A 55956-nucleotide genomic window follows, 5' to 3' on the forward strand; every position below is an offset into this window, starting at 1 on the left:
GGAATGATGTATATAACTGTAGTTTAACGAACGAAAAATTTGAAATGTTTACTAATACATTTAATTATTTCTATAACTTAGCCTTTCCAGTGGTTAGTAAAAAGGTTAATCTTAGGAAAAAAACTAGCTTGAACTGGATAACTAGAGAAGTAAGAGAGGCTAATCTTAATCTTAACTATCTTAAGTCACTTCCTAGGAATTTAGTACCTGAGAATGTTGTTGAGGATGCTAGGAGTAAGTATAATGGTCTTGTAAAGAATACAAAAGCTAAGTTTTACGATGAACAAATTATGACCTCAGACAACAAGTCTAAAGCTATGTGGAATGTTGTTAATGACACAGTACCTATGAGATGTAAAGCAAAAAATAAATTTAAATATGAACTTTTTGTAAATGGATCGAAAATAATTGATGGCAGCTTGTTAGCGAGCACTTTTAATAGTTATTTTTCAGTAGTAGCCGCGGACATGGTGACCAGCATTCCACACCCATCCGAGCCTGCGGTGCTTGTACCCCCCAGCCCGGTTGGCAGCATGTTCATCAGTGAGGTGTCAGTCTCTGAGGTGTGGGGTGTTGTGAGGCGGCTGAGGAGCACGCGTTCAGCTGGGATGGATGGTATCCGTGTTGGTATTATAAAAAGGTGTTTTCCGTTCATTTCTATTGTTTTCACTCATTTGGTAAACTCCAGCTTAACCCATGGCATTTTTCCATCTGTATATAAAATAAGCAAACTCATACCGATATTTAAATCAGGCTCTAAATATCAGATAGAAAATTACAGACCAATCAGTATCCTATCGGCATTTTCAAAAATCATTGAAACTATTATGTGTAATAAACTTATCCAATTCTTTCAGCAACAAAATATGTTTAGTCCGTACCAACACGGTTTCCTCAAAGGTAAATCTACGTCTTCTGCAATTTTTAATTTCATTAATTCCATTATAACTTCTCTTGACCACAAGCTGTACTCGATAGGCATCTTCTGCGATCTCAGCAGGGCGTTTGACTGTGTCAGGCATGACGTTCTGCTGAGTAAACTTGAGGCATATGGCATTCGAGGTGTTGCGCTTCAATTATTTGCCTCCTATTTAAAAGACAGAAAACAAGTCGTAGAAATATCCACAAATACAGGTATTCACCATTCAAATGAGGGAGTCATTAAGTGCGGCGTACCACAGGGCTCTATTTTGGGACCAATACTGTTTGTCATCTACATAAATGATCTTCCCAAAAACATCAACCATAGTAAGATTATCATGTACGCCGACGACTGCACTTTACAAACATCAGAGTCTACTGCGTCAGCAGCAGTTGATGCTGCCAACAATAGCCTCGCTCAAGCTTCTGAATGGTTCTTCAAAAATGGGCTTGTTCTCAATCCAATCAAGACAGGCTTTATACGTTTCACAATACTTAAAGCACCCAATAGTCACATATTCCCAGGCAGTGGACTCACCTACAACAACAACTCATTGCAACATTTTTCTGCCACAAAATTTCTTGGGTTGCATTTGGACGCCCATCTCAACTGGGAATCTCATGTAGATGCCATCTGCAAAAGGCTCCGCCCAGTCTGCTATGCTCTCGGCCGCCTTGCTCAGGTATGCAGCATCCGAGTCCTTCTCGCTGTATATTTCTCCTATGTTGAATCTATTTTAAGGTATGGAATTATTTTTTGGGGTATGTCAAGTAACAAAAATTTTCAAAGAGTTTTCAAAATTCAAAAATGGTGTATAAGAGCAATGTTGAAAATGACCAGAAGGGAGTCTTGTCAGTTGGTGTTTAGAGAATTAAACATAATGACGTTGGCTGGTCTGGTGGGGTATGAGTGCTGCATGTTTGTTAGAAATAATCCCACTCTGTTTACTGCTGGCACGGCTTGCCACTCGTATTCAACGAGGGGCGCGCAGCGACTGACAGTGCGGCAACATTCGACTGCATTTTTTCAAAAAGGGCCACAGTACATATGTACTGTAGTATATAACAGGCTGCCATCAAACATAAAAAAAGAAACAGGTGCTTATACTTTTAAAAGACTTTTAAGAGAGTACTTTGTAACAAAAGGCTTTTATAAGAAGGACTTTATACAAGACATGTAAACTGTATTTTCCTTGTTATATATTTATTCTTACTTTGATGTGTTCAATTGTATTGCAATTTGAACGAATAAAACATTATTATTATTATTATTATTATTATTTAATGGGCACGATTGATTCTCCGTCTATACAAGTGTACACTGCTTCGCTATCTTAGTCCTACTGGACTATTATATAGAGTAAATGTAAATAATGTACACAAACTTGAAGGTTTTTAACCAGTTCATAGAACACGGTAATAATAACCTAAAATACCAAAACACGAGATATATGATTTGATAATATCTAAGTTGTGCAGTTCACACCCGTCGAAACGATGCTTACCCAATTAAATTCTTACGATGTATCGGTCTTGCTGTGGGGACCTATCTTAAGTCAACAGATCTTAAACCGGAAAAATATTATTACTGAGGGTAGCTTTCTATGGTTAGGCTGAAGATTTTGTTAAGTAAGCATTATTATTATTTATGAGTTGTAAATTGGCAAAAACAGATGTTGGTTATGATACCGGCCGTGTAAACAGAATAACTAATCCTTTTACTATCTTTTCTGATGTACATTTTCTGAAATAAACAACCAGGTTTAATAAAAACTTAATGCAATCATGTAAAATTGTTGACTGCGACTTCATGTTACGGTCGACAGTTGTTACTACTCTCATCGACCATCACAGCGTAAAAACCTACAACGAAGACGACAAAAAATCTTTTATTTCTGATTAAAACTATTAACAATTATAACAAGGTTTGTCACGGAGACATCAATTCAAGTTTGGAAAATTCAACTTGGAAGGAAGCTGAGGAAGACACCGCCAAAAGAATAATATTGGAATTAGGCAATTTAAAGCTCTATTAGTGGTCAGTTGCATACTTCTTGCGACATAGCCAATAACATTGTATTTATAATATAGTACCACAAATGAAACTATCCTACTTATAACTGAGAGCCTAACAGCTGCATTTACGGTTTTAGATTAAACTCGTATGGAATTTGTGTTATAAGATAATGTAATGCCTTCTCTTACATCCCATTAACAATCTACATTAATTCTTCAGCGGCTTCTATGTTAAAATTACCAACATATTCACAAGTAAGTTTGAATGGTATAGTTTTCTTTAATATTTATTGTATATTTAGTTTATATCCATTTGAAGAAATGTACGGGATACACGAATATGTATAAATGCTTTACAAAATGATTCAATGGCTTTTTGAAGATAATCGGCAGTTATTTTACTTGTATGTATATATATATATATATATATATATATATATATATATATATATATATATATACCTATATATTTAAAAAAAATCAATAGTAATGTAGTTTCAATAAAGATTAAAATCGTGCTATTGCCATCCATACAAATTTTATATACATAAAGATATATACATTTATTTGTTTAGTCACATCAATTACGTAGAAGAAATGGAACTAAAAATATATTAGGTTTATATTAGCTAATGTAGTTTGTTTCTTATAGACAAAAAAATAATAATGTACAAGTTACTTCATACCTGCATTTTATTAATATATAATGGTTATATTTTCATGAAATGTAGGTAATGTAGGCTACTCATAATGCAGATATAAACCATTATAGTGCAGGAGGAGTGGCTGCCGATGCCGCCGCCTGCCCTTAACCGCGCTGTAGTGGACTAATCGGTCAGTGGAGTAATCGACCCTTTTCATTTGAAATGCAATGTTTTATTTGATCGGGTCGTTGGCCAACGGCCCAGTGGACTAATCGAACCTATATAATTTATAAAACGGGTCGTTGGCCCAACGAACAGTGGAGTAATCGAACCTGTATTTTACAAGTTTACTTCTTACAGCAATGGGGTCGTTGGCCCAACGAACCATAAACGCTATTAGTATTTGTAAGTAAATTTGGATCGTTGGGCCAACGAACCTTGATTGTAAATTTACTGTTTAAATTATAAATAAGGTTCGTTGGGCCAACGACCCGTTTAGGTTATGTTATACTTTATCAAACAAATCGGTCCGATTACACCACTGATTGGGCCAACGACCCTCTTATTTATAACTAAACTAATGTTCGGGTCGTTGGGCCAACGATCGGTGGAGTAATCGAACCGGACCCCAATGGAGCGCATGCATTAACTAGTTCACCATGTGATTCTTCACGTACATATGAGCAAAGCTCATTTACCTGTTCATAATTTTAAAGTTTCATGTGCTACGTTATGTGCCATATCTACATGTGTAGAACACTCGAACGAGAATACTTATATACCTAGATTACACTATATTTTGTCGTCTAAGTGTGTCTGATGTCAAAACTATGTAAAGAGCTCATTTGAACTGTTTCGTCACCTATCTTATTGGATCTCTTCAGACGGACGCTGACTCCAGTTTCCAGGAGTCAATCTAAGTGTGTATGATGTCAAAACGATGGAAAGAGCTCATTTGAACTGTTTCATCACCAATCTTATTGGATCTCTTCAGACGAACGCTGACTCCAGTTTCCAGGAGTCAATCTAAGTGTGTCTGATGTCAAAACGATATAAAGAGCTCATTTGAACTGTTTCGTCACCTATCTTATTGGATCTCTTCAGACGGACGCTGACTCCAGTTTCCAGGAGTCAATCTAAGTGTGTCTGATGTCAAAACGATGTAAAGAGCTCATTTGAACTGTTTCATCACCAATCTTATTGGATCTCTTCAGATGGACGCTGACTCCAGTTTCCAGGAGTCAAGTCTGTGACAGCGTCGGATTTCAAACGTTGCACCAGGAGAAAGGTGAACTAGAACTAAAATCAACATTCAGATTTGAAAGTTGTTTTTTAAAGTCAAATAGAAAGCTATACACAAGTGTTAGTGATGAAAAAGTAATGGAAAAGCAGATATATATGAAAACTATGAGGTAAATAATCAAATAAATAAGCTCACTGCACCTTCTTACAAAAAACTAATATCTGGAGGTATTAGTATGTACAATATTTGATTTTTGCCTAAAAGTGTTAACCCACTATTGGGGTGTTTTTTGTAGCCTTAACTATGACCGGGAAGTTATTTTTGTTAAATTTTAATAACTATAATTTTATACAAAATTTATTGGTTGTTACAAAAATGTCTTATACTACTACGCTAATCGGAATTGCGAAAATTGTGCGTAATGTAAGCCGTTCTTTTACGGTCCATAGCCTATAGACCGAGTGTATAACGGACGTTTGAGACCGAGGCAAAACTTTAATGCCTATAGCTTCGAAGACAATATCGGAAGTATTTTGGTACCAAAACGCAAAAAATGATACGTTGTCTACCTGTAAGTTAAAAACTATTTATAGCGAGTGGTATAATGACACATTTCCTTAGCGAGGAAATTTCTATTTATTGGCAAGAGACGTTCGTCCGCGATAAAGTTTGAGGGGAAGAAGTTAACTAAATTTGTACTCTAATATTTTTATTTCATGGCTAAATGTGCCAGAAAGTTTGACTACATATACCCGAGAAGGTGGTGAGAGTTATGCCGACACTCTGCTGCTGACTCATACACGTCAGTAGTTACGACAATATCGTTATTAGGCCTACGTGATTACTGTAGTCTATTGCTGCATTTTAACAAATGGAATATGTTGTCATAACATAAACTGAAACTGACAAAAGTAATGTGAATATATTTTTGTGGCTAAATATTTTGGCTAAGTTCTGTGAATTTAGATAGGATAACAAAACACGCAACTTTTATTAATTTCCAATGAGTGCCAGTTTTATTGACTGTTTAATTATTTTGTTTTATTTTGTATTATTCCGAATTATTTACAATTGTGAATAATAATATGCATTAGTTACAAAAATGATTATTGTGTTTATATTGACTGAGATGTAAACAACTGATCTTCCGTACATTTTTATTGATTTAGGAATAAGATTGTTTTCGTTAGATGCTGCCTTTTGTTAGACGTATGCACATTCCTTCCCTTTGCATACCCCCCGGCGCATTCTTATTTTGAAATGTAAACTAGTGATTGTTTTTACAAAATTGATTCTTCTATATCTTGGTTAATAAAGCATCTTTGTAAGACTCGATCTCTTTATTAGATACTCAGTAGTTTTTATATAGGCTATATGTTAAATCGAACAAGCCTCATCTTGGAAGTTATATTTTTATCAAGGTAATTTAAACATTCCAACTAAACTAAACTTCCAACTTTTTTCTCAAGCCTTATTTTTCCTTTTATGGAGAGTTTTTAACCTTTTTTTTGTACGTTAAACACAGAAGTTGATCATTATGCCCAGCTTTCAATGCTTTCTCATCAAATGTTCATATTTCGTATTTTAAAATTATACTAATTTTTCATGTAATAATAAATTGTGTCCGCTACTAAGGATGGCAATTTTGGGTGTATTTATAGTAAAAAACATATAAATTTTTTAGCTTCAATGAGACGGAGAATTTTTAATGCATAATACATAATATGGGCATTGTATAATCCAATAGAATAATAGTTTCCCTTTCACCCAGACGTTATTAAAAATATCATTCATTACACATGACCAGACAATAACTTTTAAAATGTAACATGTAAATTGTACATCGGACACTCAGCAGATTAATCTCAATTTCTAATGACAGCAGTTATTTCAAATACTTGCAAAATAACACTTATCTGTTTTATTCGGAACTTTCCTGTGAAATATTATGTCATTTTTGCTGTTTTGATGAGTTGGTTGCAACCGTATGCTACAGAAGGAGGTATTTCAATAATGAAATTTGAAGTAAACATTGTCAGCGATGTTATCGAAGTTGGAGCTCGAGGAGACGCAGCGATGACAGCTGGTAAAGTGCGAGAGGGGTGTGGCACTAGACTAGGGTGAGTCATGTGTCGCCGCCGCCATGTCAGGCCGATTGTCCGCTCTCGATCAGCTTCGATGCTGCGTAAGCATCGCCACTGTGTTGCAATAGTTCCTCTGTAAGGCCAGCCCCAGCACCTGCCGTGTTCTATCCTGGGTTATTTCGCAATGTCTTAGACTCATGACTAAGCAATACTCTGTGACAATTTTACTCAGTGTACAATTTTCAATTTCAGAGTATTACACGTTGTTTGGTATCATATTTCTCGTTATGGTATTCACAATCGGTATATTCCAATCAATTTAAGATAAAACTACAAATAACGAAAACAATCTGGGTTTGATTCTGGAAAGTTGAAATTGCTTCTCGATTCACCCCCCGCTTATGAATTTCTTAAAACAAAGTTGAAAACTGAAGCTGTCGTAGGATGACCTCTGAAATCCGAGGTCTATGCCTACCTGAAGAGATAAAAGTAAACCGGAACAGCAAGTATCTTCTGCAATGAGTGCAGGAAGTAGTAGTCATCTCACTGTGCATATTCTTGATCCTTGAACGCAATTCAACCAACAGGGTAAAAGAATAATAGTTAAACTAAGTTAGATTACCAGTACCTATAGCCAGTTGGCGAAAAGACGTTCTAAAATTACTTGTAAGTGGCACGGACTAGGTGCGTGTACTCCATTACGAAGTGAGTTGGAGTGTTGAGGTTATTTCCTTTACGCTACAGGGAATCGATGGTTTGCCTGTCTAGGATCTAAAATATCTCATTGCTGCATAGTTACTTCAAGCAACTATAATATATGCGGATGTACCGATCATCTGTATATAACATTCTCTTGCAGTACGGGCTCTCTAGCCTCATTGTTTCGACTTCAGAGCCGATACTCTCAGAATAATCATATGATGTTATGAGCGACTAGTACTTTCGTCACTCATTGCAAAAGATTCTAGATGTTTTGGCCTACATTGATATCTTCAGGTAGGTAAAGACCTCAGATTTTAGAGGTCATCCTACAACGTTGTCAGTTTTCAACTTCGTTTGAAGCTCTTAAGCGGGAGGTGAATTGAGAAGCAATTTCAACTTGTCATTGAACTACCCTTTCCACCAAATGCCAAATTCAGCCTCTTGATTCTGGAAGTGCATTATGTACATAATAGGGCGAAAATGAGGATGATCATGAATCCTCAACTTTTTTATTTGTTGTATTGCGTTTGTGTTGGTGTACAATATACCTGGGCCCCAGCCGCAGTCACTATTTGATAATACTATAGACACCTCTGCAGACAGCTAGACTGCTCTGAGGTCTGCCCTGTTTGGAGGTATATCACATAATACGCCAACATGGGAGCCACCTGTCCCAGAAAACTGCCAAGGACCCATAAATTGGCTCAAGACAGCTCTCAAACAGAGTGGGTCTATCCATGTCAGCTCGGAACAGGTATAACGCCTTCACTCTACTAGCTCTGTTTGATGAGCGTCGATACAGCTAATAGAGGTTACTCGCATATTCAAGATGTTAATTTAAATACTTGGACAATGTTTTGATAAATAAAATTAGTGTGTACATGTTTTTCTCAATTATTTACTTTTCGTCTTAGAAATTCTGTATGATTCTCCGAAAGGTTTTCCTGTTTTGAACGAGATCTACAAATGCTGTTCAAGTAATTATTATTAGTGAATTGAAAATTTACCTTAAAAGTTATTTTTACTGCCTAGAAAAAATCATTAGTTTCTATTTGATTAATTTTTAACAATTCCATAAAGGGAAACATATTACAAAAAGTTGCAGTAGATAGTATCATGTTAGAGAATAATATATGAAATAATATCGTCGAATTACGCCTATTTATTTGAAAATACAACACTTCAAAGAAATCAAAAGCGAACCCTTACACGCGTTTTGTAAGTTCCAGGCTCAGTTGTTATAATTATACCAGTTCCAATACGTTGTCATAATTGTGTGTTTTTGTATTTACAATTTACAACCCTATAAATCCTTACTCATAAAAGGTGGTTGTACGTATTATTTTACAACTTACCATTTCTCTTAACTTTGGTTTTATTATATTAAATTTATGTCGGTTTTAATAATTACCGGAAAATATATGTATTACAGTGTGTTACTTATAATAATAATAATAATAATACATAACTTACGTAATATTAGAGGACACAGTGACCCCTAAATTATTCGTACTCAGAGTTTCAATTTAAAAGTTGTTTTGAAGAAAGCACTTGATAGATAAACAAAATTAAAAGAATAAAGGGAGCTCGAGTTTGTAAATAAATCGGTGCTTGTTTTTATATCGTTACGACTCAAATTTGTCTCCGAGATAAGATGAAGAACATTTTAAAGACCCTTAGGGAGTTTACAAACAGAAATATTTCAAACACATAAACTTGCACCAAACAGACATTAGGGTGATGGATGGTTTCACTAATGGTGTCTCTTAGGAGTTTCACTCGAAGCCCTTAGGAAGTTGAGAATTACTCTTCGGGAGCTTTCCTCTTATAGGGAACAAAGATAAAAAGTTTTGTTTGGCAGTAACCTCTTTACATTTCGCACTGAATGGGAGACAAATGACGGAAATAAAACTTAGAGCCCTCAGCTCTTTGGAACTTGTTCATGAAATGAATGCTTTTGCTTAGATTTGTTTTCCAAGAAAGCATTATATTCATAACTCATTCGGTAAAATGTTTGCACTGCTGGGAACAGTACAGTTGTCTGATTGTAAAAAAATAAATTGTTTAAGGCTCTCAGAGTTTGGTTAGTTTCCAATGTAGATGTGTGTGTCCGTTTAACCTATACGTAACATCGTTTATTAATATCTGTAGTAGATGATTTTGATGATTACAATTTCATGTCTTATTACTGTTCTAACCAAAAGTTTGTTAACTTCGGATTTCGGATCTATTGTCGGATAATTACACATTTTGTAGGCGTACGAAGGACAATATAAAGTCAATGTGTGAAACTGTTGTCAAAAATAAGTGTTGCAATACTTCTCACAAGCAGAGTTTTACAGAACTAACATAATCTATTATTGTAATCGATATAAGTAATTATTGATTGATTGGTTCTTTTGAACAAGCAAACAATAAACAATGATCCGATAACGTAACGAAGGAATTAATATATTTATCATGTCTACACATGATTGGCCCTCACCGGGATTTGAACACGTGATCTCTCAGTTAGAGAGCCGAGACTATAACAATTAGTCTTCGGAGGAAGATTTTAAGAATGTCCTGTAGTTTCCTCAAAAATCAAAAAACGACACAAGCATTTAAGAATGTTTTTTAGAAATTTTTGATTTGGATTTTGTGTTTTCTCAGCGTAGCCTACAAATTTACAGAAATGTATGTATACAGGCCAACTCGGTCTAACATCACAATCTCATTTTTCAGGAAAACATTGAACAGTCAGGATGTAAGAGGCTATGTTAATGGGCGTAGTTCTGTAATCTAGCTACAAGGAGGTAACCCTGTTTTTTTTTTTAGTTTTGTAGCAGTGCACATTTGCCTAAAACGTATAGGGTAAGAACTAAAGTTTGACATGTGCATTCTGTGCGTGTTATATATATATAAAACTTTTGTTAATAACAATTCCATTACGTAGAGTTTGACACCAACGCACTGCCTCTTTGCACAACGTTTTGTCCTAAAACCACGCTATAGTATTAAAAATAATCAGCAACACACTCGACCTGTATCAAATCATTATGGAACTAAAAACGAAAACAATGACTAAAATAGCTGAAGCCGCCCCGCTACTGCTTGGTGTAGTCCAGGCCTGCGAATACAACGTAGTCAATGTTTCGTCTACTCTAGCCATAGCCACGGATGCTAGAACAAGACAGTAAGGATCCCGCGCAGGCCTCTACGAGCAGGTGACGTCATCAGGACCACCCGCACCGCTGCACAATACAGCCAATGCACGGTATTCGCCGTGTGATTTTAGTTATTTCATTATTTGTTGGTATTTGACAGTATAATAATTAATGCCAATAAATAAGGCCTGTACTATAATAGGTGCAACATCTAAAAATTGAAAAATGTAATTTAACATCTTATTAAAAACGTACAAACATTCTATTATAATTGCTTTAGATGCTATACATGAGCACAAACAATGATTTCTATACAAGTATTTGAAATATTAAACATGAAAAACAGTGTAGTGTTTTAAATTTTTAATGAATTTGAAAATCTTTTGAAATTATAGTGCAGTAAAAGTAAAATCATACACATTTATGATCAAATACAGCATGGCATTTAAGCAAAACGTTTTAAAAGTAATGGTAGACTACCTAGAGCACTCAATATAAATATTCGTAGACAAGCTACACGTACAGGTCCTAGTGACGTCACTGACCCACCACGTGATCTCTACCGTTTTGTTCTAGAATCTGTGATTCTAGTCCAGTATATTTCAGCGCGGAAAATCGGCGGCGTTTTATCTGCTCGTGTAGTTCAGGTGGAAATGTTTATATGTAAATGTTCACAAACTAACAAAACTTTCAGCAGTCTTAAATTGCCCTATACAAATAATCACAGAACTCTCTACCAACATTTTCAAGTATTATTTCTGGACCAAAGGCAAACTGAAATATCGAATTTAAAACTTTTGAAACTCAATAATTACCCGAATATCCGCTATTTTGTTTCTTTCACTCGTTCTGTTATGTACAAATTCAAATTTTTAATTGTTTTAATAAAAAACTTAAGTATTTATTAACAACCTTATTTATATAAGGTTATAATTTCCTGTTATTATAGTGGTGTTTGCACCTTATACACAGTTTGATAAGTTAAATGTTTTTAATTTGAGAACGGCTTATAGTAATATATTTGTATAACCTAAAGGTCTAATCATAGTAAAAATTATTAAAAAAAGCTTTATTTTTAAAATGGTCTTCCTAAAATTTTAAGCGTAAATATTTTAAAAAAAACATCATATTATAAAAAGCCATAGTTATCACATTTTAGTGAGACAATTTAATGACAAATCCAGCGATATCAAGTAAAAGAAAATCGGTTCATAAATAAGGGAGATAATGCGCTTAATAAAACGATAAAAAGTTACTAAAAATATCCAGTCATTATGTGATATTAGGCCTTCCGTTTGTGAGACACAACAATTTGTAGTTTTAATTTTAGCTGCTCTAAATCAGCTGATTATAATATTATATTGTTGAACTGCGGCCATAATATCCTTACCCATTGTAATATTTAGGTTTCTTTTGATTAAAACCTATGAAATTTGTTTATAATCTACAAAAATAATAACTTTATTTACATACGACTTCTATCGAATTTACAAATGTGTTTATATTATAACAGAGTACAAAATAATTAAGGGACCAATTTCTGCTGCTGGATGAACAGTCTCAGTCCAATATTCAACAATCGATGTTCAATATTCCTACAGCCGGTTTTATTGCACATTTTGAACCGTGTCAGTAGAGTTAGCGCCACATGAACAAATTCGAATTTTTAATCGTTTTAATAAAAAACTTAAGTATTTATTAACAACATTATTTATGTAAGGTTATAATTTCCTGTTATTATAATGATGTTTGCACCTCATACACAGTTTGATAAGTTAGCGGTAAGCATATTGTTTCCGCTCTACGGAAGTCAAGAAACAACACAGCTTAAAGCCAGTTTGCTTCTGGATTATAACCTTGAGTTTTCTTTAAAACAGTTCTATCTTTCGTTTGAACATTGATGATACCAGCTTGAGTTGCTATATTACTAATCTATCTATGACCGTCAAGCAGTAGCGGTAAGCACCAGCTAGAAAGATAAGGCCTTAGAGTAACATATTATGCAGGGTGATTCCGATAAAAGTGAGCATTTTTACGGATTAATAGAGGATGTGATTACAAACATTTTTTGTTCAATACACGTGGGGTCGAAAATGTTCCATATCCCAGAAAATTGAAAATTTGTGAAACGCCTCCTTGTAGGCAACACGTAGTGTTTCTTTTGAGATTTGGACAGAAAAGCGCAAAACTACTGAAACTAAATGTGTTTTTCTTCTTAATTACAAATAAAATAACGACTTCATGCAAACAAGAATAAAAAAATATAATTAATTGTTATGTATACAAAAAGGTTGTAGAGATGGAATTTCTCGAAATTCACTGTGTTTGTAAACATAGCGACATCAAAACAATTGAGAATTACCGATACACCAGCAGATAGGCTTATCTATCACCACTTATCACCGCTCTTATCGCTTGACTTATCATAACGCATTATGTTTTGGTTTGTACGACTTTATCGCCTCCGAGCCATCTTACACACAGTAAATCACAATGCTGTTTAATGTTGTTCTTTTGTGTTCTGTTTCTTTGTTATGATGCAGTAGTTTTCTGGTCACATCTTTTCTTGTATCCTTTGTTAGTCGTGTTAAAACATTAACATTTCGGTGGAGAACGAGATTGAGTTTAGTTTGAAATACTGAGGTCACACTAAACCCCGATAAACCGTTATACTTGGGCAGAACGGGCCGATATGAGTCCGGCACTGGGCGCAGCTGGCTCGGCACAAGGTGCACGCCAACTTTATCAAGAAAGGTACCCAGGAAGTGTTGTTCCCGTTGTGCGTACTTTCCTCACCGTCGATCAGCATCAGTGTGCGTTTGGTGGCGCCTATCATGAACGTGATCAAGTCCAGGATGGATTAGAGCTTGGAACGGTTCAATGACAACCGTACGGACCTGTAGGTGAGTTGTAGCACGAGAGTTAATGTCAGCCAGAGCTTTATTTGGAGGATAGTACATGAACATTTACGCCATCCGTATAAAATCCAAAAAGTGTAAGCGCTCAGTCCTGCTGTTTCCATAGCTTCTCGTGAGGCATTTGATATGAGGTTTTTGGAACATGGTGAAAAATCACTGATTTTTGTTACATCGTGCTATTCACGGATGAAGCCAACTTCACTTCCTAGAAAGGTTTCAGTAAGCGTCTGGACTGGAATAGTGCAAAACGTACTTGTAGAGCCATATACCCTCCATCCTCACATCTATGGCCATGACTACGGTGGCATATTTCGCGAGGTGCTGCCGGAACTGCTGGAAGATGTGCCTCTTCAGATCTCGAAAGTGGTTCCAACACGACGGCGCTCCTGTGCAATTTACGCGAGCGGTACATGATTTCCAGGACCAGGAGTAGCCAGGACGATGGATTGAGATGAATGGGACTGTCCACTGGCTTGCGAGGTCTCCCGATCTTACACCGCTGGCCTTTTTCCTTCGGAGCTTCATAAAAGACCTGGTGTACGAGACATCGGTAAATAGTGTCACATTATGAGGTTCTTGTAAGTGTTATTACGAAGGAAATAACGTTTTGTTTCAGCAATATTGCGTTTTTTGGCCGAATCTCAAAGGGATGTTACCTACAAGAAGAAGTTTAACAAATTTTCAATTTTTGTCGAAACGAAACATTTGCGACCCCATGCGTATTGCACGAACATGTTTATATTTACATTCTCTATCAACCCTGAAAAAATGCGACCTTTTATGAGAATCACCCTGCATAGAAAGCTTGAAGCGATGCTTTAATGGGTTACAACTTTTTAGCTGTTGTGTAGGCGTCTGCTTTGGAGCGATCCGTGGGCTTGTGGGCTAAGCTACGCTGTAATACCCCGCGTCAATGATGACTGCGATAGTCAACTTGTGCTCGACCCGGGATCTATGGGTTGTCTCAGCCAGTGCTAGTGCACTTGTCCTACCTAACTGACATTCTTGTCCTAAATATCAACCTGTACAATGATTAATGTTAAATTTCTGACTACCATTTCACTATTGTTTAGTAAATAGATAGGTATATAAATATTTATTAAATAAAAGCAGTACACATAACTACAAATATAAAATTTTAAACTCAGCGAATTACTCTCAGCTAGCGATATACTCTCTGTAAATACTTAATATGAACTCATTTTTAGGTACAAAATTATATTTTAAACTAGCAGTTACCCGCGACTTCACACGCAATTTCGGAGGCTTTGTAAAAACTAGTAACATTGTGTTTTATATTTAGTACTAAATATTTGCTAAAATTGTATAGGTAGTTAAAAGTGCATTAACAATTACATACAACATTATTTTCGTTTATGTTTCTATTTCCACTGAAAAATATTGTATAATTAAAAAAAAATGTTAAAGCTGGAATTGGTACATACATTAGTTTAAAAGCACAATCCATCGAACTTTCATCTAGTAACTCTCAACTTTAAAACTTTACAGGATAAGAATTTCCTCTGCAAAGTTTCTATTACTTTGTACGGAAACAGCGGGCTCTACTACGGGCGCGGGGACCAACTTATGATAGTAAAAAAATTAGTACAAGAACTCCTCTGTGCTATCGAACACATTTTAAAATGTTATATTTGGATTTAAACTGGCTTTCAGCATTTTTAGAATGCTGCTATTGGTTGTGATTCGCATTTGTACTTTTGACTTTCTTATAGAGCTAGATACACAGTATAGTCATTCTAAATCCTGCATCTTACATTTTTATAAGTGGATTACTCCCGTTTCGGTATGGTGATTAAGTATTTTGAAACCATTAAGGGTAACTGAAGTATTTTTTTTATAATAGATGTCCTCATCACCAAAGAAAATCCGTTTGGTTTCGCCATGGCTGAAAACCCATAATTAACAACGGAATTGTAAACGAAACGGAAATCTATTTTCAAACGAAAAGACATACTCAGGTAAGATTTTCAATCTGACAGTGGGAATCTGGTACTGTACCGACTCTCCCCTTATTATGTTTGATAAGATCCTCGCAAAGGCCAATGGCCTATGAGGATGAGCAAAATAACTATTAAAAGGAGACCGGCCTCTCTTTAAAAAACGAACGTTCAAAATTTTATTCCTGAGATTAATATTACAGTTTTCAATATTCATTGAAACTTTTTACCGGTGTATATATTTACGCTTTAAAAATTATACTATACTTAACTTTGTGTACATACTAAAACACAATTAGCATTTATTTAATTTTAATTAACCCATTGGCGTTACCTTTTGTTGATTTGAGCAGATTTAATGTCAAATCAATTATAAATTTAGTAGTCTGAAATATGCAATGTTTATAATATCAAAACGAAACCTGACACAACAATTTTTAATTTGAAATCAAGTGTTCTTTTAAAACTGTAATAATTTTTTTAATAGCTTATACAGTTTTATTATATTGTTAAACTCTTTACTTGATATAAAAAAAACCGGTATAGTTTACAGACACATCACAGTTGGTGTTTACATTTCGCTTTTATATGATTCTCTTTTACCACAAATCCGATGCGTAAAATTACATTGCTGCAGAATGACGGTTGGCCTTAACAAATAAAAAGTTTGTTACCTAATTGTGTAACGAAACAAGAGCTACATACTCGGTAGTGCAAATGAAATAAAGTTATTTCTCCTACTTGGGAATTTTTATGCTATTATCTGATTTTAATTTAATACACCTTAAAACCTGTAAACCTTATTGATCACTTTGCTTGCTGAACAATCCCAATCTGTTTTCTGATATTTCTCCATCAATCCAGCAATTGCGTTATGAGTCAATCACTTGTTTATTCATCTTGAAGTAATAATATTCTTAAACTCAGGAATACTTCATAGATAATTTCATTTTATTCTCACCACAAATTATAAATACGTAAACACAATAAATTGTAGTAATAAGTGACGGTTTGGTTTTCTCTGAGTACGTAAATTGCATTTTTATGAAATATCAAAGAGATTATAAAATCAAGATCCATAACTTAACTTTATTATACCCCAATAAACAACATAGAATTGATAAAGGTAAAAAAGTGTGTTTTGGAATGAAATTCATCTTTGGGGAGTAGCCAATTAAAAATTACCGAAGCAAGAGATACCTTTATAATAAAACAATATGAAGAAACGCAATTTAGTGGTTTATTATTCTATGCGTCTACAATAGAACCAAAAGTATGGCCAACAACGTAGACAAAATATTTCATAACGTGGACATCTGAAGTGACACATTAATAACAGTTTTTTTGTAATACAAAAATTGTATTAAATTAGTATGTAAATCTTATAGTAAACCGCTTTCTCATAGTAGTCTACTTTAATTTTATTAAATGCATAAAGATATTAAGAGCGTCCCGGTCTTTTATGAATACGTTAATGCTAGTATCTGTTTAATTAATTAGTAAATTATAAAATTCATAACTGTAAACAGATTTAAATGTCATGCCCACAATTAATTTTAATTGGAATGCTTGAATTTCGTATAGCACATTAATTTAATTGTCAGAGTGAGGTAAGCAAACACTATGGTAGTATGCGAGGAATCTACAAACGGCTCAAATTCGTGGTAATTTAAAAAGTGTTTTTGTTTAAAGTATTGCATACATACGAGTCCAGTACTGATTTACTATGGTAAAAAATAACACAAATCGTAAAATAGTTTAGATGTCTTCCGTTGTATAATGCTTTTTCGATATAAAAGAAATATGTAAGTGTATACAAGAAGTAGAGCTCTGATATAGCTTTAAAAAAAATTATGCATTTTAGTTGTTTTAAAGGAATACTTATCCTTATGAAATTATTGTATAATTGAATTTTCGATTTAGTGTATTAAATAATGCAACTAAAAAACCTGCTAATACTTATCCTTATGAAACCGTAATGCCTAATACCTACACTGCTCGAAACTTATTATTTTATGCCACTGGTAGTGTAAGTAATCGATAAATACAATCTGTATTTGTTTATGTAGAAATCGTGTGTTTATATTTTTTTCCGTTATTTATGTTTTTGTTCAGTTTCATTACATTTGATTTTGAATTTGCATGTTTTTAAAATAGCCGTAATCTTAGAAACAATGGCAATAGTTTTTCTAGTAAAACGATGAACCTCAGCAATACAAGCTATCACTTAATATTAAACTTGGCGTAATATGTTATAGTCAGGTTTTTATTATAAAACGTAACAGATACACATAAATACGGAATACGACAAACATTTGTTATATAATACCTATGTATATTTTATAATTGCTTAGCACCAAATATACAAGAAAATTATCCAACTTAATTTTTCCAACATTCTTAACTAAAAGACATAAGTACTTAAATATCCACGTAATATTTTAAAGATTAAGAAATCAATGATTACAACATATCTTTAAATAATAGCGGTTCATCCATCGAAATACTCATAACCATCATTAAAAGTCGCATTCTTGTGTTGTAATAATGTGTTAATAACTTGTGTAAAATGTCAAGCGCCATAAAAATATGTAAATAAACGCTTGTAAACTGTAGTTGTAACTGTATATTTTGTAACAATTGTTTATTTTCACAAGGCATTGAATAATATGACTCCTGAGGAATCTTACAATAATAGGTTTGTAACATATAAAAACATTTTCTATAAATTATTAAAAAAAATCAGGTTCGAATCGAGTTTAAGATGTAACATATATTACAAATGTGATTCGTCTTATTTTAAACTATTATAAAATTGTAAAACAAGTACGTTGAAAGTCTAACAAACTTGATGCAATTTCAATTTTTGGTAAAACCGCCTTCTTATTAACCAGACAAATCACTATCAACGAAAATGTAATAATCTAATATTTTGTTACAAATGAAATCAATTATAAACTTTGTATTCAACCTTGTTTTAAAGTATTGAATAAGTAAAGATAAAAAACAACATGTCATCTTATAATAAAATATTTTATGAATTAATATGATACAATAGTACATACTGCGTCTAATATGATATCATCAAATTTAATACCTTAATATTTATTGGATTTACTTTTTTTAGTTTGAATTTTCTACACGCATTACTATATAGTGAAAAATTAAAACAACTTATTAATTGGAATGCTAAACAAGTAAAATATTGTCTTGCAAGAGGTCTTCGAAGGGGACGCCGACTAAAGTAGTGGACTAATCGACCCTGCCCGCTTAAATGAGCTAAAGCAGCGGCGTAGGTAGTTGAATGAACGCCCGGTGGTGTAAATCGGCTCTCTTTTGAACATTGTAGGATTTATTTTATTCAGGTGTTTGGCCCAACGACCCGCCTACATTATTTTTGTTTAATATTAATTCATGGTTCTATTACGCCACTCATCATTGGGTCAACGACTCTATACCAGTAAATTAAATCTTTAAGGTTCGTTGGACCACGACCCCTATTTTGTACATTTTACAGAAATGAAACAAACAGGGTCTTTAGGCCAACGAGCCAGTGGAGTAATCGAACCACCATATCTTTATAAATTACATTTCTTCAGGAGGATCGATGGGCCAAGGATCAGTGGAGTAATCGAACTGTTTACTTTCAAGGGCCTGTTTCCAATTCGCTTTTTATAAGCATCAATTTTTAGAATGAGTCCACTCCATCTTTAATCCTATTGGATGAATTGTTGAGAGAGCAGACTCACATTTCAACGGCGTTGGTAAATTTTACGGTAGAAGGGCATCATTCATAACCATTAGGATGATCACCAGCAACTTTTTGTCTGAGAAAATATTACAGAAAAACTCATTGGCACTCTTCTTAACTAAACTAGAATGCCATATTTAGAGGAATGCTTAAAGACGCTTTAGTATGCTTTTTGTCTTTGTCATAATAACAAGGCAACATCAGATTGTTGTTATAATTTTTGAAAAACGAAAATGCAATTACATGGAAATTCTCAAAAGGCAAGCTAAACTACAGTTTTTACAGGATTACGGTCAATAACTTTTACATCATGATTTTCATTTTTCAAAATAAAATATCCATATGCTGATTCTCAGCAAGCAAATACATTTTTACAGATTACGGTTAACTTTTAACATAGATTTGTCATTTTTCAAAATAAAATATCAATATGCATGATGGAAATATGCGTTTTCACTATTATTACGAAGATTTATTTTCACTTAATGATTGCATTGATACACAAATATCTTGTTAACGAAGCCGAATATAACTGAATACGTACTAGGTTGGCGGTGAAATTACAGAGTATTATTTTGAACTTTACCTGAGATTACTACCATGTATATTTAAACTACGTCGCTTAAATTAGCTTGCTGATCAGAAACAATACACAAAGTAGAATTTAAAATACGCTATAATGCAGTATTACCTGCAATGTTTCGTAATTAATCATTTGATCTGACGTTCTAGTAAAATTTAACTTCTCTTCCGAAACAATAAGCATTACTCAACAGTGCATTTCTTTATTTTATACACATCAGTTACATATGTCAATAAAATTATTACACAAATCTAGTTTCTCTGTAATTTTAGATTCAGTAAGTTTTTTGTACTTCAGAAAGGTGCCCTAACTACTTGTATAAACTAAGAACAAATTTTACAAATTTATCGGCAATAGTACAAACTTATATTTTTAAATGTAATATATCTTTTGGGGAAGGTACAATAGAACAATTTCAATACAAGATTCATTAATTAAATTAACTTAAACATTGGTTATTTGTATGAAAGTGAATAAAAACATATTACAGATTACAGGGGAATATAGAGGGTTAGGGTGTTCAAACTCTTCCTATAACGTATGGCACGGTAATTTCAAACTATAATTTAAATAGAGAAATATTAATAAACGTTATAGGAGTTAAATAGTTTCGGAACAAATAATTTATACTTGATATATTTCAAAATTGTGGGTGCTGGAATTGTTCCATTGTTTATATTTCCAAGTATATTTCCAGTAAAACATCTTATTTTGGAACTCCTGGTTACACCACTGCATCGTACCTTTATTTATCAATGAATATTGACGATTGCGAGTCAGAATGAAACTGGTCATCTTTGAGCAGTAAATCTACTTCTACAGCTAGTGATAAACGCGCGAGAAAGCTGACATTACGTTGATAACACGGTGAGTGTTTGGCGGGCAAGAATGTGCAGACCTCAGAGTGTTATCATATGTTCCGGCCACTAGCGCGGACGGGGGAGGGGGTGAGGGGCGGTCCTGGAGCATCAGTCAGTCGTTCAGCAGAAAGCACGACGAGGAAACGGAAGTCGACCCTACTAGCGTGAGGTATGTCTTAAGCTATTCCTATTACTCGAGCCATTCTTATTAGATAATTTTCTGAAAATTCCGGCCCTAGGTATAATAAATAACACATACGTAAAGGTGTCACATTAAAAAAATAAGTTTAACAATAAAACACTAACTTGCAAATTGATAATTATAACTTTTTAAAATTATTATTCAATACAATTTGTGATTTTGATACATTTTTACAAACTTATAAACTATACTTAAAAATTAATGGTTTTTTAAAGTGTATATAATACACTTGTATAATGATAGCCTGAAAATTTTACTTCATTAGTGTGCTAAAATGTTTTAAAATCCATCTGACACAGAAATTAAAAACGATCGAGTTAAAAAAATGATTGGATCAAAGCCGGGTAACGGCAATTAGTAATTTCTTTCTCAAATACAGTAAAACCTTCTGAACATGCGTGTTTCATCCATTTCTATTTTGTTGGTGTTGAGTTATGTTTGAATAGCCTCATAGCTACACGTATGTTTGCAGCACATTGTAGATTTTCAGTAACCTATGTGTTAGTAGATGTAGCCCAACAATAGCTAATATATAAGAAGTATATTCTTATTTACTTACCTAATGTAGAATCAGTAAGTGGACAACAATACCACCCGAATTATTTCGAAACATTAATTGGTTCATTTCAATACAACGTAAATAAAATATCTGAAACGAAATTATTAATGAAACCTTAAAGTAACTTTACCAAAGGGAGTCAATCGTTAAGATTTTCTATAATTCCTTTGGTATACTTTCTTTTCAAAGACTGCTGTAAATTGAATCATAAATCATTCAGTTTATTTCACAAGCTTCCTCGAGGAAGTAATCTTACAAGCACTTGTAGTTCTAGGAGATGTAAAATTCTTAGAGCGCAAAGCGTCACAACTTTTTCATTTCAACCTTATTTATAAACTAACCGAGAAACGTTTACTCCAGGACAAAGTTTTAAGTAATAATTTTCTCTGTTACTTCTATAAAGTTCACTAAAAAGTTCTCTCTGTGTACATAACCTACTTTCTTTAATGGTAAATCTTAATGGAAATAGACATAAAATATAAATTAAATTCCAAGTTTAACTGTAATTTTTAAAATAAAATTGATTACGCATTATTAATATTAAAGGTCAGTATGTACAATGTTGATACTTTAACAACTCTTTACAATCGGGCATGCTAGTATGTTATTGAAAAAATCGAATCCTCCATCTTTAATTTCCTTGTATTATACAATAATAGTTAGTATAAACTGATTGGTGTATAAAAATATAGTCTCTTAAACACTTTATTCTTGCTTTCTATGAGGTCACGACATAGATAACCATGTATGAAGTGAAATTTTAACATTTTAGATCATTATTTAAATATGATACATTGTGAAATAACTGAAAAATGTTAAATCAATTACAAACAGCTGCCATATTGCAGTTTTAATTTAATGAATGTATTATTTACAAGTTATGTTTTTTGTAGAACAACATGATATCTTTTTGTAGAACTTTGCACCATAAAACAATATCGGAAAGTTTGGTTCTGTGATATGAATACTTAACAGGAGCCTTTTATATTTTTCATTTTTAAACCTAACGAAAATACAAAATCTTATAAGACCAACTATTTTAAATGATCTAAATCATCATAATTGATCCAATTTCATTTTTATGTTATACCTATAGATAATATATAAGTCTAATAATCTCTTTTAAAAATACAAGGGATCCGTCTTGAATTTTGTATGAGAGAAGATTGGCTAAACCATGTTCTGTGCTGTGTAAGGTTAGGGCTATTAATTTTACTTATATCACTTAAGTTCACTCGGTTTTGTCTGCAATTATTTTTCTAATTTCATAACGACTTGTTGCAAGGAACATTCTTTGGAAAAACCAAACGAATTTGCATACAATGTTGCTTTTTTTATTTCGGCAAGCTCTTATCAGTGTCTAGAGATGTATTGCTGAGGATTCGATGAGGATATATGAGTAACTGGTGTTACGAAAATAAAATAAAGGTAAATGCAAGTAAAACAAAATCAACGTTTTTATTTTATTTTAATTAATTTAAGTTTAATAAACCGTTGAAATACCACAAAAACTATTGTTCTGTTGAAAACTGTAATTGATTTTGTATAGAACAGCTACAAGTTTAATTATATTTGTATTTTTTTGACGAAATACTCACTTGGCAAAGACACAAACATTTTTACATAAAAAAGTTTTGCATTAACACATTGTGTTTTCCTAGAACATTGCATGATGAAACATTGTTGAAAGCCTTTTACTTTGTTTCATTCTAGGTTGCAATACGCAATCCAGAGTTAGACTGAATTTTTAAATATCTTATAGACAGATTCATAATTAGATTATATTAACTACAAACATAAGAGTTAAGTTCGTTTCACCTGTTCAGTGAATTGTAAATTCTGCCAATGCAGTGCAACACCTTTTTGTCTTTAAAGTTTTAAGATTAATGTATAACAGAAGTGATGACTTGGTAATATTTTAATTTAGTCTGTGTCGTAAAAAATTTCAAATCTCCTAGTCCTCAAAGTTAATAAATTATATTTTCTTCTAGCTACCTTGGACCCAAACATGGTAATAATTAGCCGTTACAGTTAAAATTATGTTTATCTAAAATTGAATCTACTTCTCTTCTTAAAACTGGTTATTTTCTAGAGAGGTCATACATTTGTTTGAACATTATTTTACGTGTAGTACACATACTGTACCTACTCTACATATGTTATATACAAAAACGACAGTCTCTAAATAGTACAGTATTTCTTTGATAAATTCAATCGTAATTTGTTTAAATCGAAAAAATTGTAGCCCAAACTTTGATTTATTCATCATTGCAGTTCGATTCTGCAATTAAGTGATGCCATAGAAACTTATCTTTTGTTAGAGGAGGCTTTGCCCAATAAACAGTTGTTTCAGTGTATCCAATCATTAACTAATAAAGCCTTCAGATCAGAGAATTCTCTAATGTTTAAAAAGCCCATGAAAATTCGGCAAAGCTTATAAATCCTTTAAAGTTTCACCAACGTTGACTGTTTTAAAATGAGTACATTCACCATTAAGACTACAGTACCAAAAACTACTTTCTAACTTTCTAAGAACTAATTGACAGATCCCGCGCTCGGCTCAGACTGTACTGGAATATTCTATGTACTTTATATTCAGACTGGTAGTGATGGAATATTCTAATAGGCTTACAAGCAACTCAGATCTTCTTAGTCAATCACTTAAAAGTTATTCATTGTAGAATAAAGAATTTTACTATAAAACTTTTATTAATTATGCGGGGTAATATGATAATTTTTAATCTAAGAAATAGTTGTATAGTTGTATTGCTGGAAAAACTTTTTGAAAAGATTTGCACTTAGCGTAACAAAAACCCTGAGTGTAATTTAAAACTAGCTATCAAAATACTAACTTTATTTAATCTTTACTACTGCACTTGTTATGGTTTAGTACGTAAAGGCTTACGTGTTTTAAGTTTTTGGCCGCCACTTTAAAAGGAAAAATGGTTAAATTCCGTTTTTACTTCAGTTTTAGCCATGCAAAGACTATATTGTATAGCACTTTTAACTATATTAAAAAAAACTCAAGGATCTAAATCCAGATCTGGATTTTGGCGCACTTTTTCAAAATAAATTCACGAAACTATTCTACGATAATTCGTTCTCTCCTAATCGATTTGAGACAACTGATATGAAACACGCTCTCTATCTAGAATTAACATAGGTATAATAAAAACAATACATTTTAGCAATTTGATTTGGAGCTGCAAATATTTAAGTATACTAAAATTAAGTAGAAGGATTTAGTAATGAATATATATGAACGATTTTATATATATATATATATATATATATATATATATATATATATATATATTATCTGTATATGTATAAATGTTAATATACTGTATATAATAAGTATAAAAAAGGTTACCGGATTACAAATGTCATACATTAAGCCTCAGTGAAAAGTTCTTGTTTGGTTTGTTTTTTATGAGTCAATTTCGTCCGAATCTTGGTTATGTTTGTTATTGACGAAACTAAAACTGAATCCGTACAAAAACTAATAACTCTGTTACTACGTACACACGCGATAAGAACCTTTCATGATAAGGACTTTGTGATTTGTTTTCACAAGACGACATTTTGAAATATTTTTCTTTTTTATATCCCCTGAGGGTTGAAGAAATCAATTACTTACTCAAGTGCTTGTCTTGCATTAGTTTTCATGATAATTATTTGAACTATTTATCGATTAGACTTAGCCGAATAAAATTAGAACTGTTGAAAATATCTAGAGCCTGCATTACATAATTTGTTCGGAACATTAAGACTTTTATACTGTGGGTCCGTAGACATTTTAGACTACACGGTTCGCTTGGCCGTGTGAAAATAGGGTTTGGTGCATTATGTGCTACCCTCAGACTTTTAAACACATCGTGTTCTACAGTTTGAAAATGTTGTTCCTGTATGGGTCCGTTACATTTTTGAATTTTTAGGAGAAGCATCTCTTGATTATTTATTATATGAGTTTGTATAATTGAATTAAAATAACGCAATCGACAATATTTGGTACTTCTACAACTTCAAACACATGTTTCTAATTTTTCAAATTTCAATAAGGATAGTTAACGGGAAGATCATACGAAAGAAAATAAAATTTTGGCAATATGTTCATGTTGAGAATGTTTTGACTTTGACACATCTCAAGTCCTACGATTTAGAAATTGTCGTCCTTTATGAGTTCATATAAAGTTTTTATTATTTATCAGACGGTTATGCTTGCAGGATAAGAACCAAACTTACGACAAAATGCGCCCCACTCTTTTCTCAAAATACCTTGTGTACCATGTTTTAAATACAAGTTTTCGCTCAAATTAGTCCGCAAGTTTTTAGATAACGAAGATAATTTTTAAAAATTATTTATTACACGGTTATGCATAAATATATGCAAATACATTCTGAAAATAGACGGTTAGTCATTGACCCTTACACGTATGCATAATATTTTCAAAGTAGTCTCTTGAATGGGTATTTTGGAGTTACTAAATACTTACGGGACATTTTTAAAATTATCTATGACATGGTCACGCCTTACCAAATGTAAATCACATTCGATACAATATGTGGTGATCTATTACTTTACGTACATCTCCCACGATTCGGATTTTTATGCATTATGAGTTAGTAGGTGTTTTTATATTATTACAGAAAAAGATGGCTTAGTATTCATTCTTTAGACTTTAATTCTTATGAGAATAAATATACAATTCCAACATTTCTTTCAACATAACTTCAAAATCTCAAAAACGTATTTTCAAATTTTAAGTTTTGTATAGGCACGTACATTTTTGAGAAATAATTTGATTATTTACACCCAGGTATGCTTTGTATAATGAAATCGAAATAAACGAAAATGAAAACCCTAATCCTTAATAATTTGAAATAAACAATATAAAATTGTATTAAGAAACTAACAAGTAAACGTCTGTGTATTTCTGAATACTCTTATATTTGTTAGATGCGGTATTTACTATTATTGTTGAGTAATCTTTAAACTGTTTTGGTTGCATTTTTAATCAACGTCCAAAATTATTGTGTTCTTTCTATAGAATTAATCCGAATCACACAACTGGATAAGTAGCTTCTTATATAAAAATGGCCAAAAGTAAAACAACGCTGAAATATTGGTATAATTTGTTTTATTGATAGTTAATATAAACATTTCGTATATTTTATTTCGGTGTACTAAAAAACTGAATGGTCCTTGTGTTTAAAAGAATATTTCAAATACAGGAACTGTAAGGTATATTTTGAAAATGTACGAGTAATATTGAGATAAAACATGTTGGTATAAAATATACGCAGATATTAAAAGTATAGAACAATGGCTTATCCAAACAAAGGAAATAGACTAAAGACGAATAGACATTTGCGAATAGATACACAATTGTATAACATGATTAGTGCCTGCAATATCCTGTAGGTCAGATTAGTAAAGTATACCTTCGGGCCCGGAGAACAGGTAGGCTCTCCTTGATAGCTATTTCCTCAGGGAAATCAGGTAATGTGAATGAGCTTATTTCAGTCACCAGCGCACATCTCAGAGCCTTGGATTAGATGTTAATTTCTCTTTTGGCACCTCCCTCAAATACAAGCTAAACCACTTTGAAGTTTATAGAATTGAAACATAGGAAGTAACGCCTGGTAGTAAATTTATGCTAAATGTATTTTACGAATCTAAAAAAGTAAAAGGATCGTAAACTGGTCAGAATATAATATTCAGCATGTAGTTTATAAATTTTGCAAGTATTTTCTAATATTTTATGTTACCTAGTTCTAGATGAACTTGACCTATTTTCCACCCTTACGACAGAATTTTCACCAAAGTTTGTATACATTCGCCTATTATGACCTTCGGTTCCAAAACCAACAATGCTAAAATTTGAAAATTCTTTAAGAATAATAACAAGACATAGTGTTTATCTCTGTTATTATACAATAAGATAGACAATTGGAGACGATTTTTTAAAACAATGCATTGAAAAGCTTGAAATGCCCCTACCAGAAAATGTTTTTCTTGACAATTTTCAGTATCTTTTAATGTTTCAAGATGGTGGTCACTCAAAGTTGTCAATGAAAATAAGGTATATCTCAGCTAGAAGACAAGGAACATAGAAACGTAGAAATCGGATTTTAAACTCTCGGTTATTTTGCAACCACTTTTTCTTGCGCACGGTTTGATATTTCTTAAAGTTTCAGTGTGGTGACTATACAAAGTTGTGAAAAAGTATACAATGGCATACCAGCAGTAGAAGTGAACACTACCACTGATATAATTTCTTACTATTGAAATTAAATCTGGCCAGATTGTATGTAATCCCATGATCTAGTTAGCCATATCCATTCAATTAAAAATTTCAATATGGCGGTGGTTTGTATTAATTTCTTGGTTAACTGAGAAATTAGTATACGGCTTATATCTGTGGGATTTACATTTATCTATAATTTTTATAATGGATATGAACCAATATACAGTAGATATGAGTTTAACATCTCTTCATTTTTGTAAACCCCTATGTGCTTATTGGTAAATAATTATGTAAACTGCAGAGTCTTTGAAAAATGTGCCAAAAAGACATGTGTAAATTATTAAATGGGTAAATTTTAACAAAAACGTTCCTTTTACCGATGTTATATCCCATTTTTGTGTTTGTTATGTCTCTGCTTAGAGTCAATCTCTATGTGTTTCCCTTGAAAGATTTACTACTTTAAAATAGTTCAAGTTAGTATTATGATTAAATTCGTTGAATATTAATTTTAAAATAGTTTTAAACGGGCGTTATTTTAAATATAAAAAATAATGTTGATTAAAAATACTATTAATAAAACGAGGTAGGACAGTGGTCAAAAGAACGTTGTTGATAACTCGTATTCTATCCAGTTAAATCATTTATCAAAGTTTTTCTCGACATATTTTAAACATTATATAAACATATAAACTTCCTCAGTTCAAAAATAAATACTACCAGCGTTTAAAGAGTGTTTATAGCAACAATTAATCTTGAATATATATATATATATATATATATATATATATATATATATATATATATATATATATATATATATATAGAATCTTTATTCTTATGTTTCAAGATGTTAGGTGCACATAGAATCTCTTTAACGTCTAACTGTCACGAAAGGTATATTTTCCACGGATTTCCAAGAGAAAAGTAATTAAAAATTCACTAATCGGAATAATTGAAATCTGCAGTAGTAACGGTGAACATTTAAAGATTCTGCAAATATGACTTCAATATTAGAATAGGAGCACCATAATATTTGTTAGGTTTGTGAAAAGGCGACGTGCTGTAGGTTGTAGACACTCAGATAATTAGTAAAGTTACTGAATATCAAACATAGAAAAGCGGTCCTATTTTTTTTATTTCGCAAGCCTCTATAATTAATACGCTATCAAATCATTCTTTTTCACAATATCATTGATAATTTATAACCTTGCATAACATTTTCTCAACTGATTTATTTTTAGCAAAAATTTGACTATGTTAATATATAATTCAAACTGTATGTGATACTTTGTTTAAAGGTTATTTTTGACGATGGAAGGATTGTGAAGGAAACAGGATTTTTCCGGACATTTGCCATCGTTCAGTGAAACAAGAAAACATGTGTATGTGATAATGTAAATAATGTTCAAAATATGATGAATATTCATTTGATGGAAATTTTAACATTAAAACCTTCAAATGATGAGTACAAAACATTGTTAGCAATAAATTAAATTTTATATAAGTTAGTAGAATGTACCTAACTAATTAAACAAAGTGATTTTTGGTATCTTTTGTTTACAAATAAGTAACAGAGAAGAAAACTATGCAAGTATAAAGTTATTTGATTATTTTTATTTCAACAAGAGTATAAAATACCTAATATAACCCTTTTGCTGTAAATAAAAAGGACTATTAAAAAATATAAATTTCATACAAAACTATTAAGTAAAATGTTTAAGAGCAAGTAAAATAACAATCTAACATTATAACATATTTGACCATTACTATATCCTTTTAGGCCTATTTCAATATCATGCAATATAACCTGACATGACAAACAATAACATAGTTTTTAATCAAAACAAATATATAAGTCTCCATAAATTGAAAAAAAGGGTCTTTTTCGTTTAAGGGCCAGCACCTTACAAACATACTATACCTGACTGACAGTGCATTTAATCGTTTTTTTTTTTGGTGTTATTAGTTCGTAGGGTAGTAGTCCAGGTACTACTTCTAGTATAAACTCGTCTTATCTTATCAGTGATAAACGCGCGCCGCTTATCTTTTGCCTGTAATAAAACCTGCGTTAGTTATGTGAGTTATACTTAGTTTTTCTTGTTCAATAAAGGGTGATGAGTTGATCTGGGCTTGGACTTTGCAAGCTCGAGTTAATTTTTTCTTCTAAAAGAGCAAGCATCGCGTGATCTGAGTTTTGAATAGGCAAGCTAGGGTCTTTTGTGCTGGCCCTTAAACGAAAAAGACCCGAAAAATACGTTTAAAAATTATGATTTCTTATATTTAAGAGAATTTAGGGATTTCACCTTTTTTTAAAATAAATATATACAACATAATAATATAAAACCTTATAGGCGTATATTCTTGTTAAATAAATATCTATCTATATTATAAATGAATATCTTTATTGTTATACTGAAATTTTAGGTATCTAAATATATAATGTAACGTACACATTTTGTATAAATTAATAGCTTCTGCACTCTTGATGTGTTTTACTACAGTTTTGAAATTCCTCTGATTATAATTTGGTGTAGGGCTCTGCTTCAGTGCTAACCTTATGTAACTTAATCTTTTAGTTCAGATTTAATTAGCTGATTACTAAACCACTCGTGTTGCTCATGCAGTTATTTTCATTCAACTAACAAAAAAGCTAATATCAGCTGATCGGTTTCAAGATTCACCAATCAACTTGTCGCCTTATAGTTTATGATGGCTTAAAACCGTGAAATTAATTCTTACTATAGGAATTCTACATGATGGATTTAAAAGCAGTGTTATTAATTGCGAATATAAGTATAACTAATTGCAGTAATTATTACATTCTATCCTTAAAAATATATCTGTTCGCCCTTATAACAAGATTTTATTATACACATTTTGCACGTGGCTTTTTCTAAATGAGGGTATAGTTTTATATATACATGTGTATTTATATCACATTTTTGAAGTGATAGTTGGGAACTCATTAGCAAAGTTGAAGTATATTATTGTACGAGATGTTTAATCTCCATTAGAAAAATGCAATACATTAAAACTGTGTATTGAAATGATATGTTTTTTAATATTTGGTATTAAATACTATTTTATGTATGGGGCTCATTGGAAAACGGGCTTTGAATGAATTAATGACCGTGAGGGCTGTAAAACAATATGATACCCGGAATGTTCAAATTTAGATTTTGTATACAGTAAACTGGGATTGCCAGGTCCCAAAGTATAGTTTCAAAACTAATTTTTATAAGTAAGCCTGTTATTATATTAAGATATATAATAAATTATATTAATTGAATAAAATGTTTGGATACGGCTGAAAAAAAAAACACCATCTTAGTATTACAAAAATCTATTTCAGTAAATTTTACAGCAGTAGTTTAATGAACGAGGAGGCTGCAACAACCTTATTACTGTTTATTGCCTTAAATAGTGACACCATAGATAATTAAAAAAGAATAAGCTCTAATATAATATAATAATTATGTAAAGTAAATGTTTTTTGTGTGTATTTTTGTAAAAGATTTTGAACACGTTTAGCAACTATCCTTGACTGGATGGCCGATGTCAGAACTAGGCTGTTAGTCATATTTCCAGTAAATAGTACGTTCTCCTGTTAGATTACTATTAGATAGTAATATCATTCCTAATTGGGAGGCCACCTCATAGTCAGCAACGTGAGCAGCAGACTGCTGAGTCGCAGTCGTCAGCCTCAGGCGTCAGTGTTATCAGCTTATCAAGAAATGGATGCTCACCGAGGGGTATCGTTCCTTCTGCCTCACAAAGAGAACATTGTTATTGAATCAATGGATGACGACGCCTGAATAGAGCTGACGTTTGTTAACGTGATGAATTTTCAACACTCGTGGACAGCCGACTTATAATGAGTGTGTTGTTGAAAAGAGAACGAGATTACGGACATTTGTCATCATGTAGGACACACAAACATACACACGATACCCCCCATCGTGTGTTTGTATACACTGTACAGCACAATCATCACAAAGACTTTGCAAAATTCCGAACTTTGTGCGATGGTCAAACAAAGTGTATACAAATTTCGAACCAGCCCATATTATCGCTTCAATGACATTCGATCATAATAATATATCTCTTTCTTTGTGCGATTCTTATCACTTCTCCACTAAATCACATGGTCTGGACAAAACGGTTGAAAAATGAGCTACTAACTAATGGATTTAAATAAATAACCTTGAAATGAAATGTTTACTTGTTGAAATCTGCCTTATTGTTGGAAATAAACAACTGCAAATTGACCTAATGTGACAAAGTCATTATTGACTTATTGATGGGATGACAGAATTACAACAGGACTGCTGAAATTTTGATATTATTACAAACTAAATCCGACATTTCGAGGACATGAATTTACCCCCCTTCTTCAGGTGAACAACTCAAAACCCAAACAGTTTCAAAAACATTCAAAACTGATTAGGCCACAAAGATAACCTTTGCAATTGTGAAATTGTTCGCAAAACTAACTCCATCTTACAATGCAATAATATTGCTACAATACAAAGAATTACACGTGGATTATGAGAGTCGTAACCTACTAGGATGGAGTAATTTACAATAAGACTGACGACAAGTGCTGTAAAATTCGGACCCACGTTCTGGCGTATTACGTAATGATTCAAAAATTTAATTTGTGATGGGTCTGTACAGAATGTAGCAAAATATGGTATTAAAGTTCTAATAGATTTTTTCTAGGTCTTTATTGTCTTCACTATTAAGATTACCCACTATATTCTACAGCTCCCCTTTAAATTTGAATGAAATTTCAAACTCGCTGTGTAAACATTTTAAGAGGCTGTCCTGATCCCACATTAACACAGTAGAAGACACACTGAGTTTATGTACAGTTTTATGTATTTAATATATAAATTTGAATTTTGTAAACCCAGATCATGCAAAAACCAAGTAAGAAAATGAAGGATGTAATGGCCAAACAGAGGCTAGACGACGATACAAAGGATAACAGTGGCAGGGTTGGGGGAGGGGGTTGTGTTTTGGCACCAGGCTGTCTGCCCTAAAGTCCCTGAGGGCCCAAGGACCCCCCGCACCTTGCAGTGATCGATGACCCTTCATCACATCTTCCTGTTTCATTTTGCTGGACTGTTAGCTCGTCCCCTGCATATGTGGGCGACCTTGACTCGGGTGTCACATGCTAGGATTTATCACCGCTTTTTGTATCACTATGTAAACATAATAAAAACTTAACATTAAACTATAGCCCTTGCGTTAGATTTAACAACAACTTGTATTTGAATGTGTGTAAATTGTAAAAGGGCATATCTGATTGAATGAGAGTGGATTTACTGTTGAATAAAAAATTGATCGAGAATAATTTGACCTAGATTTGATATGAATTTATATATTTACTTTAGGGCTGCCATTGTCACATTCATTGTATAAGGAGTTTACCTTGATGAGTTGAGAAAACATTTAATGAGAGTTCGTTTTAGAAACTTATGGTTCTTAAAAAAAATATATGTTACAGAGATTGTCTTCGCCGTGGTTCCCACGGCCACTTGTATTTTTTTACTTTGTCTACATCCTTAACGTTCTTTAAACATAAAATGTAGTATTTTTACACACATAAATGACAAAAAGTTTAAAAAAATTGAACTGATTATACGTCTATCGATAATTCATTACGAATCTAACCTAACAGTCTTAAAAATGTGTTGATTAAACCTTTAAGCGGCAACTGTAACATGTAATGCTTGTAACATCATTTCATGTTTTTAAAACTAGAAGTAGTCAAAGGAGAATCAAGTTGATAAATGTGTTTGTGGAGTAAACACTAACACAAGAACATCAAATTTGGAGTATCGTGATAATTGAATACCACTTAATAGTCACGGGTGCTCATTAAATTCAGCAAAATGTTTAAATAGTATATTTTCGATTAAGTTGCATATAATGCAGAACACAACAAGAATATAACGATTAGATAATTTAAAAGTAAAGGTTTTAAGATAATTTTCAAATTGTGAACGATAATCATATTTCACTGTCTTTCCAAACTGGTTTTTTTGAAAGTTCCTTCAAATACTGCATCAATGAGTGGTTCGCTCGCTATAAGGGAATGTTCACCTGATGGAAAAACGATTTTAATTATGTACTATTCAATCTACCTCTACTAAAGCTGAATGATATTTACTAAAATCACTAAAAAGTATTGTAGGATGCTTTTCTTTTTTTGAATATGATTAGCGATCAGCTTTCACCATCTTAATTAAATAAGTGTGATAAATGTAATGTTGGTAAGTTTGTGATACTTTGAATTTTCCATTACAGTGACAATTGGAGAGTTTAGGGATTATTTATCAACGGTAAACTACTATGGGATTATTCTTTTAACAGTACCATATGTGGCATTTTTAATACTTACACGTTATGAAATACATGTCTCCAAACTTAATTTTGAAATAGATTTGCAGTGTTCATTGTAACAACTAATGTTCTAGGAGGAGCCATGGATACGGAGAAGCCCACAAGCAGGAAACGGAAAGGAGAGCCGTTAGAATCCACAGTCCGGCGACAAGCGAACGCCCGGGAACGAGATCGTACACACAGGTAAGCAGAACTCATAAGGAAAATTGTGCAATCAAATACGAAAACTTTGTAATCTTCTTACAGAATTCTTGAAATTAATTACTTTTGTATAAATCTTCCATTGCTAAGAAGAACTACTCGAATGATGCGCATTTTCCTCAAATTAAAATTGGGGGAAAAATAATTAGCAAAGATTGCTGAGAAATATTCAAAATTCAAGAAAGTGTGGGTCGGAAACGTCACAGAATTTTGGGCATTTGCTACAGTTACAGGTATATGTTACAAAAATAGAACATTACGTTTCGAGGATTGGAATCCGTTGTCTTCATCAGGTGCCAAAAAACTTCGCGCACAAGATTGAACAAGCACAGAATTGAAAAGTAAAGAAATAAAGCGATTAACTCACTTAAGGATAACAAACAGCAGAAAAAGTAGTTAATCGAAAATTACCGAGGTCAAAATAACATAATAAAAGTAAGAACGAATAGACCGTTAATTATGAATAGAGATCAGTCAATCACGAAATAAATAATCCAAACCACGTCTCACTCGGACAAAATAATTCTCCAGAGCTGCGTAGGTCTAAGGGCAGTCTCAGTCCCGCCAGATCGCACCGTATACAGTACTGTTACACGATATACACACTGTACACAAGTACCCCACTTTCATCTGTGCCGGTGTGATGTGTGATTGTGGTTCTCGTACTCGTGACTTGTGCTCTGGACTTGCATTCTCTGCAATGACAACACCTGGACTAAACTCCAAGCAGCTTTTGGATATGTTTGAACTCTTGTTCTCTCCCTTCTTTTCTTCTTTATATTCTTTATTTTGGTATGTACCTCCCCCACCTGAAGAAGAGGATAGATACCAATCCTCGATAGCTTTTGTCACCATAACGATGGCAAATGTCCGAAATTCTGTTACCCTATTAAACCTTATACTATATCGCCAATAACAAACTTTAAACAAAAAACGGTACTGTTGTGCTGAGAGAATTCTGTATATTGCTTCAGTGGTTAGCTTATAGGTTTATTTGTATACTCGTAGTTGTTTCAAATGCAACGTTATTTGATTTCAAATATTTTTCACATTCACATTTAATTGATAATTATATATAAGTTATCTTAAACTGAGAATTTTATTGTATCTTCAGTTAGTGCTCAAACAGTTGCATATATCCCTGCGTTTGATGTAATCTTTTTTAACGTGTCATGTCAGTGACCAAAAATATATCACTAATACTTGATAAAAGTCTACAACTTGCAAAACTATTTCATACTTCAACGATACGGATGTGTGAAGCATATCACTCATATTAAAAATAAAGTGCTATGATATTTAAACATATGACACTCAATAATCACAGTTCAATGTCGTACCTAGGATAAGTATGGGAGAGGGGTCACCCACCAACTTATGTTGAAGGTGGGGGTGGGGTTTGAAAGGGTAGTGAATAATTAAAAGTCACTGTACCTACAAGTTCACCACAGTCATGGTCTGGTTCATAGGTCAGGTATGTTTCCATTTGGGTATCTCCATAAGAATGCAGCTGTTAACAACACTTTCATAATTATATTTCGTGGAACGAAATCTTCTTTTCCTTTTCATTGAATGCATTGAAAGCTGTTCCCGTTTCATGGCTAGGTAGGGTATGTCTCGAACACATATCAGTGTTCAATATCTTTGGGTTCGTTCTTAAGTGATCGAAAATTTGCCACAGATGTGAGTACAAATTTGTGATGAAAGTAATAAATATAGCGTTTACTGAGACAAATAATTCTGATTTGACAGGCTAAATGTGGAAGCAGCACTTATAAAAATAAAAAAAAAAATTGTTTGTTATTGAAAATTAATTTTATTTTAATAAATATATTATGGTTCTAAATGTTATTTGTGTGGTTACGTTTAAGAAGGACATCCGTGGTCCTGCATTTTCCCTAATACATGTATTCTGACAGGATAACAGTATTTCGGACTTTGGTCATCGTTAGGCCTATATGTTATAAAAAGTACAGCACAACGTTTCGAGGATTGGAATCTATCCTCTTCGTCAGTTGGTAGATGTGTTAGTGCATTCAAAAAATAAAATGAAGTAAGAAGAAAAGAAGTGAAAAAAGTGTTAAAAAATACCCAAACGCTGCTTGAAGTATAGTCCAGGCGTTGTCACTGAGGGGAATGTCCCAAGCACAAGTGACGAGTACGAGAAACACAATCACACATCACACCAGCACGTATGAATGTGGGATACAATAACTTTAATTTGGAACGGTGAAGAAAACGGTTTTGTAGAAAGGAAATACAGTCTAAAATTTGACTGAAAAACAATTATTGAAGGAAGAGTAAATAATAATAAACAACCCACAAGTGTTACAAATTTTAGGACACGATAGGTAAGTTTTTGAGGGTTAGTTACTACAATGCAAATTTCAATAAAGTTACAATGTCAAGGTTGTATACTGTGAAGGAAGACGAAAGAGTTTGTATTTTACTAGCCGTGATGTGGGTAATGGGAAAAGAGAAACCGGAAGAAGATTTATAGAATTCGATACATTAAAGATCAGCAGATTTAGTTCGTTGCCCAATTCTTTCTCTAAACCTCGATGCGAGCAAGTTTTGTTTACTTCTGTGCTTGTCTATTTTCCTTTCGTTTTATTTTGTTATTCCAGTTTTCCTTCTTTCCCGGGTACATTAAATAACGTAAGTAGGCTTCGTACAAAAGCACAAGTATGATACAAAGCCCATTACGGTTATGCAATTGGAAATAGTTCCCACAAGATATGCAGTATAATTTTAATTTTATTTTTTTTTAAGTTAAAGAAAATCATCATGTATTCATCTCCCCAATATCTATAATAATACCGAGTAATGATTCGAGTGCCAATATGGCAAACGCTATTGTATAAACTGGTTCAAAGGACAATACAAAAAAATTAATATAAAATATTAATTTTCTAGTAATAAAGTGGGGGAGGAACAGTAGCGCTAATAATACTCATAATACTATGAAATGTAAAAAGGAAAACAAAAACATTCTTTGGAGCATCTTTGTAATTTAGCACCAAGGAAGTAGTATGGCCGAAAAATAATGTCATTCTTCCAGAAAATATAAATAATAGAAGTCTCACTAGGTTTTACAGCATCATTATAAGGACAGATTTATAGAATTTACGGCACGCAGCACAACACTAACAAATTTTGTTGATTAGTTTTAATTACAGATAACGTTTCAGTAAGAGGCGTGGTATGAACAGTCTTAGTTCATCATTCTGCAGACAATTTTTCTAATCTTGTAAAGAAGTTTAACCTTGCATCAGTGACTATCGAACAGAATGTTTATACATTTCACATCGGCAGTAGCCGTATATCGTGCACCTCTTGATTATAACTTATAAGCAATTAATTTGATTAATTAATAGAATACATAGCTCTATGCTGCATTGCTCTGGGGCTTTGAGATTTCAAAAAAGGTATTCAACACTTAAATTAAACTTGAACGAGGGTTAGGAATCCCAATAGGGATACAACACGCGACCTACAGTCATATTTATGTTTAGTTGGAACTTTACCGTATTCATAATTAAGTAATGAAGCTGTGCGTTGTTCAATACGTTTTCCACTAGATTGATTGTGTACTTTAATAAATGATTAAGTTATATATTTTAGTCATGACCCTTTTAAGTTCAGGAAATAGTAACACATGTTACTTTAAATCATTAAAAGTGATATGATGGTGTAGCTTATTCCCCAAAACGAAGTATTTAACACGTACTTAAACTATATTCTATCCACGAAGATAGCTTTCCGGCCATATCATTGCGATAAAGCTCAGAACATTATCAGCTCATGAAAATTGAAACAAAAACGTGACCGGAGATAAACTAATTGGTTACTTTATTGAAATTGATCCGTTGGGGCTATTTTATTTTACGGTAAACACTTTTTAAACATAAATATTGTTTTATAATCGACAAATGATTATCAATCGGTCGTCCTCACTGTTAACATTTCACAAATATATGTTCAGTCAAGACACAATAACTTTTTAGTTTATAAAGTCGAGTCTCGGACGATAAAGTGGCGGAATGAGGAAATAAAAATGGAGTGTAACCGGCCGATAAAAAGGACTAAACGATGGGCTGTTTCTGTAAAACTCATCAGATGGTACACACAGAGGGGCCGGGTTGTCTGTCCACACGCGTCATTAGTACAGTCCGGGTCACGCCGTGAACTACCGCTATTTGTCATCTGTAATGTGGTAAAAACTGAGTGTACAGGCCACCCCTCCCCTCCCCACCGCCCACAGTTGTAATATTGCTCCGTGTGCACTGTTGTAATCACCGTTGTACCGTTTGAAACAATTCAAGTGCGACATGTCTACCTTTCTTTGTCCTTTTTAAATCGTCCACTTTTTACCGACTCTTTAAACTGGAATAGGAAGCTTTAAACACAGTTTTAAAACTAAGTACTTATCTTGTAAAAAAGTAGTAAAAAAGTAAAAAGAGTTGGTGTATGGATCAATGCCAGTCTGCCAACTTGGTTGAACTCTTAGAAGATTCTTCAAAACATCTAGAACATTATTTTGACTGAATCCGAGGTTCTATGAATATAAATAATGACCGCCCATTCATTAGGAATGAGTAATTACTCGTTAAATGTAAGTTTAAAATTGTACATTTATGGATAAAGTACGTTGTGTGAATCAGATGAATGACAGCGTTCATTCATTTCGCTTATAAGCAATTTTTTGACTAATTTGACTTCATTGTACCGTAATGGTCAGATAGTAATGTACCTTTAATAGGTCAAAAATGAGAACCAATTATAAGCAATTAGAGTTCAAAAAAGAATTTGAGATACATTACATTGTGTCTATCACAATCGTATAGCTTGTAGATTTAAAAATATTTTGAAGTAATTCCGGCTTGTACAACCTTATTTAAAATTCTTTGCTTTAAGGTTATTTTTGACGATGAAACGATTGTGAAGGAAACAGGATTTTCCGGACATTTGCCATCGTTCAGTGAAACAAGAAATCAGTAACACTACGTTCCGAGCTCTGCAATCTGATCTCAGGTAATGTATTAGGTTAGTTATTACCTGAAGAAGAGATCAGATTGCAGATCTCGAAACGCATTGTTACTGATTTCTTGTTTCACTGAACGATGGGAAATTTCCGGAAAAATCGTATTTAAAAAATGGCCTGCTCACTTATGTGTTGACGTTCTTCGTTGAACAAATACGTTGGAATTGTAATACAAATTTCCAAACAGCCGTAATTTTGTTAATATTATAAAGCAAATAACAGAATTACGTTTTTGAGTTTACATCTTATTTATTTGTCATAAACCTATGTGCACAGTTTGGTATTTGAAACTAGTTCTAGACATAATAATTTTTAATACAAAATAAAAAGGCAGCTAGCGACTAAACGACACATTTATTGACCTATGTATATGTATAAAAATGTATTTTAAATCTTAAATTAAAAAATGTAATATCTGAAAATGAAACTTATAAATAATATAATAATAAATACATAATAAAATCAATACATTTGTTCCAAGAAAGTTTTTATGGAGGAAAAAATCGGAAAACATTCCCATCGTATCTTAAAATTCGGAAAAATAATAATGTATTAATGAAAAAGAATCCAAATTTACATTACAGTGAACAGCTGATGACAATTTTAGCTGAAGTCACCAGAAGCTAAAACATTTGTTGACACATCAATTATTGAAAATATTAAAAATACGTTGCTTGATCAGTTGTATAGTGCAGATTTTAAAGACGAAATTACTATATAATTTTTATTATAGATTGTACAAGTGACGAATTTAAACCATCTAACGCATTAGAATTACTATTTTAATTCTGTTATAAAACCCACCTTAATGAACAAAGCTATTATTTGCACATAAGGTATCCAAAATTGGGTATGAAATTATAGTCTGCTTTAAGGAAAAACAGGGGATAGACACAAACATGCCACAAGGACTCGCTCTCTCCTAGACGTAGTCTTAAAAATAACATAACTTTTATCACGCAGAACTTGTTATAAACGATTATCTTGAAATGTTGAATGACCTTAGTATCTAGGATTTTCCTCCTATTCTCCTTTCTACCGGAAGCAGAACGTAAGTGGAAGCATATACTTTTTAAACAAAGTACTGTTTATGATTACTTGTGAATATGTTTTCTTGATCGGAGTAAACAATTAACATCAGTTATAGCACTAGAAATATTGTAAACCGGAAGTAGACGCTTTTAAATCCAAGTTGGTTTCCGTGACCTAAATACCTGTATGTACTGTATTATTATCTTGGTCGGAGCACCAACTCAAACTCAACGGCGAAAACGAAAATAAATTAGACAGGAAGTGAATTTAAACATTCAAAATAGACTCTTTTTGACTGCAGTAACTTTTTAATCGTACGCAAGAATGTATATTTTCTTCGTCGTTCTGAGAAGGCAAACTCAACTATGGCTCTTGAAATATCTTAGACAGGAAGTAGATTACAAGGGCCGGAGGTAGACTCTTTTATCCCGAAGTTGGTTTCCGCAACCTGTACAAGTATAAATACCATATAAATATATACATAATCTTTTCTCGATCGAGGCATTTGGATGGCCTATCGACTGTGGCGTTAGAAATGTGTAATTGATAAGAATCACAAATGTATGTTTCTACACTCGCAAAATAGATATGCATCAGTACTAATTTTATTTTACTTACGAATCACTTAATAATGATCAATAAAATAGCCTGCTTCTGTTTGAAACTGTCATAGTGCTTCATTATATTACGTCATAGATGTTTTCACTAAAAAGGCACATATGAATAAATAAATAAATAAATATATATATTATATATATATATATATATTTATTTATTGCCATTTATACAATTTAATATATATATATATATATATATATATATATATATATATATATATATATATATATAATTGACTGGGAATACAAGAAAAACTGAATAATGACACTGTAAGTAACAGACCGGAAGAAGACGCTTTACGCTTGTTAACCAAAATAGGGTTTCGAGAACTATATGCATATATATATATATATATATATATATATATATATATATATATTTTCTTTAAACGAGACAATTAATTAACAAATTGTAAATTCAACTGTGGCATCATGAATGCATTAGACGAGGAGCAAATTTAAACGGTAGGAATAGATACTTTTTGGCCGATATTGCCTTCTTAGTCCTAAGTATGTGTATATATTTTCTTTTTTGATACAAGCCAAACTCATCTATGGCACTGAAAATATCCTTGACAGGAATTATATTAAAGCGGCGCTTTGAACGAACTATGTTTCCGACACCTACATACACACATACATATTTACTTACTTACATTCTAATACCTTACTACATACATATTTGCTTACATACTAATACTTTACTACATACATATTTACTTACTTACATGTTAATACTTATATACACATTTTCTAGCTCGAGAAATATACGGTAACTCATTAGAACTAAAAATACGTACAAAACCTAATATTAATAATTCACAGTACCCCTCTGAACCATGAACACTGAAATATATGTACCCGATCTAAGCCCACCTACGTTTGAAAAACACCCCAGAGCCTCTTCATATTATATTATAAGTGCTTTTACTAAGAAGGCTATGGCCTTCGGTTTTAAAAATGGTGTGCGAAGCCGTGACTAACATTTTGGTATTATTATTATAATAGCCATTCATCTGTCGATACTCATCTACCTTAGAAAATATCCTCAAACATAAGATGGTTCCTTTTGACTCGAAAGACTCTCTTTGGAGTAGTCGCTAAGAACTATGCTAGATTAAATTTCACTGGACTGTTGTTATGAACTAATAAAAAAATTAAAAAAGTTTACTATAAGTTAAGGACTGATATAAAACCCATCTTAGTTTTCTTTCGATAGAAGTAGGCTTCTCTGATTTGTGATGTACCGGTATTATTCTTGATCGGGAAACAAGTCAAATTCAACTATGGAACAACAAATAATAAGGCTGGAGTAAATTACAATGGTCATAAAAATGGTCTTTTTGACGAATCGTAGTAACAAGGTATTATTGACGTCGAAACTATAATTCACTTGAACCAGAAGTGCTCATACTCTTGCAAAGCCTATGAACTTGCGTGCGAAACCGCGGGTAACAGCTAGTATACAATATATTACAAATGTGATACGTTAATGTAATAGTTTTGAAAACCCTTTATATGAACAGTATAGTAAGGTATAGCAAAGTTATTTCATATAAACTGTAACATTTTTAAATATTGAATATTATTAGGTTTTTCAATTTATTCCATAATAGCCTATTTAGTTTTTACAAGATATATGAATTGTATCATAATGTACATACTGTGAAATACCTTGATTTTTCTTAAATACTATTGAGCCATTTGAACTCCACACCAGAATTTATCAACTTAGAATCGTTGTTTTCTGCTGGATTCTATAACATCGACTGTTTAACAACGTAAGATGATGTCCTCTCATTGTTTTGGTGAAATGTGGATTTGCAATGTTAAACTAATGTTTTGTTTCATGACGGGATGAGATTGGCGGTTACCCGACTAAAGGGGTGGTTGTTATACCTTCCATTCAACCTGCACGGAACCAACTTAAGTACGTTTGATTAAACCCTTTATTAGAGGGTAGATACTACCAGTATTGTATTCAAGTGTACTAACACAAACAGTATTGTTCTATATAATACTACACTAGTTAGTATTACTCTACATCTTGGTTTACATAACGTAAGCTGTGCTTTTAACTTTTCTGCATGGAAACTTTAGCAGAATCAAACAATGGCACTACACTTTTAGTTTCCAAAGTCTGAAATACATTCCGGCTTCACTTAATGTACAAAAATAAAAATTGTAATCTTAACTAGACAAGATCACATTTAATTTGTAAAATAAATATTTAAGAAATCCACTTTTTATTTAATATCACTTCTCACCTTAAACATACTTTGATTATAAGAGTGAAATTATGAATTAAACTAAATCTCTGCCACTAAATCTTGAACGCGGACAAAGGAGCACGCCATTTTACATGTACAGGTTACTGAAGTACGAGTATATACAGTTCAAACAATACAACTTTTTACAGAATTCTCCCCTCAGAACTTTTGAGACAGATTTGTTATTTATAATAAAATATACGAACGTAATTTACATCACATTTCTATATTTTATACAACACTCATTGAGGGCCAACATTATTTAGAATATAGAATAGGAAAGAATGTCAGGTAAATTAGTTTTCCTTTAGTTTAACCCATACTAACACCGAGAAGAATTAATATGAAAACTTTTTCTTGCAATAAAACACGCTACATCTATAATAATTCATTTAAAAGTATAATCTGTCATGTTATTGCTTGTTTGTGCTGTTGAAAGTCGATTATAAGACTAATGTAGTTTCATATAAGTTGAAATAACACAATTAAATTGACAACGTATGCCTCTCAATATTTATAATTTTGTTAAGATCTTACCGTTGTAATTTTGAGTGTTTTATGATTTTTTCACAAAATGTTATTAGGTTACAACATTAAGAGGGAGACCAGACAAACAAAATGAACGTATCAACGTAGACAATCAGTTTTCTAGTCTCGTACAAGTGAGTTGTTATACAGCTGGATGAGTACAGTTTCATTACAACCGATACACGATACACAATGAGTCGGTCTGATTTGTTTCTCCCTCCGCCATCCATGCTTCTCGAACAACACACTCTCGTATAGTTTTTCTCTACAACTTTTCCATTACATCCATTCATTATACGGATATATTTAACATCTAGTGATATATAATACTTACTATACTTAAGAGGCGGCTGTAGTGAAACGACCTTAAGGTTTTCCACATAAGGACCTCATGCACTTTACATCCTTATTTTCGATCGCAGTGTTATGGGAGTCGTCTCATTTTAGATATATAGTTATGTGCAACCAAACGCCTTTTAGTGCTTTTTGTAAAGTGTATAATTTTTAATAGCTTAACAATGGAGTACAAAAATGTTAGAGATTTTTTTGCCTGAATAACCTATAAAAATATTTAAAAAAAACTATAAAATCTCCCATAGAATTTTGCTTACGAGCGCCAGTACAGCGTGAAGAAGTTTTAAATATATTTTTATAAAATGAGGAGAATATAAAGACATTTTCTAATAGTACCTAATCACAATCAAATCAAAACTAGACATATAATTAAACAACATAGAGCATTATGGCGTTAACTGCTTTCACCACGAATTCAGATCTGGCTGTTGTAATCAGCACCAACCTTATCATTTCCGTGTATTTTCCTTCATTCACAGGAGTAAAACCTCTTACCTTGAGGAAATCTGCTCGCAACTGGACGTCCAATTGTCGTCTTCGTCGTTCGTGTTGTGCTGGCAGCGACCGAGGTGTGATCGAATAACTTTTACAGTGGGAAGGGAACAACCCCCTAATTACTGGCTTAGCGGGTTACAAGTTGTCGTGTTGGTAGTGAACGTGCTAAAAGTGTATGTTCATCGTGTTTGAAAGGGTAGACCTCTTACAATGGGAACATCCCCTAATTACTGGCTTAGCGGGTTACAAGTTGTCGTGTTGGTAGTGAACGTGCTAAAAGTGTATGTTCATCGTGTTGAAAGGGTAGACCTCTTACAATGGGAACATCCCCTAATTACTGGCTTAGCGGTTCACAAGTTGTCGTGTTGGTAGTGAATTCACAGCTTAGCGGTTCACAAGTTGTCGTGTTGGTAGTGAACGTGCTAAAAGTGTATGTTCATCGTGTTGAAAGGGTAGACCTCTTACAATGGGAACATCCCCTAATTACTGGCTTAGCGGGTTACAAGTTGTCGTGTTGGTAGTGAACGTGCTAAAAGTGTATGTTCATCGTGTTGAAAGGGTACACCTCTTACAATGGGAACACCCCCTAATTACTGGCTTAGCGGTTCACAAGTTGTCGTGTTGGTAGTGAACGTGCTAAACGTGTATGTTCATCGTGTTGAAAGGGTACACCTCTCACAAAGGAAAGAACCTTAATTACTGAATAATCATATAGTAATGGTAGTCAACGGCCGTGATGGGTGCTCAAGAACATTAGATAGAACGATTTGTTACATCAAAATGGGGGTTGGTGTTGTAACAAAAACTACCCTCCCCCACGGAACAAGGCAAATAATATTTTTAGCCGACAATATCTTTTGCTAGCATTTTTTCTAACACAATTTTAATTAATTATTTAACTTTAATTTCAGTAATTTACTAAATATGCTATAAATACTCATTACTTTTACTTTACCTTAAGTGACTATAACAAATTTTTATGCTAGATATTTAACTTCCCCAATAAATGTATGGTGGTCGTTTAACCTGCAATTAAATTAAATTGTCTTCACTAAAAATGAATTCAATTGAATGTGAGTGTGCCGCAATAATGTTAGATTACCGTGAAGATGAGAATAACATAAAGGTTCCTCTTAATGTACTCGTATACTATTATATAAAACTCTAATGGCGTCTTTGTATTCGTAGAGTGTGTTTTTATTTAATCACGTAAAAAGTAGTATATGACCTATTGTATTGCAGTTTTATATGGACATTATTAGGGTCCCTGGTTAACATTTACTCTTATTTTGAAAATCCCTTCAGGATACACCTCACAGGTCTAAATTTGCGAAAAATCTCATTTTAGGCTCTAAAGTTGTACTATGCCAAGCAAGAATTATTAATTGAAATAACCTGTTAAATGTGATCAAGAGTTAGATGTGAATATGACAGCACAATCAATTTGTTTAATTCAGCTTAGCACTAGTTTCAATTTTTTAACATTTTTAGACTTAAACGCATAGAATAAGCTTGATAGTAACAACACTTCTTATTTCAAACTTATCTTCAAACGTTGTTGAGCACAGACCAAGAAAATAAGAAAATAAAAAATGTATGTAAAAATATTAGTATAATATGAAATAATAAACCAAATAAGTATGCAGTGTTGGTCAGCACTGTAATGCAGATATCAAAAACAAAGTTATTATTTAACTCTTATTGTAAATTTAAAGAGCTGCCTTAGTTGACATTTGACGGAAGACGCTTCTCTAACCTGTGTGTATAGTTTTTTTCTTGAACGCGGAACAAAGCAAAATCAACTAATGCTACACATAGCACAAAAATACTAAGACCAAAGTAAATTACGATGGCAAAAAATATACACTTTTTGACACATTTTCTGGATCGTAGCAACAAGGCAAATTCAACATTACCGTCAATTAACTCGAACCAGAAGTACACGTGCACAGCTTACGGTTTTGCATGGGAAGCCCCTGTTAACTGCTAGTACAGTATAATATTGTAGAAACATACATTTTGGGCATGTCTCAAACTTATTTTAATCCTTCTTGTTATAATTGTTTGATCATTACTAGCTCAAATTTATTAGGTTGCAGTTGTCACAGATCTATTTATCCCATTTTGAAAGTCTATATAAAATAAATATCCTTGGTAAAGAAACTGTAAACTTTAGCGAGACATCAGGTGCATTGAAAAACTACCTGTTGTTTGAGAAATTTTCAATTTTTACAGAATGTTAGAAAATCTACCTCCGTGTTTTACAGCGATTTCACTATCTATGAAGCAGGTGTATTTTAATAGTTTATGCCTACTATCTTTGAGCTCTACTGAATAATTATATTTTAAAACTGTATTTTATGCCTCAATGCATATTCCAGTTAATTATTTATGTATCTTTAACCTCCATATAGTTACATGGCTGCAAAATTACCAACATTATGGTTTAGTTATGCAATCAAGAATAGAAAATGTTGGGAGCATTTCCTGTGTAAAATCACATATAACAAAGGATACATTGTTTGTTACAGTGTAAACTCGGCCTTCTTGATGGTGAGGACTCTGATCCCAACAGAGCCGCCCGACCGCAAGCTGTCAAAGATAGAGACATTGCGATTAGCTACTAGCTACATTGGACATCTGAAATGCCAGCTCATGGCAGGTAGTCATTTTATTTAATTTAATTATTAACTGGACTTATAGTTGTAACTGGACAATCAGTCCAATCTGTTTACTATTCATAAATTATATAATCATTGGTAACATTTATACAGCTAAATTTAGCAGATTATTCTATCCAAAGGCAGTGAAAAAAAGGAAGTAGATTGTATCTAAGTGACTCTGTTATTATACATTTTTCGTCTTGAAATAATTTGTGATAAGAGAAATTCAAGAAATGAATAACAATTATTATAAGTTTAATGTCAATACACCTTATATATAATTAGCTCAATGATGGAATTGAAAACTCCTTGTTAACTAGAATTAATATACTACTAATTGATGGAGCCGTATCTTAATTAGTTCAAGAGAGACCAATAGAATACAATAGTATCTCGTTATCGCTCTTAACTGGATTTGTGCAACACCTGGTTTTAGAAAAATGTTCCAACTTATATTTGTTTTTCTGTACGTATATGAATAGTTTTATTATTACTTGTTAAATTACTCGTTCAAGTAAAAAATTCATATTTAAATATTAGTTACAACGCAAAATAAATAATATACAACACAACACAAACATGACTTAAACAGAAGTAAGCTAAAGGACGATCTGTCAACCGATAGGAATGATGCGCAACTCAACATATTTCCTGCAACCAAATAGTAACTATATGTAGAATATGTAGTTTTGTTTTAGTGTTTGAGAGTATGTTTGTGTACTTACTTATTTAATTTGTTCCCCCCTAGTGATAATCCCTGGATTTTAAACTGTCCTTCTACAAAATAATAATGGCGTAGAAAAAGAACGTTGTTAAACTACTGCTAGGGGGCTTTATAGTTATTTAGTGTTAACAGCATACTTCTCATACCTTGTTTCTGATCTACTCGTCTTAGGTGACATTCTTGATTACCCTACAGTTCATCTTAGGTGACATTCTTGATTACTCTACAGTTCATCTTAGGTGACATTCTTGATTACCCTACAGTTCATCTTAGGTGACATTCTTGATTACCCTACAGTTCATCTTAGGTGACATTATTGATTACTCTACAACTCGTCCTAGGTGACTTTAAGAACCCGATGACACTATTGAGAAGACATTTTCGTTCTGATTAAGCAGATACCCAGCCATAAAGTAACAGAGTAAAATAAAAATAAGCCTTTTTAGAGAGTGAATGATCACATTATACTGAATTCCTTGCTGCCTAGCCGAAGTAGCCCTTCGTCAATTTCACTTAGACACGTCGGATATATCGTAACATAGATACTATTCCTTGTTAATTGTTATGGAATCCGAATAGACTTTGTAGTTAGTGACTTCGAGGTACATTTTGGCAAATTAAAGATATTTTTTAAGGTGATGGAGAGTAAACTATTTTGGCAGACAGTAATTTCCGGAATCTTCTTTGTTGTTTGGGTGGGTAGTCATTATTTAACCAGGAGCGTCACCAGCCGATGGCCTCGGAGGGGGGGGAGAGCAAGTTGATATGGAGAGTGAGTAAAGTATGATAGTGTTCGACAGATTCTTTTTTTATTCGGTTAATTAAAACATAATTTTCAAGGGTTTTTTGTAAAATTCTCGACCACTTTAAAACCCAGTCAAGTCAAAGACTTAGGACTGTGGTTGCTTTACATTTGGTATCTTTTTTAGAATCTCTAGGGGGGGGGGAGGCTGCTGACCCTTCCTGCTCCCCCCTTGGCGACACCCTTGCAGCAACCCTATTGCATAGGAAGCCACCTGGCGGCGCTGGTTCATTTTGACATACTTAGTCGGTGATTTTAGTGAGTGTATTGGTCTGCTGATATATTCCAATGCAACGTTACAATAAAAAATCTTATTTGTCTAGATATTCAATACCTAAGGGGAATTTTTAAATCTATCAGGCTTCTGATTCTACACATCTTAACATGTAATGTAGTCAACACACCGTGGAGTTCTTTAACTAGTGGCATTAATGTACCAAAACATTTATATATTTTGTTTTAATAGTTGTAGCTAAATAAATAAATAATATTATTGCTGACATGTCGTGTGGAGCTATCTGAAAAAGCTCATCAGAATTAAAAATCACAGATATTTCATGAAAATATACCATGTATATACGATGTAGATTAATCTGTTTACGGGATTTGTTGTGCACAGGGCGAGAAGAGCAACAGCCGTGCCTCAAAGTGAACACAGGGACATGGCAAGCGGCTCGACTACCAGTTTGTACATTTTGTCTGGCCTCACAGAAGAAAGTAAGAATTATCCTTTGTTATAACAGAGCTAGATAAGTCATATCACGTAAATGTTTGGAGGAGTGCGCCTACTCATGGCTTGCTGACATAATCACATACGGTAGTTTGATTTTACTGATAACTATAATCTTTATATCAAGTAAAATTTTCCATCACTAATCAAATGTATAGGGATTGAATTTTGGCTTAAATATTGACAATCAAGAAATCGCCATTTTTCAGCCTAATAAAAGTTTCTTATAGCATAGAACTTGCCTCCTGGAATATAAGGCCTTTGATTCACTAAATTAATTTAGTTTGTTGTGGAAATGAGTACCATTGGTGTGAGAAGTCAGGCATTGAGGGGATAGAACGAACTACGTATTGTGGAAGTTTAAAGATATCTAAGGTATTAATTAGTCTTCTACATTTGATTTAATCTGTGTCCCTGAGTGATCTATTCTTGGCCCGATTTTGGTTTGTGAGCATCTTTATAAATTGCCAATAATAGTCTAATAAAACTCATTGCACTGATGACACATCAATTGCTATTTCCCTTCCATCAATATATGCTCTTGATCGGGATGTATTTGCAGAAACAGGTAATATTTTACAATAGATGGAAAAACCATTTTAATTGCTGACATAAAACCTTATCATTAATCAAGAACGTAGCCAGGAAAATATTTTTTTTTGGGGGGGGGGCATGACAACTGATATTTTTCCGTAGTGGACTGTGAGTAAGGGCTCCATTTTGTTCCTTAAAAAGTTCTTGGCCCGTTTATTTGTTAAGAACGATATTTCAACAGTGCATGTCAGTAATACTGAATTATTTAAATAATAATAATTTATTAAAATGGTAATTAAAAGAATTGAAAATTTGGGGGGGTGTCCGGACCCCTTGGACCCTCTCGCTGGCTACGTCCTTGACTGTAATCTTAGATCAACCCACTGAAACTTCAATTTCAGTGTGGTATTGCGAGATAGTAATGTACTCGTAAACACATCTAAGAATGTGAAATATCTGGGGCGAAACTTGATGAACAGATGAAATTCTAACCACATATTGAACAAATCTGTCTGAAAATCAATTCCGCTAAACTTTGTCTTACACATATTGATATTTTTAGTGGGTAATGACGTCAGACTTCGTATCCACAACTAGTTTAGTACTCATGTGGGATGGGGTGAGCCTGAGAAGGCTTTATTATATCAGAATAAAAAAAGACAAAATTTGGTCTCTTTCTCTCTCTATATTTTGTTGATATTATAATTATTAAATACCGTGTGAGTCTCATAAGTCGCTTGACACTAACAGTTATTCACTGACGCTTTGGCTATAATTTTTAAGGTTTGGTAGAAGTTATTTATGTATAAATTGTTAAAATAATAGATTAATAAAAGCTTAAGTGTTAGGTTAAATTTAAAAAAGGGCTATTAAGCCCTAATTTTGCTTCCGTTCAATTATGTACAAATAAAGTAATGAATCGACCAACATCTCTCCCTCAACTCTCTACATTTTCATTTCTTAATATCCTTTGTCCTAAATAAAAACAAAAAAAGTCCAGACAAGAAGTATTTGATTATTAATTTGTCTCATTCTTGTAGTGTTGTTAACAAAAAACTTAAATTCTCCAATCAATTCCATAATTGATTTAAAATAATATAATTTACTACGTATAGTTATTTTTACAGTGTATCCGAAACAACTAAACAATTAAAATGGAATTAGACTTCATACAATTAAAAAGATATCACCCTATTGCCATGTTACTGAAGTGTCTATGAATTTATTGTTGTTGAATATTTACAATGAATATTATATTGTATACTGTGCAATAATGTACACATAATTTTAATTTACTTTACTTGCACAAAAACTACTGTTTTATTACAACACATTATATTTATATATGTACCTATCTTTGGCCTATTTAATTGTAAAATTAAATTTTGTATTTGAAAATTAATTACAATTAAGTTAATGGTGTAATAAATCTCAATTGGTTGATAACATAATGATTTGTGGCAGCGAAATGATCTGTGGCTTTAAAATAAGGATGAACCGTATTTATAACACCAATTGTTTGAGTTTATGCCAACACAGTATGTGAGTTGATAACAAATTATTGAAAATACTGTTATATACCTCACACAGATATAATAGAAACGGTGTTAATACTCTGAACTTAGTATACCAAAGGCATAGTGTAACGTATTATGGTACAACACGTTATTCTATGCTAAAGGTTCTCAAGTTTAAAGCAACAATTTCTATGAAGAAAGACAGGAAAACTTTTGAAGTTTCGTAATAAGCTCCTAATAAAGTTGGAATGGTGAAAATTAAGTTTATATCCGTGACTTCGTAATAAAGAGAGTTTAAATTCATATTACTTACACTGGAAAATAAGGAAAGAACAACGTGATATTTATAAACAAAAATTATTAGTTATTTAAATAATTAACATTACATTTCCAGCATTGTTTTGTTCTATTTTACAACATAAAATTTAGTTTTGGAATATTAATTGAATTAGTTTACATATGTAAGCACAGGGTTGGATTATTTTGCATTTTGGATTAGACAAGTGTAAACGACATAGCGTTTTGATTTTTAGTAAATTCAATGTTTGTTATCTTTGGATTGCTATTAAAGCTCTAACTTAGTATAGACCAAACTATTAATAAAGTTTAAATTTTCTATAGAAAGGACTAATTTATGATTTGTAAATCAAGCATGAGGAATGTAAATTAAAAGACAAACAGTTAAAATCATTTATTCACTGACATTTTTTACTGGGAAAGATTGGTTTTTTTAATATAGAGGTTTTATTAACGTATCAGCTAGTATGTTAGCAACGTGAGAAACTACAGCAGAGTCTTCTGCAGTACATCATTGTTGATCATACAAGGGTTGATAACACTAATTAGCTCTTGGTAGGTTAATATGTAAAGTACGTTCAGAGGGTAGACATGGGACTAACTTATAGACTAGGAGCCGAGATATAACTTGCAATGTGTAGGCACTAAATCTGGATTATCTTGAAATCGTTAGAAATATTTTCCCCGAAAAAAGTCGATCGTCAGCCGCGCTACTAAAATCGTCAGCCGGGGGTAAAAATCAGAGTGTGTCGAAAGTGTTAAAAATATGAAATTATAATTTTTATCAAAACACATTTTTTTAGTTTGAAATTTAAAACTGTCAGACAGATTAAATAAGTGTTACTTAATAATATACATACCATTAAAGTAGGGAATTTCAGTTTCTTTATCTAGTTGTCCGACGGTGATGTAACTGTTATGTACTTGGATGTAGGTTTCATTAACCTGTCAGGCACCTAACCTAACCGAACCTACCTTAACCTAGCCTAACCTATCCTAACCTAACCAAACATAGTCTAACCTAACCTAACCTAACCTAACCTAACCTGACCTGACCTAACATAACCTAATCTAACCTAACCTAACCTAACGTAATCTAGCTTAACCTAACCTAGCCTAGCCTATCCTAACCTAACTTAACCTAACCTAACCATTAATCATTAAGCCTAACCATATTAACCAATCCATTAATATAGGAAAATAGAATGGTATTATATTTGCTAGTTTATCATTTAAACCTCTACCAAAACAAGCCTAGCTGAAAGTACGTATTTCTTAGGAAAACATCTTGTATCGATTAAGAAAAACCAGGTAGCGTGCTTATATAATGTAAATTTGCTCTCAGCTCTTGGACTATTAACCCAAGAACCGAAGCGTTGAATTATAAGTGTTTATTGACATTAAAATCTTTGTCCACTTTCACTATTAAGGCCGGTAACCTGTTGAATATAGTTAAGTTAGAGATTCAAGAAGAAAATGTAAATTTATCTGGTTTTATCTTCAAGAATAAATGAAACATTTTAACCTAAGTTAAATAATTCCTTTTTTATCGTGAAAATGAACTAGTCCTGTATATCTGTCACTGTGCCACAGCTGTGCTCCAGGCTGCCACCAGTACCAAACACCTTTAACTACTCGCTCTCTGCCCCGGCCTGCTACGGCATGGGCATGCCTTACATGTGGGAGCCTGGCAACTCCCAGGGCTACGCCATGCGGTCCGTATCCGATCTCAACAACCGGTATCCTGGGGAGACCTACAGTGAAGAGGACATCAGGCAGACCAGTCTACCAGACTTACCGTTCGGACCTCCAAAATACTATTAAGTCAAAGACAGCCAATAAATATTAAAAAATATAGCTAATTGTAAATTAAAAAATTATTTTTACTTATGTAAGCAGTTAAGGGTTTTTACCAAATGATTAAAGTAAGTTTTTGATAATGTGCTGTTTTTTATGACCACGAAATTTTCTAATTTGTTTTAAATCCTCAGCAATATGGTTTAATAAAGTTCAAATACAAAACTACAGAAATGTTTCAATTGATGAAGTCTGTTCTTACGTGTTTTGCAGAAAGAACCCTAGGCTTTTTACTATCAGTAAATCTTGCCACTTGTACAATACGAGAAGCAGGACCATCTAGAAGTTCACACGTATTCCACCACGCTTGAAAAAGGGCCTAACACCTATGTGTGAAAATGTATAATGTCTTGTCCACTGACATTAAGTATGCACATGAAACGTAAATTAAAAACGTTTTTCCTGTAAAGAATGTTATTGGATAACTTCCCATAAGAAATTAATGCTGTTAATAATATCAACATGTTTTTTATTTCGTACTGTTGTTTATTTTAACAATTAATGTTTTAGCACAACTATTATACTTATGACGTGTTAATAACTTCTAAAATGTGTAAAAAAAAAAATAATTTGATTTTTTTGACATCAATACGAATTTGATGTACTGAAGAATTAAAAATAACCATTTATACATTTACATCAAAAATGCGCCAGTATCTTTCAATTTACAATAAAATAAATTGAACTAGACATAGTTCAATATTTAAGTGCACATCGTAATGAAAAGCTGGGAGTAACCAATAGAAATCTTAACTTTCAAATGACCAAAGTTTGGTTCAACGCTACTGCTTCAGTCTGTTGTTTTGGAAACGATCCTTGTACGCTGATTGTATTTGAGTAAATATTATTAAACGATTAACGATTAAAAACTAAGTCATTTAGGTGATTATAAATTTACAATTAATAGCAGACGTCAATTTTTAAAGTTCCCATAAGTCAAGTCAGCAACTCAGAAATATAGCTGTAATAAAATACACGCTAAAATGTAACATATTACTTTTATTTCTGTTTCAATTTAGCTTTTATGCAAAAAACTAAAATAAGTAAAGGTAAATAGAATAAATAATCACTGCGTAAAGAACAAATTGTAATGTAAATATGTTTTTATTTGTCTACTCTGTTTATATAATGTACATAAAACAAAAATTGTAAATACAGCCCCTATAAGATGTGTCTGATTCTGGTTACAACAACAGCCATTTAAAATTTGGCTTTCAATTCGGGCTGCACTGTTAAAGGATGTCATAAGTGCTTATGACCAACAAATTTAAATCCGTCTTAATGACACGTCCAAGTTTAAATTTGAGTACGGGATGTCACCTATTTCCAGTATGGCATGCAATTTATTTTATTTTTATATAGTAATCAATCTTTCGTAAAATAAATTAAAGTAGTGTTGTTGTATAAAATTACTCCGCAAGATGAGTAATTCGATATTTATTGGATATCCTAGAGACGAGGATTTGTTCATATTAAAGTAACTTTATATCTGGAATAGGAGATGAAATGGTCAGAGAAGGAAGCTACTACTTAGCGGTGTAAACAAGGAGTTGTCTTCAAAGTGTTTACTTCTGTACTTGTTAAATATCATTTAAGTGTGAGTGTGTGTGTGTGTGTGTGTGTGTGTGTGTGTGTGTGTGTGTGTGTGTGTGTGTGTGTGTGTGTGTGTGTGTGTGTGTGAGTGTGACACGTGTTTCAGGCAGACAATGTTGTGTTTCTTAGTTACTTTTTACAATGCAGCCAACGTAACCGAAACGGAGTGCCAGTATAGGTAAAAATAGGATATGTCCTGTTATCCTTAATACTCATACGGACCATAATATTAATTTACCCGACCCCTGCAGTAGGAATATTTAGGCGAATTACCATACAGGTCTGTAGTAATGAAAGTCGTATTCCAGCTGCAGAAATTCATATAATAACATCGGATAACCTAAGCGTCTGCGAAATGGCCAACCAACATATCCGTTCTGAGACTACCAAATCTAGCGCCAAGTTAGGGATTTTAAAATAATAGTAAGTTTCAATATGGTAGCCATCAA

The 55956-nt window shown here is 32.8% G+C and overlaps 1 protein-coding gene across 1 annotated transcript; it reads left to right on the forward strand.

Moving 5' to 3' along the window:
• Positions 1-20903: 20903 nt before the first annotated feature.
• LOC124358640 (transcription factor 15-like) lies at positions 20904-54081 on the forward strand. The gene is made up of 5 exons (XM_046810939.1): positions 20904-20995; positions 34324-34432; positions 47322-47452; positions 49599-49696; positions 53651-54081. The coding sequence occupies exons 2-5, from the start codon at positions 34332-34334 to the stop codon at positions 53879-53881; spliced, it is 561 nt and encodes a 186-aa protein (XP_046666895.1). The 5' UTR covers positions 20904-20995; positions 34324-34331; the 3' UTR covers positions 53882-54081.
• The last annotated feature ends 1875 nt before the right edge of the window (positions 54082-55956 follow it).

Source organism: Homalodisca vitripennis, chromosome 3 (assembly GCF_021130785.1).
Source record: "Homalodisca vitripennis isolate AUS2020 chromosome 3, UT_GWSS_2.1, whole genome shotgun sequence".
NCBI classification, from domain to species: Eukaryota; Metazoa; Arthropoda; class Insecta; order Hemiptera; family Cicadellidae; genus Homalodisca; species Homalodisca vitripennis.

What these genes read in the sequence shown, in the direction of transcription:
- LOC124358640 (XM_046810939.1), top strand. Translation starts at nt 34,332, where the DNA reads ATGGATACGGAGAAGCCCACAAGCAGGAAACGGAAAGGAGAGCCGTTA. An exon ending in GAAATGCCAGCTCATGGCAG is followed by an intron (nt 47,453 to 49,598) that starts GTAGTCATTTTA and finishes TGTTGTGCACAG; the next exon opens with GGCGAGAAGAGCAACAGCCG. An exon ending in GTCTGGCCTCACAGAAGAAA is followed by an intron (nt 49,697 to 53,650) that starts GTAAGAATTATC and finishes ACTGTGCCACAG; the next exon opens with CTGTGCTCCAGGCTGCCACC.